This window comes from Medicago sativa, chromosome 7 (assembly GCF_051527215.1).
Source record: "Medicago sativa cultivar Bolivia chromosome 7, Bolivia_mono, whole genome shotgun sequence".
Taxonomy (NCBI): domain Eukaryota; kingdom Viridiplantae; phylum Streptophyta; class Magnoliopsida; order Fabales; family Fabaceae; genus Medicago; species Medicago sativa.
In genome coordinates, this window is record NC_140755.1 from 29,691,924 (window position 1) to 29,749,185 (window position 57,262).

Genomic DNA, 57,262 nt, shown 5'->3' on the forward strand with positions numbered 1-57,262 from the left:
GGGGGGTGGTGTAACTTCCTCACTTTGTGGTTTCTCACTTTCTTCTTCAGCCACCTCACCTTGCGGTTCTCTAGTCTTTTCCTCACTAGGTTTGACTCTTAAGGGGCCTTCTAATTGCTTACCACTCCTAAGTGTAACGGCGTTCATTCTAGGTTGGCAAAATTGAACAACTAGAGAGAGCTGAGCCTCTAAGACCTTATTGTGAGAGGAGATAGAGTCTACTTTTGATGTAAGTGAAACAAAAGAGTCATTCAAAAGTCTAGTTTGATTTGCAAGCTCCTTGAGCTGCTCGGATTGATTAAGAAGATAATTTTCCATTAAAAGTTCAAGATTAGACTTTTGAATAACCTCTTGGTTATTAGCATAGCTTGGTGGTGTTGTTCTTTGAACCAAGGGATTTTCATTAGGGCTTTGGTCAAGACTTATCCCTTGGTTGTTTTGAATAAAGTTTATTTGTTCAACACTACCTAGTTTGCATTCACTACATGTTTTACAAGGTGATGTAGGAGTAGTATCACTAACATTAAGTTTTTCAAATTTGTGGGTTAGTGCATCAATCCTAGAAGCAAGGTGGTCATAATTAGAGACTTCGTACATACCTGCCCTCTTTTTGGAGGGTGAAGACTTTGTAGTGATTTCTTTATCAGTCCATAGAAAGAGGTTTCGAGCCATGTCTTCAATCAACGCGTAGGCTGTTTCGAAATCTTTGTTCATCAGAGCACCGCCTGCAGCTGTATCAACAAAAATTTTAGTAGCATGAGATAAACCATTGTAAAAAGTGTGAATGATCAACCATTCCTCTAGTCCATGGAGGGGGCAAAGTTTAAGCATATCCTTAAAACGTCCCCATGAATCGTGAAGAGATTCCCCCTCTTTTTGAGTAAATTGAAAAAGCTTTGCCCTTAGTTGGCCAATTTTTGATGGGGGAAGGAAATGGATGAGGAATTCACGCTTCAATTGGTCCCATGAGGTGATGGAACCAACTCTTAGGGAATGGAACCAATTGAGAGCTTTATCTTTTAGAGAAAAAGGGAAGAGATGTAGTCTCAAGGTTTCTTGGTTTTTCTTATACGTTACGGTGAGCCGCCAAAAAGTTGAGATGTGGAGATTGGGATCCTCATCGGGGGATCCCGAAAAACAATTTTGCTGCACCATTTTAAGTTGGGCAGGCTTAATTTCAAAATCTTCATCTTCAACCGTTGGATACACAATAATAGCATATGGCTCTCCCATTGAAGGGGTCACGTATTCTTTAAGAGCACGTCTTTCAGCCATGTTTGGTATTATTTTTATGTTTTCCAAGAAGTTAATGATGAAGGAAAAGAAAAAGTTAAAAATAAAAAGAAAAGAGAAAGAAGAAGAGAGAATTCTAATCACTAAGAAAAAGCTAATCAAATTAGTTAACTCCCCGGCAGCGGCGCCAAAAACTTGATAGGGCCAAACCGCAAGTGCACGGCCTATCGAAGTAATAGTAGTAAGTAAGAGTATCGTTCCGCTAGGGAGTTGGTCAATCTAATTAGCCTTTAGATATTGATTAGAGGAGAAAGAATTAAGAAGTTGGAGAGTGCAGTTTTTGAAAGTAAATAACAATGATGTTAAAAAGCCTCGGGATCATTGGTTCATCATAATAACGAATCTTTTCACAAGCAAGCCTTAAACTTATAATTAAACGTTAATCCTAATTACTAAGGACAAGTTTCTCTTTAGCATATCACAGCTCCTCTCGAAGTCAGTGAGTGTATCCCTCCAACAACCACACCTATTCTCATGGGTGATTGCCTTTGGGACCCTTGAAGATCGAAACTTTATGCGTCCCAAGGTTTGCTAGACTATTCTCATGTTTCGCAAACCTTGTCTAAATTCACTTGTTCGGATATCAAAGCTCCGCGTTCGCTTTATGAATTGATATCTGTGATGATGAATTAACCATTATCAAACCCTCCGCGTTCGCTTCCACAGTTTGATAATAATTAATTCATGTTTAAAACGGTGAATTTAGATTAGGAATTAGGGTAACAATTAATTAAGGTTTAAGACTTGGCTTGATCCGGATTACGTCATTAGACTTATCCAATGATCCCAAGACAAAGAAGTCTACTCACTTATGTTCATCGTAGACATGGGGGAAGAAGAGAGAATGCGATAAAAGTAAATTGCAAGGAAGAAAGTAAAACGAAATAAAGACTTTATTAAAATAGTACTGAAAATAAACAAAGTAAAGGATGATTGTTTATGGTGGAGAGCTACTCTATTTATAGCTTTACAATCGACTTAGAAACTAAGCAACTAAAAGGGTAAAACAGTAAAGCTGCAACAGGGTAACTTGGGCCCGAAGAAAAAGCAGCAAAAGAGGCTCTGGGGACGGGCACGGCCGTGCCACATGTTGGCACGGGCCGTGCCAAGCTTCTGGTAAGGGGAGATCATATTTTTGCCCCGTATCTTCGTATTCTTGCGCTGTATTTTGCTCCAGTCCTCTTTCTTTTGCTCCAAGGCACCTTCCACCATATATTCATTCCTAAAATAAAATAAAAGACAATTTGAAGTAAAATATTCTAAACTAAAATAAAATGCAATAAAATAAAATCAAATCTAAAATAAAACTAAACTAAATAAGGCAATAAATAAACTAATCTATGACTCATCACTAGGTCAGTATTGGACCGAACTGGGTAAACAAATTTAGTGTGTTCTCTCTCTTTCTCTCATTGTTTTCTCCTTTTGCTTGTGTTTATAATTGTCATCTATTTATTTTGGTTGCTTGATTATTTTGCTCCACACATCAAGTATTGGTCTGCTTTTCAACGAATTTACAACATTTGGCACCCACCTTGGGGCAAGGATCAAACGCTAATCAAGTACCATGGGTTATGGAAGGTAAAGATGGAAGCGGTGTTATGGAAGGTAAAGATGGAAGCGGTGTTAATATAACAAGAGTCTGTGAAAGATTTCAAGGGTGAAGGTGTATTATCGGTGACCATGTCACAAGCGGAGAAGACCGAGACCGTGTCTCGGGGATAAAGTTTTGAGAGAGGTAGAGAAGGAACCAAACGTGGAATCGATGTGGTCAAAGTTAGAATCTTTGTATATGACGAAGTCTTTGGCTCATCGACAGTTCCTAAAGAAACAACTCTACTCATTCAAGATGGTGGTGTCAAAGACCATCCTGAAGCAACTTACGGAGTTCAACAAAATCTTTGACGACTTGGAGAACATTGAGGTGCATCTTGAGGATGAAGATAAATCTATACTCTTGTTGTGTGCTCTACCGAGATCTTTTAAATCTTTCATGAAAAATATTTAACTACTTTTAGAAAATGCCACAAAATGAAAAATGTTTCAGAAAATCTTATTAGAAAAAAAAATTCCTATGCATCATTTTGTTAAATTTAAGGACTTTTGAATACTTAAAGACATTAAAGAAAAAATATTTTCTTTAAACAAACTATTTTAAGAAAAATGATATTTTCGTCAACCTCATTAAAGTTGTCTGAAAATCTTTCAACTTGTTATGTTTTACAGTATTTTGAGAAGTCTTCAAACATAAAATGTTATGAAAAATATTTCATTAAACTTGCTTTTTTAGGAATTACTTTTTTGTCAATTTATTAATATTTTTAAGGCCAAATATCACGTTTGGTCCTTTTAGTTTGACAGAATTCTCAAGTTAGTCCTTTAAGTTTCGAAAGTTTCAATTAGATCCTTTTAGTTTGGCAGAATTTCCAAGTTAGTCCTTTAAGTTTCAAAAGTTTCAAATATGTCCTTTTAGTTAATAAATTATTTCACTATTACCCTTGTTGGCAGTTAATAATTAACTGATGCTGATGTAGCTGTTAAATTGTTGACTTGGATCAAAACGTTGCCTTTTAAAAGCTTCAGGGTGTCAAAACGTTATGTTTGATCGTCACAAATGATCATCTTAGCACTATAAATGTCGTTTAATAGTGCTAGAAAGACATTTGTTATTGTAAATAGTTATCTTTCTAGCACTATAAATGATCATTTGTGACCAATAAACATAGCATTTTGACATCCTCGAGCTTTTAAAAGGCTGCATTTTGATCCAAGTCAACTACTTAACGGCTATATCAACATCAGTTAAACGGAGACTGACAGTAGGGGTAATGGTCAAATAGTTTATCAACTGTAATGGTTAAATAGTGTATCAACTAAAATGACATATTTACAACTTTTGAAATTAAAGGACTAACTTGGGAATTCTGTCAAACTAAAAGGACCTAATTGAATCTTTCGAAACATAAAGGACTAAATTGGGAATTTTGTCAAACTAAAAGGACCAAAAGTGGTATTTAGCCTATTTTTAAAATAAAATTCACACTAAACGAATTAATTAAATATATGTTTTTGGTCACTAAAAAAAATAATATTTTTACCCTAAATTTATATAAAACAAAATCTTACCCTAAATTTAACCTATCCTTATGTTAGCCCCTTATAAAAGCGATTGCTATCACCATTTTGATCAAAGTGGAGTGGAAGATCGCCGCTGAAGGATTGGACAATTTTGCTTCAAGACGGAAATTTACATAGAGTTGTAAAAGAGGTATTTCTCTATCAACCCATTCATCACTAATTCATAATAAAGTTTTTTCAACATATATTCCTTTATTATTGAATTGATTGTTATGATGTGCAATTTAGGTTACGACGATTCTGCACAACTTCAATAAACTAAAATCAACATAATATATGCGACTAATTTTAAGTGGTTCATGTTTTTATGTCGATGATTTCATCTAATTTTTATTGGATTATTTTCACCTATATTTAATCTCGTGTTGTATTTTCCCCAGTAGATCTATGAGCGTCAAAACAAAAATTTATTCATGGACTATCATTAGAGGCATAATTGAAAGGAAGTCGTCAATGTTATCTTATATTTCTACTCATTCTAGGATGGGCTTAGATCTATTGTTCTTTTGGACAAGCTCCAATGTAATCTTCAACGAGTGTGATTTCTTTGATTAAATATGGGTAGATCTGTAGCATCAAAGGTGACTAATCGTTTTAAAAGGTAATAAATACATAAATAATATATATTAACCCTAGTATATTCTACTACATTAAATTTGAATTGATAGCTTTTATTCTGGTATATGAATACTATGCAATTTTTATTTGAATCTGTATGTTATTCCATCCTCTCGTCCGGCCAATGATTGGTAATGGTTTATACCATTCTTAGATACCCGGTGTGTATATTGTATTAAACTTAATCTAAATTTATAATTATGACATTGAGAAAAAATTATAAGAATATTTAGTTCCCAGTGGTATATTGCATATAGAAGGATTTAACATTGAGAAAACAAATAATCATTTGCATGGTATGCTATATTGTTATCATATATTCTCATTTTACTTTGTATAATGTGGAGTGCATGTTTGGATGGAGGTGAATTTAGTGAAACCAATGTAGCACTTTGATTTTGTTAACGTTCCAAAATGTAACTTTTACTAAGATCATAATGTCATTCCTTGATTCTGCCAGTTAAACTCAGGGTCAATCCAAACATGCAGAGAATAAATTGGCATAAGTGTTCTTTGTTCTGTTAGATCTTCCTCCTGGGAAAAAACCACTAGATTGGAATACAAGACTGAGAATAGCTGCTGGTGTAGCTAAAGGTTTGGAGTATTTTCATGATAAAATGAAGCCTCCTGTCATATATTGTGACTTCAAATGCTCCAACATTTTGTTAGGCTACAATTATCATCCCAAGTTATCTGATTTTGGCTTGGCAAAAGTAGGTCCGATCGGTGATAAGACTCATGTTTCAACAAGAGTTATGGGAACATATGGCTACTGTGCTCCAAAGTACGGAATGACAGGTCAATTAACATTCAAGTCTGACATTTATAGCTTTGGAGTTGCTCTTTTAGAACTCATCACAGGCAGAAAGGCCTTCGACGATAGTAAACCTTTAACAGGTTAGTTGCCAGTAGCACTCAATTGTTGATGAAATTCTGGATTATGTTGCTTGCCATGAAATTGAGCTTGAATGAAAAGTTGTAGCCTATAGGTGTATTGAATTGACGCGGATGACCACCATGATTGACCATTTGACCTGAAATCTAATTTGTATGAAAATTTGCAGGAGGCTAAAATTAAGAAAAGGTTGTATCTATAGTTGAACTGTGTAAACAATGGCTCGTAGAAAGAAGACAGTATGTCTCATTTGCAAACAAAGGAAATCATTTTAGACAGATGAAGAACAATGGTGTATCTCTCATGCCTGTAATTTCTTTGATTAAATATAGATAAATATGTGCATAAAAGATTACAAGATTTTGTATTACTTTTAAAAGAAGGTAACAATTAGGAAATGGATTGATGTATTCATTCTCGTTCATATGTACTACCATAGCTGGGTTTGAATTGATTGATTTTATTTAGATAAGTTCTATGTAATTTAATTTTAATTTGCAAGCTACTCTTGATGCCCTCTTGTTTACCAATTGGCATGTTTCTGTGTTTTTTCTACTAACTAATTTATGTAAATTTTAATTTTTGTTTTTAAGATTTTACATTTGAAAGAAATTAATAAGTATACATAGTTCATGTTGGCATCCCACTCATGCTATTTTTCAACTGATCATTCCTACTTTGGCTTGGTGCTCGCTGGTTATAAAAGGACTGGAAGTCATTTTCATACTTTTATGCATAATCATGTGAAAAGAGTTGCTAAAATTTCTCAAATCTTACAAACGGAAAAATAATTGTCCGAGCTTCGAGTTTCTCCTTGATGAAATGTCTATCAATTTCAACATGTTTTGCCTGATCATGTTGGGCAAGATTATGAGCAATCTCTATGGCAGATGTATTATCACAATACAAACTCATAGCTTCTTTTGACTCAAAGCCCAAGTCTGATAATACACTTTTTACCCATAACAATTCACACATTCCAAGAGCCATATGTAACGGTCCGTTTTTAGCTAGAATTATTTTAATTAATAATATGTGTTTATATGTGCTTATGTGTGATTATTTGTCTTTGTGTGTATTTGATTTTGAAATTAGTGGATTTTTAGCCTAAAAGGGTATTTTAGTCATTTTTAGACTAAGGGGTATATTGGTTATTTGGCGAGTAAAAGTAAATTAGTCATTTTATTAAGAATGTTATTTTTGACATTTTAGTGAGAATAGTTATTTATTTTTACCAAGTTAGAGGTAACTAGCGGTAATTATTTAAGATGGTAATTAGACGTTTTACCAAGTTAAATGAGTAGAAACATTTCTAATTAGATGATGAGTGTTTTAGTCCCAATATGAGGGGATTTAACCTAGCCTAATTAAGATGTGACCATGTAAGCTTAACATGAGTATAAAGTAGGTTAAACTATTCACTATTTTATTTCATAAACTTAGGGAGGTAGAGAGAGAGAGAGAGAGAGAGAGAGAGAGAGAGAGAGAGAGAGAGAGAGAGAGAGAGAGAGAGAGAGAGAGAGAGAGAGAGAGAGAGAGAGAGAGAGAGAGAGAGAGAAGAGAATAATATAGAAAGAAGAGGAAAGAGCTTGAAGAAGGGGAAATAATTGTGATTCTTGGTAGCTGAATAACATCCAAATATGAACAAAAGACTTTATTTTCCATTTCCAATAGCTACCAAGCTTTGTTTGCTTGCTCAAAAGGATAGCTAAGTTAAGAAATTCAGACACTGTATATTGTCTAGTTTTCTTATTTCTCAGTTGTTACAATACTGTTTCTTTACAAAAACTGAAAGTTGTTCATATAGTTCTTCACATAATCCCAAAAGCATGCATTATTTTAGGGAAAATAGGAAACAACAAAGCATGTCAAAAACTCAACATTTACCAAACATGGGTGTTCATGGTTGCTACATCACTAAGAAAAGATGGATATTATCCTGTAATTAATGTGCTATTAACATAAAACTTTCTCAAGGAAACCAAAAGCATTTTTGTGTAACTTGCTTGCCATCGTCATTCAAGCATCTTTAGCCATATAAAGAGGAGACTCAGTTTGTGAGTATAAGAAAAACATGATGACATAAACAATGCGTGAACCAAACCAGAGATCAATCCAAAAGTGACGCAGAAATTCTACCGACTTCACCGCTGATTTAAACATGCATAGTGTCTACGGTCTTTAACATGTTTACTATTTATGCCTAAAAACGAACATGCAGCTACAACATTAATCAATAAATTTCTCCACAACGACAAGTCATGCAATTACTGCATTTTGTGGAGCAACATATTTTTGGCAGCTTATCTGTATATGCCTACTACACTACCCTTTTAAAATTAACTGATTCTACATTCCTTGTGCAGCAAAAATCCTCTTACGATGCGATTAGTAGTGCGGAACAAACAGACAAGTATACTGCAAGCTTGGTGAATATTAAAAGCCAAAGGTCCAAAACACAAACTAACAAATAGGTATAATATAAAGTGCAAGAAATAAGTTTATACTTAAAAAAAAAAAAGTTGAAAAAAAAAGAGAGACAAGTTAGCACTCAACACAATTATAGCACACACTACATGATTTTGCAGATTCCATGAAAAGATTCAACTTCCTTTGAATTTCTTGGTATGATGCTCACTTCTTGGTTTTCTTCATCGCTCTATATAAAAGAGATTAAGTTAGACGGCAACACCAGTAACATGGAAATTCTACCGAAAACCGCTGATCTAAACATGCACTTAGCGTCTACCTTCTTCAACATGTTTTCTATTTATCTCTTAATTAATAATAATAATTTAAGGGTCCTTCACTGACATTGCAAAAGTGACCAAGAAACCAAAATCTTATCTTCTTATGCCTGCAACACTATCCTTTTAAAATAAATTGAAAGTTGACATGTTGCAGAAGCTCTCGAACATGAGGTCAGTCTCTTAATTAATCGTCTTTCTATTTTAGACCGTTTCCTGGAGCACCAGATTGTCATAGTATCTAAAACCGGTGAATTCTTCAGAATAAATTCTGCTAACATAATGTGATAGCTCTGTAGGCCTCCAAATGCAAAGTCACGCATAGTACAAGTTCTAAGGTTTGATGAAAGGCAGCCTGGAACAAATTTTGGATGGGCCCAGGTTTCAAACTCATATCGTCCAAAGTAGTCATGCCCAAGAATCTTGTCTGGTATTATCTGCAAATAGCAGAGAACAAATAAAAAACATGTATGATAAGAAAAGAAAAATCAAATATAATTGTTAAATTTATGAAACAAACCTGATAAAGGTCAAGATTTTGAAGCTTAGGACAATGGAGCAGCATTTTTAGAACTGTATCCCAATCATAGTTCAGCACCAAATGAGTTAAATTATGGAACGTAGGAAAGTGACAATCTTGACAAGCCTGCATTATTTAAAAACAGAGGATTTAAAAAAAAAACAATAGAAATGATGAATGACATTATTCATTTTAAATGGCATCCATACCCTGGATAGTCTTATGCGTAGAAACTCGACATTTGAAATTGCTTGCATTGAAATATAACATTTTGTAACATCTGCTCTGTTCAACATTGTTAAGGTTTTCCAGTTCCAGCCTGCATAAGTGCCTTTGAATACTTCAAATAGGTGAAGATCTTCAAGAATTGGACATCCTTCTATAAGATTCATGAGATCATCATCTTGTTCAAACGTAATGTTTGTCAAATGTAGGGTTTTGAGTGAGGGTAATGTTACGTGAAAAGGAGAAAAGTTGTCACCCATATCAATGGAATTGAGCTTAAGAACAACAAGTGTTGTACAGGTAAGGATAGAATAAGGCAATTCAGGGGATTTACCAACAACGAGATCATAAAGTCGAGATGAACCATGTTTAACTTTCAGAATAAAACTGCGGATGGAATGATTACCTGCGGTTTCTCGCGAGCGCAATATGTAGTAAACGAATTCGTCGAAGCTGTCTTTGGATCCAGAGTCTTTGGCTTCGAGGAATTCAACATCTGGAACGTAACACCATAGATTCTTCCATCTCTTTGAAAGAATTGAAGTGAGAAAGGCTTGTTTGGTGAGAAGAGAAGAGAGAATATGAATTAGGATATCATCCGGTAAATTGCTGATCCTATCTACGGCCACCGCCGTTGAAGTTTCCGGCAAAGACATTCTGTTACGGCGGCTATCTGTTGTTTTTTCTTTTTCTTTTGATCAGAAACCAACAAGGAAAGGTTTAGTGTGCTGCCGCTAGATATTATGGGGGTGAGAAATTATTGTATTAGGGTTAGCTCTTTATATAGGTTTGTTCTTGTTACTTGCTCCTAAAGTTTTGCTACTTAGGTCTCGTCTTTTGTTATTGGAGAATACTTAGCCTCCAAGTCTGTGCTTCAGTAAATGATGCAGGAGGGTTTCTTAGTAATTTAGTAGTATTTATTATTTAGCCAAATCTTAGTAATTTTCTAGAACTTTCTATTATTATTACGTTTTATTTTATGTTGGCCCACGGGTTTGTTATTTCTTTCACTATATAAGCAGAACTTATGTAGCCTAAGAGGCACACTTTTGATTCAATAAAATTATTCGAGATTTTCTCTCAATTCTGGTGGATTCCGGAAACCCTATTTTCACAAGTTTGTCGCTTGCGAACTTGTTATTTCCTATCTAGGTTTAGCGATTGCTAACCCTTGCTTCCATACTGCGTCAGTAAAAAACTTTGAATGTAAGAAAAACACAAGAAGGGTTGCCTTTTTCTGAAAATCGTTTTCTAAGAGTTTAAACAAACCAGAGCTAGTAAGATAATAAAAAAGAGACAACAGGAGGTTATCCTGTTTTACCTTAAGATCCGAGGTTAGTCCAGTCCCCTTCCATTTTCAATGGATTTTTCACTAGACAAGCAAGTCTAACATTTCCCTGTCTAACACAAGATGACTTCTACAGTTGGAGTTTACAAATAAAGTTTGATTATTTACACTTTGTATTCAGAGAGTGGTAAACTAACAATAAACTTAATTGACTTATGATACTTCAAAAATTCTAAGATATGAAGTTTGTAAGAATTTTTCAAAGTGTTTGTGCGCTAATAGTTTGACAGAGTTTTAACACTTATAAAATTATGTGAAATATATTGTGTTCTTTATACTACAAGTCCTTAAATAGGAGAGGATAAGAGAACCTTTGTTTGAAGAATGTCAGCGCATAAAAACCGTCCTTGAGAAGTTTTGATCAGGTTCGAAATAGTTTGTCTCTAATGGATAATTATGTTGAATAGCACTGGAGGGACCTTTTGCTTCAATAGGAATGATATGATGCATTCTCTTTGCCTTTGAAATTCTTTGTTTTTTTCTGCACGGGGTCAGAAGAAGACAAACAATATGATCATAACTTGAAAGCGATGTTCCTTCAAATGAAGACAAAACTGGCCATAGTCTCCCAAACTATTGATGTGTCCATCAGAACTTGCTTTCATCAGAATCTGGTTCCACCATAACTTGTTTTCTTTAGAGCTCAAGACTTGATGCAACTTTTGATTAGAGCTTTGACTTTTTTAACCTTACTTTAGTTCATCTTCTATGTCTTCAAAGCTTCTCTTGAGTACCAAGATGCTTTCCTTTGCGTTCAGGGCTTAATGTTTTAGAACCAATAACTTGACTTTGGAGTCAAAATTTAATTATATGGTCATGCATATTTAAACACACCTTAGTGTACCCAATTGTTCTTGCATACCTTGTTAGTTGTTACCATAAAAACCATAGTGTCTGTTTGTTCACACGTTGAAGTGAACGCAGACGTGCGTTTCAATGAAGCTAGGATATAAAACTTCTTAAAATTGCATCAAAATTGACATTGGGACGCGATATTAGCAATTAAAACGTATAACCAAACAAGTTAATAGACAATGTTCTAAAACCCACTTTGGTTCAATCATCTCTCCGATTTTTATGATGACAAACTTATGTATTTTCAAGAACAATTGTCTAATCTAATTACCGTAACTCATCAGAAGGTGAAGAAGTTTGTAAGCTCCCCTGAGTCTAAACTAGGTTAATTAAGACAATAATAATCATTTACATCAAAGCATAAACAATCAGAAGTAATAAATTTAAAATTTTGCAGAATATACAATTATTCGCGGATAAATTAAATTATACTCTACTCATCATTTTGTCGTCAACAAAAAGAATAACTTGCATATATAAGATAGATAAAAATGTCAAAATACAAGTTTATCATGTTGAAAATTATTACAGAACTTGTGCAATAAAAAACAAAAAAACTAAGGGTTTACTAGAGGTCTTGGATGTTCTTTGAAGCCAGGTTAACAAGATCCAGTTTCCATCCATTTCAGCTAGCTTCTCATATTGAACATGAATCTGAGCCCTTAATTTAACAATACATGATTCAACAACAGTATGAATTTTTTTCACGTTTTATTTATTTAATCCATCAAACTAAAAACATGACCCAACTATGCAAAAGATTGTTTCGTATATCATTTAATCCTTGTTGGATATACTATTGAGAAAATTATAATAGCCAATTGTTAGTTAACTATGACAACTAACCATTAATTAGTTTGGTATATTAACCGTGACTGCTTCTTCGGAATGTTATGGTGATGTTGTTGCTTTCCTTGGAGACTTTCAACTTTGATATCTTGCTCTTGTTCTTGCTAGTCGTGATGCAGTGGTGGTTGTGTTGTTGGTGATGCAGTGGTGGGGGTGTTGCGCGGTGGTGATGCAAGGGTGGTGGAGGTGTTTCAGTTGGTGGTGGGGGTGATGTGTGGTGGTGGTGGTGGTGGTGGAGTTGATGTGTGGCTGGGGTGTTGCTTCTTGGGGTTGTTGTGGATGATTTCTTTTCACGGCAGCCACTGTTATTCTGGTCCATTTTTGTAGCCGCTAGCTCTTGTTTGAGTTTTGGTTGTTAAGGTGTTAATAGTGTTTTGAAGGTGAGGGTCCTTCGAGCTGAGCAACTTTTCCTTTTTGATTGATGTTTGCACCACTGCAAATCCTGTTGTTTGTCTTACTTTTTGTGTGCTGGATGCTGGTGGGCCGGTTACTTTTGCTTCGAGATCGGGAGTTGGCGTCTAGCTGCAATCTTGTCTGGCTGGCTACGGTGTTTTCTCTCGTGGACCAAGGGTTGGGGGTGCCCTTCTAATTTGGTCTTGTAGTCTGGTGGGCCGATCACTTTTAATTCGAGATCGGGAGTCAGTTCTTTGGGTCAAGTTCTGGTTTTGGGCTTTTTAGGTGTTTCTTTCGGCGGTCCGGAGATTGAGAGGTGGTGGAAACTGATTGATCTTTAGAATAGGGGCTCAGTTTTGCTGATGAGGACATGGTGTTTTATTTAAAGGAGTGTTATTTTGGGATGAGCAGTGGCGATGTTGATGTTGGTTTTGGATTTCGTTTTTCGGTGGTTGTTACGTAAAGAAGTCTGTGTTAGGTGGTGATGTTTATTTTGGTGGGTGTTGTCCTCTTGGGTGTTTTATGGTGTTTGGTGTTTATTTTCGGGTGTTCCGTCTATATACGGCGCCTTTTGTTTGTATTTCTGAATCGTCTCTGTTCGTCTTGAGCAGGGATCTGATTTTAAATAAAATTTGCTGTACAAAAAAAAAAAAACAATTAATTAGTAATGTGCTAAAAATTAACCGACTGATGGACCTTACTCAATACATCAAATTCATGCAAGTCTTCCATATATAGCACACCAACTAATTCCATACAATATTTTTTTTTTTTTTAAAGATGAAGTTATCCCCTGATAACGAAACAAAATCTCATTGCTTATTGACATAACATCCCTTCTTTCAAGTTCATATAGCTATTTAGCTCTTTACAAGAACATGATAAAGATTTACATTATCATATTCAATTAATTGAAAGCTTTATCTTCCAACATGTTTTACAAATACACAGATAGATTGCACTACAAGTCAAACTTTTCCATTTGCTGTGATAGCAAGACTAGCTTTCCTCCTTCTTTCACTGAAGCTACGACATGAAGCCAAGCTTGGAAGGCAACACTGGATAGGTTTAACGGAATCGTTTTCATCATTCATGGTTCTTTCAATACTGCTACATGTAGAGTTACCACCTGAGATATAAGGAGTACTTTGTGCAGATTTAGTATGAACATCATGTATAACAATTGGTTTAACTTCTTTCTCTTCATTGTTGGAATTATTTCCAAATTCACCATTTTGGTTTTCTCTAACACTTTCTTTAAAAAGTTCCAACAAATTCTTCTTCTTTGGAGATGGTTCAGGAGCTACATGATGAGAAAGGTTTTTGTTGATGGCAGGAGTCCCAAAAGAGGGGTGCACTGGAGTGGTTCCACGAGATGGGGTGAAATCTGGATCGAAATAGAGAGATTTTATTTGTTGATTAGAGGGAGAAGAGTTGTGAAAAACATTGAACAAGAGAAATTACAGCACAGGGACAGAAATATCTACAGGTTCTAACTAGAAAAAATGATAGTTAAACTATAATATGCCCATATGAAGCACTGATATGTGAACACCGGACACGACACCAACACAAACACAAGCACAAACACCGGACACGACACATAAAAGTAATTGAATGTAATTACATATGCCACCCTGACACGACACACAGTGTCTGCCTGACATGTGTCAGACACATCAGCCCCTCTATCGGCACATCTCCTCAAATCTCAACCATTGGATTAATAAAATAGCAGATCTATGACATTAATCCAATAATTAAGATTTGGATTGAGCAGCAGGGAGCCTCCATTCCCTCCATCTAAATCTCAGTTGTTGGGTTAACCTAGTCGTTGGACTAATCTAATAGTTGAGATCTCTCAGCCATTAAATTAATACAATGACTGAGGTTTGGTTGGAGCAGCAAGAGAGGCTACAAAGGATCAATCTCTCTCTGTACAATTATGAACTATGCAAAGTTTCACTTCCTATTCTCCGTTGAGAGCATGACGAAGGAAACAGATTCAGATACGCTAGTTGAAAACTACAAAAAGAAGAAAGTACTGGAAGGCATCCTTACCGCCGTTGACACTATAGAAATCATCTTCACAGTCTGAGTCTAACCAGCCCTTGGAGTCAAAAAATGCTTCCTCTTTGCTACCTGTATCATAAAAGTCAAAAGATTGTGTATGAAACACTGAAAAGATATGAATATTACCAAATATTGAACATTTGAAGGAGTAGCTTGGAAAAAAAAAAATCAATTAACTCAAAGTTAAATAATTAGTTGAATTCTACATCGTGGAACATTACAAGGAGAGATGCACAAACCTCTTTTTAGTGATCATATTATCTATTGACAAGTAATTCATATGAACAATCACCTCTATAAAATAATGACACTGACATGGATATCGTACACGACGATGTTCCTAGCACCAGACATGTCTTCAATCTAAAGTGTCAGTGCTACATAACCTCAGTCTTTTACAAGAATATTCGACAACTTCTCTTCAACAATCCCCTCTATTCCTTTTCTTATTGATATTTAAAATAGAGGCACACAGATTACAATATCATTAATTGATATATATTTAAATCAAAATAGCCTTATTTCATTCTCATGTACTCCCTCCGTTTCACAATACTTGTCCATTTTGAAGAAATTACACATACCAAGGAATCAAATAAATGTTGTCATTTTTGATGAAATTCTTTGTGTTTTTTCTATAATACCCTTACTCATTTATTATTTCATTCTATTATTTCTCTCTCTACAATAAATAAGTAAGGGTATTATTGATAAACCAATAATTAATGTTGCATTGAAACTTGAAAGGGACAAGTAAAATGAAACAAAATAATTCTCCAAAATGGACAAGTATTGTGAAACGGAGGGAGTACAATGCATTATGTGCTGATAGTCATTAATTCTCTTTATGTTTAAACCAATAAGGTTATAACTAAATAAGTAATTAACCTGGTCTTGAATTTCTAAAACATCAATAATTTCAAACAAAATCAAACTGCAAAAAATATCAATAGATTAGGAATGCAAGGAGTATTATTATAAAGGTAACTCTAACAAGTTGCAGTCAATAAAAACTTCAATGTGACTTTATTTCTATCATAACACAAAGACTTTGTGCCAACTAACAGTTAAACCAATTTGAAGCTACAGTTGGTAATAATTTATTGCAGAAACAACAGAGGAGTCTATTTTCTGTTATAGTGTGGCAGGATGCCTCAACAGGAAAAAAAAAAAAAAATCCTTTGTTAATTAAGGACCAATTACAGTTAGCTTAGGGAAGAAAAGACTTATAGAAACTGAGCAGTGAGCGGTTCGGCTCAAGTAGTTAATGAGCTTCAATTAAGGCCAAATCCATTGGCAGCAGCACCACCCAAGTTCAATCCCTAGCTGGAACAATCCGTGGCCAGAGGCCGAGATAAAGATCACTATGACCTCTTTCACATAAGAACCAGTAGGATAAGACAAAAATACACATTAAACATTTAGACATTTTGCTATAGGAAACCATAAAAGGAGTTACTAATACCAAGTACCAACAGAAATTTATCTAAATTTATGTTGTACATTAAATAGCAAAGTTTGTTTCACCTAATTTCTAGATATTGAAAGCTATACAACTATTCCTTAGTAATTACTCTCACGTGACAATCCTGTTGTGGTCCATAGATTGAAGTAGTCTACAAATATGAATAGTTCTAGGTGAGAAACGAGAGTTTTCATTCAAAGCTAGAGATAGAGCCTCAGAGTGGTGCTAAACTACTGGTCCCAAAGCTAACATAGTAAAAGCTCTAATAGAGGAGGGACCATGTTCACAAAAGCCTTCAACATATGAAACTCAAAATAACAGTAGCAATCACAGATATCATGAAATATAGCCATTACATGTCACCTATGAAGCATGGACACTTCTCGGATTTGGCGTGTCTCGATGTCCGACACGTGTCGTGTCCGACACCGACACGACACTGACACTTGTAATTGCACTGAATTATGTAATTTTCTCAAATTACTAGTGGTGTCGGCGTGTTAGTGTTGTGTCGTGTTCGGTGTCCTTATCCATGCTTCATAGCAAGTCACAGAAAAATGACCATGGTGCATGATCTTCTACTATTTAGTCCTAAACAGAGTTCCGGTCTACTTATATTGTTTGTTTTTGTTAAACTCAACATTACACAACCAGCACAAATACAAAGTGCTCAAATTGAAAAACAAAAATCTTGGACACGAGGTTTTATTTTGCCATATTTTTAAACCAACCATTTTTATAATGAATAGCTTAAAAGTTACTCTAACAGAAAAACTAATATAGATAAAATTACCAACATGCCACTTAAGAAGAAAAGATATAGAAGTGGTAGATACAAAGTCCTTTTAATTATTTGGTCAAAAGTTTGATCCCTCTGTAAATCAAAACATAGTATATTGAGAGAGATAACTCCTTGAATAAATTTCAGTTACCTCAAGAGTTGATTATTAAAGGTTAAATGTTCTTTTTCCCCATGCCATTTGAGTGAATTCTGGCATACCCTCTTGTAATTTCTTTTTGGGATTTCAACCTTGTAATTGAAAGATTCTTTACTTTTAGACGTTCGAGCAATCTGACTATACAAAACAAATGATGTGGCCGCGGTAAACCAGAATCCATCCAAATGGCAAAGGACATAAGTATCTTTAATCTCGTAATTTGATGTTTAGAAGGACTAAAAACAAAGAGTATTTAAACTACAAAGTTGGAATCCCAAAAAATTACTTTACAAAAGTAAACCGAATATCGCTCAAATGACACGGATAAGAGTACAGTTAACCCCAATTATTAGTAGTACCATGCCAAGAATAACTTGGTTCAAAAATAAAATTTTAAGAAACAACTAGACAACAAAGTCTTGCCCCTCACTAAAGGTCGTCAAATTTGATCCATAATTGAACAAACTAACGAACAATAAGTCTTAATATCTACCCTAATAAATTGCTAGAGTCCATAATGTCCCTTTAATTTCTACCAACAACAGCCACATATATCAACCCTTTTTTCATGAAGTAGGGTCAGCTATACTGTATTATGAATCAAGTTCAAGGGTAGGCCAACAACTACATGATCTGTCTATTCAACCTATAAGGAATTGTATTCTCTATAGCCATCTCATCTCACCCAGTAACAGATTTTGTCCTTTGCATAAAAATGAAAGACACATATTCTGAGTTGTACTTATAACACTTTTTGTCATCTTTCTACCTTCTAATCCTTTCAATTCAACTTTTACCACCTAAACTATATATTACACAAATCAGTTTTATCCTTGGAAAAAAATATTCTACCACCACATAAGACCAAATAAAGATAACAAATATTCCATAATAGTAAAATTCATTTTTGGCTTCATATTCACAATCACATAAAATGAAAAAGCATCAAGTAACTGAAGAAACAACCACCAACCACAGCATATATTTGCAAAAAGGTTGATGCTTTTGAAAGCAGTGGAAATGAACTGTGTTATCAAAAAACCAAATACTTTTTCTACCAACAATTAGTTATAGCAATAATATTAATATTAATATTAATAAAATAATATCATATGCTTTTATCAACAAAATAAGATCATATCATATGCTTGTACAACAAAAATTGAAAATAAACATAGATCATATTAGGTAAATCTAACAAGTAATTAACAAAGATTAAGATAACCAATATAAGCAAGCTAATTAAAAACATCAAAAAGAACAACATATAAAAATAAATAAAAAATCTGAAAGACTAATAAAAATATAAACAAATCATGAGACCCCACAAAATATAAGATCACTGTCAATTGAAAACCCCCAGAAACATTCATAAAAGTGCTAAGACTCAGTTTTCAAGAAAAATATTTTAATAAAAATATTAACTTTAGATGATGATGATGATGCATGAGAATCAAAAGGACCCTATACCATTGAAGGTGTTGGATGATGGAGAAGGTGACAACTGAGTCTTAACAGCAACATGATCATGGATGATAAAGTTATCATTTTTGGGTTTATCTTTGATAGGTGATGGAAGAATTACAAGCTTATCAACAGTTTTAGAACAAACAGAGTCTCTATGAACAGAAGAACAAGAACCCATTTTACAAAATCACTTTTTTTTCTTCTTTCTTAATCACTATAATTCAGCATATAAAAGGTGTTCATTGCAGAGAAAAGGGTGAGTGGAGTGAAAGTGAAAGAGAAAGAGAGGTGAAGAATGAGCAAAAGGGTGGGTTTGTGAGTGAGGAGAAGATGATGTTTTTGGCGTTATTACAAAGTTGTGGCAAAAGAAAAGAAATGCGTTTGTTGGAAAGTAAAGTTAAACGCCCAATGGGAGTGGGAAGAATACAGGCGTTTGGACTTCGAAGTAAAGCCAAATGGATATATTCCAAATAAAATAAGGGTTTTCCTCACCAATGCCCTCGTAACAATGGTTAAGTAACAATGATTAAGGAATCTACAAATAGAAATTTTGTTTTAGAAATACTCCCTCCAGTCACATTTATAAGCAAAAAAACATTTTTTAGGTTCATTGAATACATAATGTATTTGGTCTATATATTAACCAAATACGTTAAGTATTGAATGAATCTAAAAATGTTTTTTTGCTTATAAATGTGACCGGAGGGAGTATAAAATATTACTTTCGATAAAGTAAATGATTACACAACATTTTCATAAAAACTTAGCTTTTGGATGGGTGCATTTAGAATACACAAGTGACTCTTTTTGTGTACTATACCCAAAAGTAATGCTAGCCATTGATCTATAATTTAGAATTTCAATGACAGTGATTCTATAAAGATAACATGTTATAAGAAGTATGGAATCTTTTGTTCGGTTAAAAAAGTACAGGGGTATCTTTTATTATTGATTTACCAGAGGAAGTGGAATTCTTTTTTTCATGATAAATAAACTGCACGGGTCTTAAAATTTTTTATGGATAGCAGTTTTTATTCAGCTAAATTATTAATTCTTTTTTAGGGAATTTATTAAATCTTATGAATGGAAACAATATTTTATTTTCATATAAAAACGATATTTTAGAAGAAGAAACAATTTTTTTTTGCTCAAAAAAAAGATTAAATATTCGACACAATTTTTTCAAATTTATAATGTGTGAGTTCCCGCGACTAGACTAATGATTGTCTCTTACCTACACACTTAATTGTAGGTAAGAGAAAAAAATGTTATTTAGTCTACTATTAATGATATTTTTTTTAGAGATATTAAAGATGAATAATATTAACAACATTTTCTTTTGAACACTCTCTCTAATACCTACTTTCTTATTGATTTAAATCGTTGTGGGTCTACACTTTGAAAATTGAACTCACACAAAGTGGTGGGACATGCATTGATTTCATTCAATAAAAGAGTGATTGCTAGAGAGTATATTTTTTTTGGTTAATAAAGTAAACGATCCTTGTAAATATTCAAAATTTTGTTTTTAGTTTGTGTAGAAGAAAATCACTGTTTTTAGTTCTTATAAAATTTTCTCTCAACATCTTTTGTTTCTGTAAAATTTCTCATCATCATGTTTAGTACTTCCGTCAGCAGTTTTGGTTCCTAAAATGCTAAAAGAAAATATTACAGTGATTAAAAAATAAATATGATTTTTATTTATAGGAACTAAAAATTTCTAAATATTTATATATACCATTTGTTTAATTAATTCTATTTTTTAAAGAAAAAATTCCTTTTTTTTTCTCACCAGCAAAACTATCAGTGTTTTGTTTAAAAAAGAAGTTATTTTGTTGACGGCACCATTTTTTAGTAATTACTCCCTCCGTTTCTTTTTAATTGTCACTTTTGCTAAATTCTTTTGTTTCTAATTAACTGTCACTTTCAAAATTCAATATAACATTAAATGTTGTCTTGCCTTTATTACCCTTGTTTATTTATTGCAGAGAGAAAGATATAAAAAGAAATATTAAAAGTTGAAGGTTATTATAGGAAAAAGATAAATTGTTGTATCAAAAGTAGTAAAATGTAATTGTTTTCTTGGTTTGTGTAAAAACCCAAAAGTGACAATTAAAAAGGAGCGGAGGGAGTAAGTTATAACATTACTTTTTTTTTTAAAGGAATTATAACATTACTTGTTATTCATAAAAATTAGTTGGCTTAGTGATGATTATAAATACACCCTCCAGTCACTAATATAAGTAAAAATTCTTTTTTTAGATACATTCAATTAATGATGTATGTGACATATAATAAAGACCACATATATCATTAATTAAATGTATCTAAAAAGTGGATTTTTGCTTATAGTGATTGGAGGGTGTATATGTTACTAAGACCATTTACAATGGTCACCAACATTAAACACCCTTCAACACCCACTTTTTCAATTCCCAACACTCCACATCATCTTCTCTCTCTTAATTCAACACTCATTCAACTTTAACCTCTCCAATGGTTTTTTTTCATTCAACACTCTACCCCACCACCTTTTATTTCTTATTCTTATTTAATTTTATATTTTTGTTTTTATAATTACATAAAATTACAATTATCGATTATAATTAAATTAAAATAAAGAAACACTTAACATTTTTTTTTTGTAAAAACAAAATTTATTTAAATAATTTATTTTTATTTTCTTAACTTAAAATGCAATACAACAAACTAAGCACGCAACACACAAATAACTTAAAATGCAAGAAAAAAAAAACACAACACACAAGCAATTTATTTAGTACGATACAAATCATCTTCAATCACGAAACGGGGGTGTTTGAGATGGATATCTCATCATCGATCCATAATATCCATGAAAGTTTGGAACAGAGGATGACTGGTTGAAATTTGGTGTAAAACCAAAATTAGGTACGTTTTGAGGTATGTTTTGAGGTATGTTTTGAGGACGTTGGTTGAAAAATAGATTTGGATTTGGATGATTGTTGGGATTTTCGTAGTTAAATGGGAAATTAGAATAATTTTGGCTGTTGAAAGGGTTATTATTGGGATCCATTTCACAAAAAAGAAGATTAAAACTTCACTTAGTTGGCTAATAGAAAGATAATAATGAGATGAAGATAGTGAAAAACTTGGTTTTTTTTTCTGTGTCCAAATCAAATGAACCAAGTCTCTATTTATAGAGGAAAAAAAATCATGAATTTTGGTATTTTTTTTTTTTTTAATAATTATTTTTCACCGAAATAATTGATTTAAAAAATTAAAATCATAAAATCTGCGTGACCAATCAGAACGTGACACGTGTGCAGGCTTATCCAAAAAGCAATCCATCCCTCTGCTGGTCTGCAGCTCACACGCTGCTGTCTGCGCGTGTGCTGCACGCGCCTGTGCGGTCCAATTGCACGCCGCCACGTGGCATTCTGTGGCAGATTAATTGGTGTTGAATCCGTTAATCCTCTCTCTCATCCAGCAGTTCATTCAACAGAGGTTCAACATGCCATTGCACTGGTTTTCCTTGTTGACTGTCAGTTTAAACACTCCCATTGCACATAGTCTAATAGTACAGCTCACTTCCGTATACTGTGAGTTTGTGTCAGACAAGAAAAAGCAATCACATGCTTCCTACAACATAGTACCCATGTAGAATGGTCATCGTTGATTTTTTAAATTATAAATCAAAGGCTAGCGTTGCTTTTGGGTATGGTACACAAAAAGATTCACTTGTGTATTCTAAATGCCACCGTTTTGGATGCTTAACCATTGTCCTTGAGCCATTGGTTAGCATTCTCCATAAAATAAAGTTTTTCTATCATAGTGCAAATAATAAGTTTGTTTTTAAATTTGTCGATTTTACATTCAATATATAATATTTTAATAATTGATCGTTGTTTTTCAATAAAAAAATATATATTACACATGTTAAACAAACTCATAAAATAAAGCAAAATGTTAACATATGCTCCACGATTAGAGTATTTGTTTAAGAGGAATTTTGATCTTTAAAATGATGCATTCAATATATTGAAAATTTAAAATGTTACTACTTTTTATCCAAAAAAACTTTGGGTTTGCTAACCAGTGGTGCATGTGGGGTATTGGTTAAGGAATTCATAAATAAATTTTTTGTCTTAGAAATACAAGATATTATCTTTGATCAAATAATGAATTGGACCGTCATCATATTCCTAAAAGCGTAAAGCCCTCCAAAGAAGGCTCTGAGCCCTCCAGAAGGGCCTGGGCGCCCTCCGGAAAGGCCTGGGCGCCCTCCAGAAGGATTCCTGAGTCCTGGCGCGCCCCCTAAAGGGCGCCGCCTCATTAAACTTCTAGAAGTCTCTAGAGGACGCCTAAAAAGCTCAAAATACACAAATACCCCTGTTCTCCATCCTCAGCTACCAGGACATGACCAAAAAACTCACACAACAGTTCTCCGCCAGCCGACATCGCAAGGTCCCAGCGACTAGCCTTTTCAATGTACGACAAGGGCATAATGAATCCCTCAGAGACTACCTGGCCAGGTTCAATGATACAACCATCAAGGTAATCAACCCCAACCAGGAAGTGTTCGTAGGAGCTTTCCAAAACGGACTAAGGGCATGGCAGTTCAACGAGTCTCTAGCCCAGAAACCTGCGGATTCCATGGAAGAGGTCATAGCCAGGGCAGAATGCTACATCAAGGGCGAGGAGAGCAACGCAGAAAAGAAGGCCAGAGACGCCAAGGAGCGCGCAAACAATCCAGAACGGCGACCTTATCAACCAGCAGCTGGCAGAGATCGCGCCCCCTACAGAAGGCCGGAGAGGCGACCGTTTAATCCGTATTCCCAAAGGGACTTCACGCCCTTGAATACTAGACCAGAGCGCATCATGAAGGAGGTCTTGGAAGCAAGACTGATCCCAGAGCCCTTGCCAGCCCGAAGCCCCGTCATGGGAAGGGATGAAGACAAATGGTACAAATATCATAAGGTACGAGGACACGACACAGACTCATGCATTCATCTTCGCCAAGAAATCGAACGACTAATACAAAGTGGGAAGCTCAGAGGGTATGTCAGGGACAGAAGGGGCGAGAATAAACAAAAAACGGATCATAAAAAGGAGGAAGTGAATGACGAAAAAAGACACGCCATAAACACTATCTCTGGTGGCTTCGCCGGAGGGGGGGAGTCAAGTTCGTCGCGAAAGAAATATGTGAGACAGGTAATGCTATGCCAGGAATATGAAGAATCGGATCAGAAGCACGAACCAGAGGTATCATTCGCGCCCAAAGATTTTCGAGACGTGGTACCCCACGACGACGACCCCATGGTCGTCACTTTACAAATCTTCAAGTGGGATGTAAAGCGGGTGTTGATAGACCCAGGAAGCTCTGCGGATATTCTTTACTATGACACATTTAATCGAATGGGGCTAGACCCGGAGCAGCTGCAACCTTTCAGGGGAACTCTGGCGGGCTTCACGGGCGAGCAGGTTCATGTGAGAGGATACATCACCCTAAAGACAACTTTCGGAAGCGGATCTCACGCCAAAACCATTCGAGTCAGGTACCTCGTCGTGAACTCGCCTAGCTCTTACAACATCATCATTGGTCGCCCTGCCTTCAACATGTTGGGCGGATTCTTATCCACAAAGTATCTAGTAATGAAGTACCCTCTTGACTCTGGAAAAATTGGAACCATTCGAGGCGATCAAAAACTCGCCAGGGAGTGCTATCATAACAGTTTGCGTTTGCAAAAGACCAGAAAGAAGTCAAGTAACGAAGTAATGCACGAAGTCAACATGATCGATCTAGACCCCAGAGAAGGCTTCCAGCAATAACGCCTAGAACCCACTGAAGAGTTAAAAGAAGTCTCCATCGGACCAGAAGCTCACCATACGACAAAGATTGGCACGTCACTACCCCCTGAAGAGGAGGTCGCCCTGGTCAAGCTACTAAAGAAGAATCTGGATCTCTTCGCCTGACATCCATCAGAAATGCAAGGGATGGACCCCGACATTGCTTGCCACCACCTATCTATCAAGGCTGGCGTGAAACCGGTAGTACAGCGGAAAAGGAAGATGGGCGAGGAAAGAAGAAAGGCAGTTGATGAGGAAGTGAAAAAGTTAGTTGAAGCCCACTTTATCAGCGAAATAAAGTATCCCACGTGATTAGCCAACACCGTACTTGTTAAGAAAGCAAATGTGAAGTGGCGAATGTGCGTGGACTACACTGATTTGAACATGGCGTGCCCCAAAGATCCTTATCCTCTCCCTAACATCGACCACCTGATCGACAACGCCTCAGGTTACAAAACTCTAAGCTTTATGGATGCCTATTCAGGTTACAATCAAATACGGATGGACCCTCTTGACGCTCCAAAAACGGCCTTTATGACCAGCACAAAGAATTATCACTATGAAGTCATGTCTTTTGGTCTAAAGAACGCAGGCGCCACCTTCCAGCGATCTATGGACACCGCGTTCTCCGCACAGATAGGACGGAATCTGGAGGTATATATTGACGACCTAGTCGCAAAGACGAAAGAGGGATACAGTCACTCTGAAGATCTGGAGGAGATATTGAGCCAGGTTCGAAGATATAGGATTCGTCTGAACCCATCAAAATGTTCTTTCGGGGTGCAGGCGGGAAAATTCTTAGGTTTCCTCTTAACAAGACGAGGCATCGAGGCAAACCCTGACAAATGCCAGGCGATCATCAACATGAGAAGCCCCACCAACATCAAGGAAGTGCAACAACTCATAGGCAGGCTCGCCGCTCTTTCTCGTTTCTTGTCCTGCGCCGGCGACAAAGCTTTCTCTTTCTTCGCCTCCATTAAGAAAAAGGAGAGATTCGAGTGGACTCCAGAATGTGAGGACGCTTTCCAGCAAATAAAGAAGTTCTTATCCAGTCCGCCCATCCTTCAGCGACCAACCCAGAACGCCATTCTTTTCCTGTACCTGGCGATATCTGACAACGCCATGAGCACGGTTTTGGTCGAAGATTCAGCAACAGGAGAGAAGCCAATTTATTTCGTCAGCAGGGTGTTCAGAGGAGCAGAGCTGCGATATCAGAAGATAGAACGTCTCGCCCTTGCTGTCGTCATAACGGCCAGGAAGCTTCGCCCCTACTTCCAAAGTCACAAAGTCGTCGTCAAATCAGATTACCCAATCAGGCAAGTGCTGGGAAAACCTGACTTGGCCGGAAGAATGGTGGCCTGGTCCATAGAGCTTTCAGAGTATGACGTCCAGTTCGTACCAAGAGGGAGTATTAAATCCCAAGTGTTGGCAGACTTTGTAGTAGAACTCGCCTCCCCAGTAGAGGAACAACCTCCTTTCGTATGGCTCTTATCTGTAGATGGTTCATCCAACCTAAAAGGCAGTGGCGCAGGTGTTATCTTGGAGGGTCCGGACGGCGTCCTCATCGAGCAATCCCTCAGATTCGAATTTAAGGCAAGCAACAATCAGGCCGAGTATGAAGCTTTAATAGCCGGCATGACCCTCGCCCTAGAAATGGGCGCCGAGAATTTAAGAGCCAAGAGTGACTCCCAACTCGTAACAAGCCAGATCACAGGCGAATACTAGACAAAGGACACACAGCTAGCCAAATACCTGACCAAGGTGCAGAGTCTCGCCAAGAAACTTCACTTCTTCGAAGCCGTTTATGTACCACGGGAGCAGAATTCCAGAGCAGATTTGTTGGCAAAACTCGCCAGCACCAAGCGACCAGGCAACAACAGGACAGTTATCCAGGAAGTAGTCGCAACACCTAGTACGAAGGTGGACGAAGTGCTTCAGGTCAACGAGAACACAGGAGGATGGATGGAGCCATTGCTTAGATATTTGACGGGGTCATTCACACCAACCGACGACGAGGAAGAACAGACAATCAGAAGACGAGCGTCCAAATTTACTTTGGTTTCTGGGAAACTCTACAAAAGAGGCCGCACGACTCCCTTGCTGCGATGCTTATGAGAAGGCGAGACGCACTTGGTCCTTTTGGAAGTACACGAGGGCGTTTGCGGCAGTCATATAGGCGGGCGGGCTCTAGCCGCCAAACTCCTCCGCGCCGGATACTATTGGCCCACCATGCTTCAGGATAGCTCGAATTTCGTAAAGAAATGTGATAAATGCCAAAGATTTTCTGACAGGAAGCATGTCCCAGCTCAGGAGTTGACCTCTGTATACTCACCATGGCCGTTTCACAAATGGGCGGTCGATATCGTTGGACCCTTTCCTCTCGCCCCAGGGCAGCTGAAATTTCTCATAGTCGGAGTGGATTACTTCACCAAATGGATCGAGGCAGAAGCAGTCGCTAAGATAACTGCGGAAAGAGTAAAGAAGTTCTACTGGAAGAAGATCATCTGTCGTTTCGGCCTACCTAAGTGCATAGTATCAGATAATGGAACTCAGTTCGCAAGCTCAACAGTGTTGGACTTCTGCAAGAACCTAGGGATACAGACAAAATTCGTCTCGGTAATTCATCCGCAAGCCAATGGACAAGCTGAATCGGCCAACAAAGTTATTCTTAGCGGGATCAAAAAGAAATTAGAGGCCGCCAAAGGTTTGTGGGCAGAACAACTCCATGAGGTACGAATAATTTTCAAAATCAATTTTCTCTCACCTCAACTTTCCAAAATTTTCAATCTCTTTCAAGCTACCACTATACTGTGTTTAAACAATGCATCGACCAAAATAAGTACAGGTACTATGGTCCTACCACACTACCCCTCATTCTACAACCAAGGAGACACCGTTCACTATGGTCTACGGCACCGACGCCATGATACCTGTCGAAATCGACACCCCCACATGGAGGCGAGATACGTTTTCAGAAGAAGGTATCTATCTTATTTCGCCAGGCGACTAACATTTTTTGGGTGCAGGGAAATATTGCTATTGTAAATTTACGCGTTATTTTCTTTAAAAAAGCTAATGAAGTAGGTATGGCGGTAAGCATGGACGTCATTGATGAGGTCAGGGAGCAAGCACACATCAGGGAATTCGCAGCCAAGCAGAGAGCAGCTAGACGATATAACTCCAGAGTGACGCCCAGGGAGATGAAAGAGGGCGACCTAGTCCTCAAGCAGGTCGTCGCCCCAACCAGAATAGGCAAACTATTTCCAAACTGGGAAGGACCTTACAGAATCAGGGAAAAGTACGCTCACGGGGCGTATAAGTTGGAAGAATTGAATGGAGACGCCGTACCTCGCACTTGGAATGTGGCCAATCTGCGTCACTATTATAGCTAGATTCCTTTTCTTTTGCATTTTAATTTTATTATGTATTAAATAAGGATGATGTAAAGATCACCACTGCAACTCTTACCTTTTGACTTTATCAATAATACAGGGTTAGGGTGGCACTCTTTTCCCCTGCAAGGGCAGGGGTTTTTAACGAGGCGCCCTTTCCTTTTTCATATCTATGATTCTATCCACATTTTTTCTATCATGCAAACAGAATTCGCACACTGAAAGTACAAAGATCCACAACGCCAACCACGATAAGGGCTCTGGCGGCGTCGACGCAATAACTCGCCTAACCTTCCATCAGAGTTGGAAGTGTAAAATACAAAGTCTTCCCCCAGAGCGGGAAGCCCAAAGTCCTCCTTCAGAGTAGGAGGCGCCTTCCATCAGAGTTGGAAGTGAAAAGTCTTCCCCCAGAGCGGGAAGCCCAAAGTCCTCCTTCAGAGTAGGAGGCGTCTTCCATCAGAGTTGGAAGTGAAAAGTCTTCCCCTAGAGCGGGAAGCCCAAAGTCCTCCTTCAGAGTAGGAGGCGCCTTCCATCAGAGTTGGAAGTGAAAAGTCTTCCCCCAGAGCGGGAAGCCCAAAGTCCTCCTTCAGAGTAGGAGGCGCCTTCCATCAGAGTTGGAAGAGAAAAGTCTTCCCCCAGAGCGGGAAGCCCAAAGTCCTCCTTCAGAGTAGGAGGCGCCTTCCATCAGAGTTGGAAGTGAAAAGTCTTCCCCCAGAGCGGGAAGCCCAAAGTCCTCCTTCAGAGTAGGAGGCGCCTTCCATCAGAGTTGGAAGTGAAAAGCCTTCCCCAAGAGCGGGAAGCCCAACGTCCTCCTTCAGAGTAGGAGGCGCCTTCCATCAGAGTTGGAAGCGTAAATATCTTCCCTCAGAGTGGGAAGCAAAACCTTCCTTCAGAATAAGAGACGAGCAAATAAACGCCAGGCATCTCGACGGGCCCGACGAAATGTTTATATCGACATTTTAGGGCGACAAAGTGCACCAGATGAATAATAGAGACTTAAATTTAGAAAGAGACGAAATCGCTGGAAACTCTCACTTTTGGAGAAAACAACTCATAAAAACGCATTCAACATATGGAATGAAACTAAAGCAACAAAGAAAAATCGCAAAAATATTTAAACATTTGCAGAACGTCAAGCCACAACAAGTAAGAGGTACCACATTTGATATAAGCATATGTAAGCATTCAAAGTCACAAATCGCCAAGCAGATAAAAGTGTTTAAAAGGGCGCTCTAAGAAGCCGCCAATATCAAGTTACAGACCAAGAAGCATAAATTAAAAACAAATAGAAAAGCACAAGACTATTCATCGTCCACCAACTCGCCGTTCGCAATAATCTTGAAAGGATCAAGCTCATCAACTTTGGCCTCTGGGTTAAACAAAAGCACCTGATCTTTAGCACGCATAAAGCCATCCTCAAAATATATCGCCAGAGCCCGCCGTCCTTCATCTACCGCCAACTCTGACTTTTCTAGCGCAGCTTTCGCCGCGTCCCTCTCTGTCTCCGCGGCCTCCTTAGCCTGCTTCATTTCTTCTAAGGCGGACTCGGCGGCTGCTTTGTCTTTCAACGCATCCCTGAGACGGCTTTCTAGTCCAGAAGACTTATGTTTCCATTTCTCCACATCTTCCGCAGCATCAGTGTGCTTCTTCTCCACCAGGTCATACTTGCTCTCCAGGAAATGGCTCAACAGCATAGTCCTCAAAGCTGCGGTATGGATATCCGCCACCAGGTCGCTGCACTTAGCTTTCAATCCAGCTTCCACGTCCACCTTAGTAAAAGGCACCTGTTCTTTCATATACCTGCAGGATCCTCAAACAATAAGGTCACTAGAGTTCAAAAACCTAACGGCCAAAAGGAATCAACGCCTAAGAAAACAAGAATAATATTATACCGGCGAATGTCGAATCCGGAATGCCAGAAGGAGTCCATCACGTCGTCATTCAAGGAAGTCCCTTCGATTTCTTTTCCCGAAGGCGGGCGACTGCTGCTCGGCTTAGATCCTCTTCCCGTCCTCGCCTTCTTAGATGAAGGAGAGGCCGCAGAAGTAGGAGCATTTCCTCCACCAACAACTTCTAAGTCGTCCACCTCAATCACACCAGAGTCGCCTTTGCCAGTTTCTTTCCTCTTCAACCTCCTCAAGGAAACGCCTGCTGGACTGCTGGACACATAGCCATCAGGGTTCTTACTCCTATCCAATTCGGCCAAGTACTTCTTCATCTCGGCACCAGTAAGGGGCAACATTTCGCCTGCACAAAGTAGAACAAACTCAGATGAATAAACCAAACAAAGTGACAAAACAGAACGAATGCAAAACTTTTAAAGGACACTCACGCAAATAAGCCGCCATGCGGACGACGTCGCCCTCCCTATTTAACAAGTCATGGATATTTGTCAAAGGAACCTTCTCCAGAAACTGAGTTAGCTCATATTCGTAGGGCGACATTGCATCCAAGTCATACCCTCTCACCGCCAGAGGGGCACTGGTCCATCGAAGAGGAAACTTTGGTTCGCCATTTACCAGAACTGAAGCCGTCGAACACCCAGGCGCCCCCTGCACTCTAACAAAAGTATCACGCCACTCCTTCTTAAAGTTACTAGCGTAACTAGGAAAGAGCCTCTTCCCAGAGTGAGCAGAGATAGCTATCCAGGTTCCTTTATTAACGTCTTTGGTGCCATAAAATTGGAAAAAGACGGCGACAGAAGGCTCAAGACCCAGCGACTTACATAGAATTTCGAAACCTCGAATGAACGCCCAGCTATTAGGACGAATCTGTGTGGGCGCCACATTCAGAAACTTTAATACGTCCATCTCAAAAGGCGTGAAAGGAATTTTCACGCCAAATTCCTCTAAAACGGCGGTATAAACAAAGTAGGATTCGTCCCCCTCACCCGCCATCTCCTGATCACACACGCGTTCATCGGGGTCACAAGACAACAACACTACATCCTCTTCCCGGCCAGTGGCAGAAATATCGAACTTACTTCGAAATAAATCCATAACAGACACATCAACGTAAAGGGAATCTTCTAACAACACTTCCTCCGCAAACAAAGACATCCCTATTAGCCTATAAGGTAACCTCTTTCCCTCCACGCGAGAAGTCCCCTGAAGTGGACGAATTTCCCAGCACTCGTCCTCCTTAGCTGCCCCTGAAGTGGCAGACAGAAACACACAATCACTATCACGACCTGAATTAGCACTTGACTCGCTCGAAAGGTCACTAAACAATTCTTCCCCGAATAACCCATCGTAATAAGCATCCCAATTGATAACCCCATCAGCATCAGTAGCGTGCCTCAGACACGCTTTCCTCAAATTCTCTTTTTCAATCGGATCACTGGGTTGGATCAGTTTCCCCTCACCGTCGCACTCTCTAATTAAAACCATATCCTATGCTAAACGTTTTCGCTCTAAACGTAAAAATACAGAAAAGGGAAAAATGAAGGGATAAGTAGTCAAAGTACCTGCGAGAGCTTGGAAGGCAGATCTTCGGATGCTATAAACCAACGAACAAAAAGAGAAGAGAACCGGAGGAGAAGGCAGCAAGAAGCGTCGGAAAAATGAAAAATGGAGAAATGAAAACCTAGAAAATTCGCTTTTAAAGAAAGCCAAAGGTCGCCTCGGGAAGCGTGTCAGGCACAGTTAAGATCAAGACACGTGGCGGTCATCGACGATTAATGGAATATCAAAGGTCCGTGAATACACCAAGAACGCCCTGGGAAACTCGCCACACAAGAGGGACATGCAAGATCGCCTAATGGCGACCCCCTTCGAACGAAACACACACAAAGCAAACCCGGTTCACGACATCATCACTTCGCCTTGTCCCAAGACTCGTGCTTGGGGGGCTGTGGACCGTCATCATATTCCTAGATGAATCAAATAATCCCAGAAAGACTCTTCGCACGACATCATCACTTCGCCTTGTCCCAAGACTCGTGCTTGGGGGGCTGTGGACCGTCATCATATTCCTAAAAGCGTAAAGCCCTCCAAAGAAGGCTCTGAGCCCTCCAGAAGGGCCTGGGCGCCCTCCGGAAAGGCCTGGGCGCCCTCCAGAAGGATTCCTGAGTCCTGGCGCGCCCCCTAAAGGGCGCCGCCTCATTAAACTTCTAGAAGTCTCTAGAGGACGCCTAAAAAGCTCAAAATACACAAATACCCCTGTTGCTTGGGGACCAAGCAACCGAAACCCAAGCCCATGGCAGGCTATAAATACTACTCTTGAGAGCATTCTCAAGGCATCTAATCATCAGTCCAAAACCCTAGTGTACGATTCTTAGCCCTAGAATCCTTACCGTACTTTTGCAAGTACATGAATACATCACTTTTTTAAAAAAAACTTACTTGTTTTGAATGTTGAATCAATGTCCTTGGGACACTCTTTAACATTCTTCTAAAATAAGATAGATTAAGTAACAATAATAAAACTTAACAATATGTGAAGGACATAATTTATTTTCCTTTAATATAATTTAATTTTTTTGACTAAATATAAAAAAATTTGAAGGAAAAAAATTATATTGAGTCAAAAAAATTAAATTATATTAAAGGAATATAAATAATTTAAAAGATAAAATCTGGAATATTATAAAATACTATGAACTATGAAAAATTGATATTAAATTTAAAATTATATACATTAATAATTAATGTTAAAAATATGTTTGGTTTTTTTATAAAGGTGGTTTTAATTTTTTTTAAGAAGCCAATCCAAACAATTAAAATATATTCAATTAGATATTTCAAAATAAAAATATTATTAAAATTTATAATATATGAATATTGAATAATTATATTCAATTTTTTTAAATAAGTTAAATATAATTAATTATCTTTAAAAGGATTGTTTTTCATTCACGCATTGTGTAGAAATAAATCCAAAATTTTATGTTAGTTATTTGTTCTAGAGTGAAGTTTATCATGATGAAAGAATAATGCGTGAATGGAATAATTGTTTGCATTATGGAGGGCAAGAAGTTATGTCAAAGATAGGACAATGCGTGTGAGGTGTCTCATGAGTCATGAACTCATGAATGCTGCCTGTGATGTGTATAGAATATAGTTTTGTTTTTGGATTGGATGTGTGTATAGAATATAGTTATAGTAGTTACAAAATGCTGTATTGTGTACTGTATGTATGCGTATACTTCGGTATTGGCCCCAAAGTGACATGAGAATAGATAGTTGGTTTCGATTAGGCATCTAGATTAAGGAGAGTTACATTAGCTACTATAGCTCTATTATAAAAAAAAAAAAATTAAGGGATTTATATTTTTATTTATATAAACCACAATACAAGTAATATCTGGGTTCTTTCAAAAAAAAAAAAAAAAAAGTAATATCTGGGCAGTGTGCTTCTGCACATGGTTATACATATTTTATTTATGTATCAAATTGTACACGAAGTTGTAATAAAACCGATTCCTAAGTAAGTGTTTGCAAACTAGGAAGATATTTGTGTATAAAATAACTGCTTATGTAAATAACTTAAGGGTCTTGTTAATTAGTTTCCACGGGACACTAGATAAAGAAATAAAAGAGGAAATATTTGCATTGAAAATATCATCTTTTACACTTTTAAACTTTAGCTACATAAGTTCCAAGATACTCATACTATATTTGATTTTCTTAACTAGTGTCTCTGGGGCACCGGTTAACATTATCAAATGAGAGTTATAATATTATGTAGTATCAAATGGTCGTCATATAGTTGTAATAGCACCTATTCCAAAATGAATCAACTTGTTGTTAAGAAAATTAATACAGAAATTATGAATTGGAAATTGATGAAAAGTGAAATGTTTAACTTTGTGAAAGTCAAAAAGTTGTTATTTTTAATGAAAATTTTCTATTTTTGACATCCTTAACCATTTTCCTTAGGACACCGAATATGCAAAACCCTATAAATAAAGGTTCAAGTATTGAATTAAAATTGGCTAATATGAATAGTGATATCTTTCCTGATCCTTCAAATACCAAATGAAAAATTGGAAGCAGTGCATATAGAAAACTTAAAAAACCAGTAACGTGTCTCTAAATATACAACAAATGTTATTACTACTAGTTGGATGATTCAATTCCAAAGATACTCCTACAAAATAAGAAAGTCAATAGAACATTCAAGCTGACATGAATATTTTCCATACACTTTCCTCATTCCCCAACTTTTCTGAAAAATGTTTTCTCATAGTAATAATAATAATTTTTTATGCCTATAAATACTACTTTTTGATCAATCATATTCACATTCTCGGTTCACTAACTAAAAACTCCAAAGAGAAAAATGATGAATTTTCATTTACTTCGTCCACCTTCTTCATCATCATTCACTTCTTAAAAAGATAAATAATCAAATTCATATTATTATCAAGTAGTCCCATGACAATTGCAAACTAGTGGAAAAAAACAGTAATATTTACATCCATAGTTTCTGCGACAAATTTTAAAACGAGAAATATGATTAACCATAACCAAACACAGTTCAAATCCACCAATGTAAAGTTCAGTTCTCCTTTCTAGAACCTTTTATGGGCTGTCTCCAGAACTCCAACAACAACGCGGCCGAACTCAAATCTCTCAAGTTAAATTGAGAAACTTTAGTTAAATATTCACTTGTGGACGACATGCTAGCTCTTACCTTAGGATGCATAGGTACAGATACAATACCGAGTAGCAAATTCAACGGTTTAAAGAAATTAAGGTAAGTCAACAAAAAACAAGATTCTTTCATAAAAAAGAAACTCAAATACGCAAATAATATTGCATTATTATATTAATATACGAGAAAGCCACAAAGTTTACTCACAACGGAATAAATAAAAATGGAGTATCAAACAAGTTTCACGCATATTGGTATCGGAGGCTCTTACATTTTTGTAGAAAAAAACATCACCTGTTTTTCATTTTCTTAAGAGCATTAATCAGGCATTAACTGTTTTTCATTATATTAGGAGCATTTGAATAAATTAGGCATCAATGTCATAAAAATAAGTTACTTGTTTTGATATATATTATACTACAGGGTATAATGATGCTTTATAAGAACCATCAGAGTAGTTTACACTTTTAAGTGTACATGAACATAGAGAAGACGTAACTGCTGCTTTTGGAATGCCAAAGGAATTATCACAAATTGATTTCAAAGCAACATTGAGGCCAATTGAGAGTGGTTGAGTCACAAAACTTGCCTCAAAGTTTCTTCTCCCTTGGGAACCCATCATTAATGCACATATACTGCAGATAATCCAAGGTGGAATAATTGCATCCATAATTTCAATGCTATAAAAAAGGTCATTTGATGATCCTTGTGCAATATCTTCAGCTCTTGTCATCTCCATGCATTTAATATCAGGAGAAGTCATAGCAGAATTTTGGAATGGAACAGGAGAACACAATACAGGTACATCCTCCACACCGGATAGCGAGGGTAATAGAATTTTGTAATTCAGTAATAGGTCGTATAAACCATGCACATTGCTGTTGCCACTAAAAACGAGCAAAGATTCCGGGCTATTATTAACATCAGAAGATCGCTGTCTCCGAGTCTCCCACAAGTTTTGCTTTTCTAACTCTGACAGCTCAACCAAATCCTCAGCAATAGTAACTTCTTGATCCACTTTTGAACGGCAAAGAGGCATAGAGAAACAAATATCGTGCTCTCTTATGAGTGATCTCAAACCTCTGGTTGACTGAGAAATATAAGCATTGCAGGAGCATTTGGATTTAGATATTCCGGAGCCATCACCACCGGTGAACATAACAACAAACTGCGAAGTGCAAACATAAAAAAGGCCACATACGTTGTTCCGAAGCATGTAAAATAGGTCCCGAAAGGATTCTTCCCAACCGACCTGTCGTTTCCTTAAGAACTCCAGTTCTTCTTCTGCAGTTGATGAGTTCAACACTGATATGATAGAAGATGGAATAACAGATTGGGGATACATCCATGAATGCAAATCTTTGAAACCCCTAATATTTTCATTCCAATTCGCAGAAGCGGAGGAGAATACTATTCGCATACTGGTTTTTAAAGTAAGATCCAAAGGAGCATTCTTACCAGGTATATTAATATGACATCCAGAGAAGGAATTTTCTCCTGCAATGGTAGGTGCTGCTGAATTAACAAGTGAGGCTAGTCCTTTCAATGCTTGTCCCATGTCAATACCTGCTGTTGCTGCCGCTCCGGAAGAAGATCTACCAACAATAGCTGATGATGAAAGCTCAGCAGCACTAAGGAACTTTTTATTCTTTAGATTACTACTAGTTTGCTCCTTAGATACAACTCTAAACATGGACTTTTTGGCAGAAAATACTTCACCAATTAGTTGTGTGTCTTTCACGGAACCAGCAGAGGGAGAAACCTCATCATCATCATCGTCAGTGAGGTCTTCAACACTTTCCCGCTTCAACTGCTCTCCCCTAAGTTCTGATGGTGTCTTTCTTTTAAACATGGAAGAAATTCCACGAGAACTTGGAGGTGCTGCTACTTTTTCCATGCAGAAAATTGGTCTCAAGAATAATCTTTGTAGAAGCGAGGGAAACAATTAAGCCAGTAGGTGGCGATGAGTAAAACCCTACCTCTTATTCTTAGACCAAAGAAGGTTACTTTGTACGAAAGAGTTAAGATTTAAAAACCGCTTAATGGAAATTCCTTGACCAAACCCTTGTTTATAGATATGTAACTTCAAATTGACTCAAAATTTGATGGATTGAAAAGATTGTTGAAAAAAATATAAAAGATATGTTTCAAATATATCTAGTGCTTCTAAAAGATTGTTGCTGAAAATAAATTTATGGATATGTACCGTGTGACGGAAGATTTGATTCAAATATATTTTTAAAGGGAATATTTTATATTTTGCATTGAAGGAGAAAAAAAAAAAAAGGTATCTTCAACGTGATATTTGTTCCAAATTTACGAATTATATTTCTCTATAAATGCAGATCTTGTATCAGATGAAAAATGAGAGTAGAAACACAGGGCTTAGAAGCCAACAACAAATTAGGGTTTGTAGAGTTTTCTCTTGTCAACATACACTAGGGTTGAGATTGAATCACAATTGATTCACCTTGGAGAATGATTATTAGGATTGAGTCTCGTGGTCATGGGAAGAGATTCGGGACTTTGAGTAGAATTAGGTTTAAAGACTTATTATTGTAACTCTTTGATACCTCTTTGTAAACAAATTCTCTTGTGTTTTTTTCTTCTTCTCTCTTGCCGTTTTAACTTTTGCTTACTTTTATAATTGTCACCCACATTGATATTGGTTGCTTGATTAATTTGCACCACACATCAGCGTGCCACACATCTCGTTGTTTTATGGTTTGGACGAAACGACAATCCCTGTGGATACGATACTCTACTTATATCACTTTATTACTTGGTAAACAATTTGGTACACTTGCCTAATCCGTACATCACTCATCTCACTCTAAACCCCACCGTGATGCATGATTAACATGATATTTTCTTCCATGCTAAGGATTTTGGCAACATTAGTCATAATCACAAACAAAACAACATCAAAATGCAAATCAGAATTCACTACCATAGGAAAGATACCCTTTTTAGAAACTGTTTTAATCAACCAGTAATTTTCTTCGTTATTAATCTCATAGTTTTAGTAACCAACCATAAAAACATCAAATTTTTAAGTCTTAACTTGAAAACCGTAAAATGAATAATCTAAAAAGTGGTCTCAAAAACACAACACTCATAAACAAACAACAAAGCAAGCATCAAATGAAGTTTAAAGTTGAGAACGAATGGATAAAAAATAAAAAATAAAATAAAAAAAGGGGTGACAAAAATGGGAGAAAACGAACAGAGATAAAAAGAAAAAGAGAGGAACATCGTTACGTTAACAAAAGACGAAATCTTCCTTCAAAACACAATCTTTTCAAATGTTGATCGATGAAGATGATTTTGAAGAGATGAAGATGGCGAAGGTTTTAGCGGGAAGGAGAAAAGTCTGAGACTTGTTTGATGTGTCTGAGTGAAATGTGATGATGGAAGGAATGGGTAAAAGAGGGATAAAATTGGAAAAACACAAAAAATTGAAAGTGAAAAGTTAAAATTGAAATTTGTTGCATTTCCATCAAAATGTCCTTGAATACGTGGCTGACTCGATGACACTTGTACAATACAACTATGACTACACCTTAACATCACTAACATAAAGATTGGATGGAGAGATGAATATGATTGAAGTTTGTTAAATTAATGGACTAATTTGATATTTCTAAAAATTGGAGGACAAATTTTATTGGTCATTGTAAATTTAAGGATGAATTTGAGGATTCACTTAGCATAAGACATTGCATATATATTCCATTTTGGAAGAAGGTGGAGCATTATTAGTCCAACACACGCACGCAGCCACGACCAAAAGCAGCTACAACCTTGAAAAGCAACGACCAAAGCAAACATACCTACAAAACCGATCAATACCGAAACGTGAATACCTTCTTTGCTTTGTGTTGTGTGTTTTGCTGTCTCACCTCAACAACCACAACTCACCAAAAGAAGAAAAAATGGGAGTGACACCGAAAATAGCTCCTTCGATGCTATCATCAGATTTTGCTAATTTGGCTTCTGAAGCTCATCGTATGATCAATTCCGGCGCTGATTGGCTTCACATGGATATCATGGTACTTACTCCTTTCTCTTCTCGAATTCAATTTATTTCAATTATATGAAGCACCCACTTTAATTGAGATTACTGGTATCTACTATTTGAAACAAAAATGTCTGCAAAAGAAAATTAATTCAATCAAATAGAAAATTGAAAAGACTTGAAACTGGGAACAAAAATGTCTGCAGAAGTAGGGACAAATTAGCCCCTCTGTTATATTGAATCACGGTTTGCCTGATAACATGATTACACGCAGTCTGTCACTATTTGTTTTTGTTTAACGACGAAGCAAGGACACTGACATGTAGACACCGATAATAATTAAAGAAAATTGAAGTGATTAAATGTAACTACATGCATCGGTATCGAAAACTAGACACGCCTTCAATTTCGAGTGTTGGCGGTACATAGGTTATTAGTCCTTATTAAATTAATCGCTGTCCTCTAAATTCTGTTTATTTATTGAGAGGTTATTTGTTGCTACTTACTGTTATGTATTAAGAATTTCTATAGTTGAAAATGTTTTGTTTCATTAGGAAGATGGTTACTGATGTTTCTCGTTTTGCTTCATTTGCAGGATGGGTAAGGTGTCAATGTCTTGGTTTTCTTATGCTATTATCTTTGTTTTGAATTCTCGGATTGCCACCCAAATTGACTTGGTTTTAAGCTTCAATCGCTGTTTTTCCCTTTCAGCGTTACTTGATTTCTGTTTTTAGCTTTTACTTGACATTGTTGATTTGGGATCTTGCAATGATAGTTATTTTATCTGCCTAGATAAATCCATATATAGCTTTTACATTGTCGTACCGTTCTGATGGGAGAGGGAAGATAAATGTTTACTATCTACTAAATTGTGATTTGAACTTTGAGTCGTTTAAGTGGAGAAAAATCACTTGTCTCTTTACCTGGAGAAAAATATTTCGGGGAAGTTGCATACACACCATTGTGTCAATGTATTTCTATATTTTTACAGCAAGTTTTAGAAAGCCATAATTAGTTCTTTTGCAACTTTTAGATGGCTTGTAAAGTTGTTTAGTAAAACTATAATGTCTAAAAGTATATTGGATGAGTGATGGAGAAGTACTTTAATCTCGATCTGTAGCAACGGTTGCTGTTTTGAACACTTGGCTCAGTTTGATAGATTTCTTGGAGGGGGAAGAGTGGCTAGTGACAAACTTAAAACCGTGTGGTTCGCTTGCATTTGGATGATTTGAAAAGCAAGGAATGGACATGTGTTAAAAAAAATGTGTTGGTGTGGAATATATGGTTGGTGAGATTAAGTTGCTGTCATGGAAATGGCTTAAAAGCAATGTTGGTTAATAGTGCACTGTCATACTAAATCATATACTTATAAACCATCATAGGAAATTTTGTGATTTTATCTTTCAATAGAGCGCATTTGCACTCTTCAGGTCACGACTGAAGGTTTTCCCCTTATCCTTTTTTAAAACTTTTGAATAGTATTTCCATTTACCTAGTTTAGTATTTTGATCGATGCCACATTCATTCCTCTGTTATATACATTCTAGTAACTTAGTAATTGTTTTTAGCATTAAGCGTGTGGTAGAGGCCTAGTAACTCTATATCCTCAATCTCTAGGTTATTTTGTTTGTTTTGAAACAGATAATTGTCTAGCACTGTATTGAAACTAGGCAAAATTTATTAACATCTAAGTGGCGTGAAATAAGAATGAAATTCGGGTATTTAACTAATCACATATCATGTTATATGATCTTCTAATTGATAGAAATTAAGGCAAACTCCAGCGGCAGTATTTACCTTTCAAGCTTCTGTTTGCGAAGTTATGATGAATACCAAAGGTTTTAGCCTTTGTTTCAGTGCTAGTTATGCTCAGATGTGAAGGAAAATTTGTTCATGAACATGAGTTGGTTGCTAGGGATAATCTGGAGCCACCTTGCGGCGCTAAATTTGTTTATTATTAACTTCACTCTCTGCTTGAATGCTTGTGGTGCCCATTAAATTGTTGAAAATGTTTATTTTCCATCCTCTTTTTTCTTCTATTTTTTGCAGGCATTTTGTCCCTAATTTAACTATGGGCGCTCCAATCATTGAAAGTTTGAGAAAGCACACAGAGTAATAGTCTTCCTTCTTCACTGATTAAAATGCTTTTGTGCATAATTTTTTCCTCGCTGTTGGGATGATATACGGTGAATTTGAGTTAATAGTGATTAACCATTACAGGGCATATCTGGACTGTCACCTGATGGTTACAAATCCTCTTGATTATGTTGAACCTTTGGGAAAAGCTGGTGCTTCTGGTTTTACATTTCATATAGAGACATCAAAAGGTTGGTCTTGACACTTTTCCTTCATGTTGTCCGTTTTCTCGTATTTTTTTTTCGTTCTTCTTCTCTTTCTTCTGCCCACTTTTTATAGTCCTTTCTTTTCTGCTTTCTTGAAAGTAATTTTTGTTGGCAGACAACTGGAAAGAACTTATCCAAAATATTAAGTCACACGGCATGAGGCCTGGTGTATCGATAAAGCCTGGAACATCCGTCGAAGAGGTTTATCCCCTGGTATGCATTTTTCCCGCTCTTGTTCTCATCTGGTCATATCTGCATAGCTGCATTTTGTTATCATCATTTATCTCCTGTGACCGAGTATCTTGAGTCTTTTGTGCATAAACTTGCAAACAGATACATATTTGACTCAGTGATCTTAGTCTTAAGATTCTCCCTCTCTCCCATTCCCTCTGTGTGTGTGGTTGTAATCTAAGTGTTTTTCACAGGTTGAAGCTGAAAATCCTGTGGAAATGGTTCTTGTCATGACTGTAGAGCCGGGATTTGGAGGACAAAAATTTATGCCAGAGATGATGGACAAGGTATTATTACTGTTTCTTAACTTTTATGTCTTTTGGCTGACATTTGACAACTCTTCTTGTTTATGACACATCTTTACTTATATTGTGAATACTTTTTCGCCCTTTTCAAACCAGGTCCGGATACTAAGGAAGAAGTACCCATCACTTGACATAGAGGTATCTCTCCCCATTGTCTTGGTTGTATCTTTCCTGTCAAAATAAATGCATATTTCATAGATTTTTCCATAGTCTCATAATTCTCTTAACATGATGTGAACTGTGAATTGGTACTTGTGTACCGGTTCGTGGTACTTGTGCGAATTGGTTCGCACAAATTCCCTTTTTTTCTTTTTGGTAAAATTAGGCAAAAAGTAAAAGAAAAAACACAAGAAAAACAAGATAAGACTCATAAAAGCCTTGTAAGCTGTATCCGTAGTTGACGAGGCTCGACGAAGGACGAGATCATAAGTTTGGAAACTTAATTAATAGGTATTTAATATAAAATTAATTCCAAAACTTAAAATAAAAACTCGTATATTCATATTCTGTATCACCCAAACCAAAAAAAAAAAAAAAAACTACAGCCATTAACAAAGCAACCACTGCTACGTACAACCATTACCCATCCATTTTTCAATATTGCATAGCATGACCATCACATCTCATCTATTGTTTTCAATGTTTAAGAACATCGTCGTACCCATGATAGCAGTGCTACTGGTTACACTGGCTGTTGGCGCCTTTTTTGTAGTAACTTATTCCAGATTTATCACTCACATCCTTATACCTGCCATCCGCCGTTGGTTCCAACGCCGGAGATTTATCCCTTCCAACAATGATGTGGAGTCCGAATCAACAGTAGTGGTGGGGGGCTCACATGCACATACCACGGGCTTAGAAAAGTCCGTTATAAACACCATTCCCATGTTCATCTACGCAAAGTCTAAACAAGTGGAAAATTGTGCCCTTTGTTTGGATATTTGAAGACAATGATCGCATTCGCACCCTGCCTCTTTGATCCCACACTTTCCATCTTGTTTGCTGTGCTTAGTTTGATCAATCCCCTTTAAAACCTATCATGGCTAACAGAATCCGCCCCTCCTTCCATCATGACCATATGCCTTACCAAAACGATGATGAGAATCGTGTTAACGGATATCACTTCCCACGCTCTTATTCATTTCGGTCTGAGTCAAGTTCGTCGTTGGAGAGACCTCCCACACCATATACCCATTGTGATCTTAGAGGCGGGACTTCGGTTTCTGGATCAAGAACGTTGGTTCCCTAGAGAAGTCAAGGATGAATGTTTCCTTATTTTCAGCTGATGTGATTCTGGAGCAGGAACATGATAGGATGAGAAAAGGGTTTATGAATTGAATTATGTCAGTACAAAACACGGGTTTAGGGTTTAGTTGAGTTATCAGTTAGTAATATATTTAGGTAGAAAAGTAGTTTAGTTTCTTTCCTGACGATTTATTAGTTTATGTTTCTTTGTTTTTCAACTTTATTGTTCAATTTAATGTTTAAATCAAATCGGAGTTTCCAATTTATGTAGACAGTTTTTGGTGTTTGATTTAAACATTAAATTGAACATAAAGTTGAAAAACAAAGAAACAAATTGAACTAATAAATCATCAAAAAAGAAACTAAACTACTTTTCTACCTAAATATAATACTAACTGATAACTCAAGTAAACCCTAAACCCGTGTATTTTACTGACATAATTCAATTCATAAACCCTTTTCTCATCCTATCATGTTCCTGATCCAGAATCACATCGGCCGAAAATAAGGAGACCTTCATCCTTGGCTTCTTTAGGGAACCAACGTTCCTAATCCAGAAACCAATGTCCCGCATCTAAGACCACAATGGGGATATGGTGCGGGAGGTCTCTCCAACGACGAACTTGACTCGTACCGAAATGAATAAGAGCGTGGGAAGTGATATCCGTTAACACGATTCTCATCATCGTTTTTGATGCAGGAGGGTTTTATTAGTAATTTTATAGTATTTTATTTGAGTCAAATCTTAGTAATTCTCTAGAACTTTCTATTATTATTACTTTTATTTTATTTTGGCCCACGTGTTTGTTATTTCTTTCACTATATAAGCAGAACTTATGTAGCCTAAGAGGGACACTTTTTCATTCATTAATAATATTCGAGATTTTCTCTCAATTTCTGGTGGATTCCGGAACCCTTATTTTGATAGGTTTGTCGCTTGCAACCCTATTTTCACAAGTTTGTCGCTTGCAAACTTGTTCTTTTCTATCTAGGTTTAGCGCTTGCTAACCCTACGCTTCCGTACTGCGTCAGTTGGCATCAGAGCAGGTTTCTCCTGTTCTTTTTCTAACGTGATCAACCATGGGAGATCAACCGGTAACGAGGGCAGAATTTGAATGTTTACATACGGCCGCCAAAGCTCTGTTAAATCAGATGGTGGCATTAACAGCTAAGATCGGTAACATCAACAACAACAACCGCAACTACAACGACAAAAACAATCAGAACAGGAGATGTGGACCAATTAGGGTTCGTGGTAGAAACAATCAAATTATTGAGGATTCGAATTTTTCAAAGGTGGAGAAAACTAATTTCGAAGAGATAATGTCGAATCACTGGAAGAAGCTGCAGATTTTACGGGAACATGCCAATTCAGTTAAATCTATTGAAAAGAATCAGAAAGCATTAAAGGCTATACTTGACGAGGATGAAGTCAAACCAGAAGGTGAAAATCTCCGGCAACACGGAGGTCTTTCAGCAAACATTGAAGCACCACAAGTTGAAAAACACAAAGAAGTTCAAGGAATTCCGGGAGAGTCAAGTCAATCTCCCATTTGTAAATCACTGATCGTAATTTCAACATCCATAATCACAAACCAGGAGAACCCCAAAGAACTAATTTCATCGCTTTATCCTTTGAATCCACGTTCTAAATCACCTTCCCTCACAAATTCATCTTCTTTTTCCTTCAATCCTTTGATGTTTTGTGACGACAAAACAGAAAAATCACAAAGTGCAGACACCATCGATGCAGATTCAATTTCAGAAATCAACATGGAGATAGTGAAACCCACACTGTTGGATAAACAAATTCCAACTAAAGCATTCTCGTCATACAATCTGCAACGCTTTGGTGAGGTAAAGTTCCAATCCCTCTCACATAACACAATCGGCGGAACCGCGCAATCAGTGCTTTTAAGCTTCGACAGTCTCCGATGTTATGATCCCGGTGGGTTTCTAGTTGCGTTGAGCTCATGTTTTCAAAATCAGACCTCTCCCTCCAATCTGCAATGCTTAAGTGAGGTAAAATTTAAACCATTCTCATCTAATCACCTGATTGCACTGCTACCGAAACCACCTGATAGAAGTGTTGCTGCTGCAAATTCGGAAGTCAATTTCAATTCCGCCGTGGAAGCTGATTCGAATTTCATTGTTCTGCTGAAGCTTGTATGCTCTGAGGTTCCCTCCGACAGCACTTCCAACCATTATTCATGTCTCTTACAAGCACCACCACCAACTTCCGTTCAATCCTACGGATCAGATTTCTTTGGATGTCAAAGTGAAGATAACTCGCCGCCGCTCGCACCACCATGGCTGCAACACTCGGTTTACCCCAGGCAACTCAACTCACCAACACTCACCATTGAAAGAAACACTTGTGACTCTTTCCAGCTTGATCAAGAGCATGAAGTGGATGTTAATGCAATGGATAGGACTCTGCTTCAATCTTCAAAGTCATTTCTCCACGCTAATGTTCATTGCAATGCATTATTTGCTGCTGTGGTCAGCAGGCAGACAGATGTAGTTAGACTACAGTTGCAGGGTGGTGTAAGACTAGATATCAAGGTCAAATTAGGAGCTTGGTCTTGGGAAACAGATACAGGAGAAGAATTTCGTGTAGGTGTTGGACTAGCTGAGCCTTATCCAATCACATGGTGTGCTATGAAGTATTTTGAATCCACTGGCACTATACTCAATATGCTTCTCTATCATATCTCACCTAATAGTTTCCACATTGAAAGAACTCTCTTGCACCACACCATCATGTGTAACAATGTAATAGCATTGAATATACTTTTAAATAATGGTGTGGATACAGAACTAGTAGTGCAAACTACTGAAGAAACCAATTTACTGGCTGCTCGACTTGGATCATGCAACATTCTTCGGTGTTTGGTTAATGGAGCTGAATATGAAAATGCAGAAGTGCAGGATGAATTTTATGATGCTATTGCTGCTGACTCATCGACATCAGATGACGAAATTGATGAGGACGAGGGACTCGAGCATATGGATCAAAAGGTCAAACTAAAGAATATTTCATGGGTTATGACAGCCTTACCTTTGAAGCGAACAGCAGCTCCAAATCTATGCAAAGAATTAGGTCCTCATGTAAGTCCTATAGAAATTGATGCAAGTGACTTTAATGGCTCTCTACGCAACGGAAAGGATGACCTCACAGACTGTTGGACGTCTCCTAGTGGTGAACGATTTAAGATTAGAGGAAAAAACTATCTAAAAGATAATTCTAAGGTAGTTGGAGGAGATCCTCTTCTCAAGCTCGTAGCAATTGATTGGTTAAAAGTTGATAAACTTGTAGATAAAGTTGCGCTACACAGTAGAAGCATGATTCAGAGTGAAGTTTGTAAAAGGCTGCCATTTATCCTTGTATTAAATCTACAGGTTCCAGCTAAACCAAACTACAGTTTGGTTCTATATTATGCATCTGAAAGACCTAAAAATAAAGATTTTCTATTGGCTAAGTTTTTGGATGGAGATGACATGTTTCGAGACTCAAGATTTAAACTAATTCCAAGTATAGTTGAGGGATATTGGATGGTCAAAAGAGCTGTTGGATTAACTCAAGTTGCTATTATCTCAAGATGTTCAGCTGGTGGATTAACTTCAATACTGCACTGTGATCGCTTCGGAGCTCTTTTACCTCGAGGAGCTAAAGTGAAATGCCTCTCAAATGCTAGTTACTTTATCAACACAAGGGATATATCTGAAACACATCACGTTGAACAGCTCTTCACTCAGGTTGTTACAACACATGGCTCTGCAAAGAATTTGCCTAGATTATGCACTTCAAGACTCAGTCCAAGGCCGTGCTTTTTCCTTCAATATGTTGTATCACAAATTGCTACGCCAATCATCTTTTCAATTAACAAAAGCACTCAATTGAAAAGGCGCATGAATGCTTATTGTAATCATCACTCAGTGGTTTCCAATTCAATTGGTTTTATGTTTAATGAGCATCACGTACAGGCAGAACAGACTCCAAATGAGATGCAAACGATGGATCTAAAAATTAATCAGCAAGCTACTACATTTTTTCAATGGGATCCAGGAGGATGGTCTCTTGTTTATTAGAGGAGTCAACATGCATGAGAATTTCTTTATCAGAATGAGAACTCGGGGTCGAGTTCTTCAGAGGTGGAGGAGACTGGTGCAGGAGGGTTTTATTAGTAATTTTATAGTATTTTATTTGAGTCAAATCTTAGTAATTCTCTAGAACTTTCTATTATTATTACGTTTTATTTTATTTTGGCCCACGTGTTTGTTATTTCTTTCACTATATAAGCAGAACTTATGTAGCCTAAGAGGGACACTTTTTCATTCATTAATAATATTCGAGATTTTCTCTCAATTTCTGGTGGATTCCGGAACCCTTATTTTGATAGGTTTGTCGCTTGCAACCCTATTTTCACAAGTTTGTCGCTTGCAAACTTGTTCTTTTCTATCTAGGTTTAGCGCTTGCTAACCCTACGCTTCCGTACTGCGTCAGTTTTGGTAAGGCATATGGTCGTGATGGAAGGAGGGGCGGATTCTATTAGCCGTAATAGGTTTTAAAGGGGATTGATCAAACTGAGCACAACAAAGACATGAGCGACAATTAGGTTGTTTACGAAGCCATGCGTCAATGCAAACGAGATGGAAAGTGTGGGAACAAAGAGGTAGTGTGCGAATGCGATCATTGTCTTCAAATTCATCTAAACAAAGGGCACAATTTTCCTTTTGTTTAGACTTTGCGTAAATGAACATGGGAATGGTGTTTATAACGGACTTTTCTAAGCCCGTGGTATGTGCATGTGAGTCCGCCCACCACTATTGTTGATTGGGACTCCACATCATTGGTGGAAGTGAGAAATCTCCAGCATTGGAACCGATGGCAGGTATATGGATGTGAGTGATAAATCTGGAATAAGTTACTACAAAAAAGGCGCCAACAACTAGTGTAACCAGCAGCACTGCCATCATCGTTACAACGATGTTCTTAAACATTGAAAACAATAGATGAGATGTGATGGTCGTGCTATGCAATATTGAAAAATGGATGGGTAATGGTTGTACGTAGCAGTGGTTGCTTTGTTAATGGCTGTAGTTTTTTTTTTTTGGTTTGGGTGATACAAAATATGAATGTACGGGTTTCTATTTTAAGTTTTGGAATTAATTTTATATTAAATACCTATTAATTAAGTTTCCAAACTTATGATCTCGTCAGCTATGGATGCAGCTTACAAGGCTCTTACGAGTCTTAACTTGTTTTTCTTTTATTTACTTCTTGTTGCTTCTAGATTTTTAACTTCTTTTTTATATAGGAACTTGACCAAGACTTACCTTTCTATGGGACCAATTATTGTATTCATGGAGATTATATATGAACTGCTTGTGTCAGGCTGTCAGCATGGTCATGTGCACCACTATTGATAATAACATTTGCAGTGACCAAAACATGCCCAATTTTGATTGCAGGTTGATGGGGGTTTAGGGCCTTCAACCATAGATGTGGCTGCATCAGCGGGAGCGAATTGCATTGTTGCTGGAAGTTCAGTGTTTGGAGCCCCTGAGCCAGCTCATGTTATATCCTTACTGAGGAGTTCTGTTGAGAAATCACTGTAAACATAGTAAAGATCCATTATTTATGTTGTTGTACACGTTGCAACTCGAAATTTCATGTAATCAATATGGTTGATGTGGTAACATTTTCAAGACAAATAAGAGAGAGATCAAATGATTTAATAATGCCACTTTACTTGTCTTTGTATTTGTTGTGCAATTAACAGAAACTGTAAAGAGGCATAAAAGGGATGACACATTCAGCTGTCACCTAAATCCTTTGTTGAATATTGAAGTTTAAATTTTAATTTTGATCTACTATTAGTACTGTTACCTTATTTGTAGACCAGACAGTGTAACCCATATTGTAATACTCGAGATTTTAGATGCATCCTGTAGTTACTAACCAGGTCCGACACAGTTCGCCTCTGTAGCATGTTGGTGTCCGATACCAATACATGCATTCAATTATAATTTTCATTTAAATGATTATTGATGTTGACGTGTTGGTGTTGTGTCAGGTGTCCATCTCGATGTTTCATAGAGTTGACAGATAGCTAGATCTTTTATGTTTTACTTTGTTTCAAGTGGAGTTTAATCACTTCGGTGATCTCTAATCATGGAAAGGATTAGTCTTTGAATGTGAGGAGGTTGTTACTTTTTAGATCATTTATCATTCAACTAAAAAGAACTTCCCAAAGTTGCTTATACAGCTGTGTGCAATTCATATTATCAAAATTATGTCAATGATACCGTTAAGTGCCATGGGAAAGCCTAGTGTGTCAATTCTACGTTGGAAGGTTGTTTACAGACAATGATTAGACACTTTTTGCTTATTTTATTTTCACGATTCAAGTTCATATGTTAGAGCCTTTCAAAAAACTAAAAATAAAGTTCATATATTATAGAGAAATGATATTTTGACAACCATTATTTGACAACTTTTGGACAACTTTCTCTCTCATACTCACATGATGTTGTTATCCTCTCTCTTCCTTTTTCTCTCTCCATTGTTTTTGACCAATAAGAAGTGAGAAAAACAAGGTTGTCAACAAAGTTGTCATTAAATGGATGTCAAAATATCATTACTCTATATTATATCAGTGTTTTTTGGGGGTAAATACATCGGAAAAGTTTTGACAATGTGTTATGGAGATTAATACTAATGTTTGTAATTAGAAAAGTTCTTGGATTGTGTAGGTTCATCGTATCTGGAAATTGTTCTTGACTCTGGTCTAAATTGTTTTTAGTTTTGGTTTTAATCTCTTATTATAAAAACTTGTTAGATTAAGGTATCTTTAATCTAACCTTAAGCCTAATTTTTTCCGCGCTCTTATTTGCTCCTTAAATGCCAAGTCTTTCCTCCTAGCTTTTGAATTTCGGATTTGATGCTTATTAAATGTTATAATTAGAAGCTGACTTGACAATATTAAATGGGTAAAGATCCATTTATAAAAATAAATGAAAGATGAAATTTGAAAAGAGATATACACAAATAATAGGTGGTGAGTTCAGTCACTAAGTGGGTCCCACCATCATATCTTTTTAAATAAAACAAATGGAAAAAGTTATAAATGGATAGGATTCTAACCCATATTAACAAGTCCTAATAAGTTGTGCACTGTTCAAGAAGATTTGATATTCAAATTCAAAATTCCTCCCAAAATGTCATTAGTTCCATTAACATCCATGAATTTGTCTATATAAATGGCATGTCGATTCACCATAACTTTTTGTTCACCTCCTATCTTACCAATTCAAAACTCGACTTTTTGTATCTCCATTTATGTCATTACTAATCATAATACAGAGACATTGTTTTCGTATCATTGTTTGATCGATATGCGCCTGTTCATATTTAAATTGGTTCTAATGTTGCTAACATACAACCTCATTTGTTTTTATGAATTGCCTAGTATCTTTGGATCCACATCTTGTAACCGATTTGCACAAGGTTGTAAACAAACTAAGGATAAAATATAGGACATTCTACGTGGAGTTTGATGTGGATTATCTGAGATTATATGCTTTGTATTTTTAATTATTCGTCCAAAATGTTATTCCTATTGTTATACTGGATTCAAATAACTTGTTACCATAAATTTGTTTATTTTCAGGATGCTGTAATTTTACAAAATATGTTTGCTTCAGATTTTGGAGATCAAATTAATCATAATGCAACATTGATCGATCCAATAACAATGAAATTTCAAGTTTTAGTTGAGAGCTTCAATGGTAGTTTTTTTAAAAAAAGGATGACAAATTCGGCTTCAATGGTGCTTGAGTCAGGATGATTTATGTTGGTCTGGGTCAATTTGGAATTAATCTTCAGATAAAGGTTGTCGAACGATTGATGACTTTGAATGGTTTTGAAAGTGTACTATGAGCAATATTAACATAGTCAATCATCCGATTATGAGCAATTATAATGAATGACATATGGTAGGAATTTATCATAACTAAGAATTTATCATATGATTAATGTGCATCTATGTTTATCATATGATTTATTTGAAAACAACATTTTATTATGGATTTCAATTTTGGTGGTTGTTATAGTCGGTATGACCTATGCATCGCACAAGTCGAATATATACAGTAGAAACTCTATAAATTAATAATGTTAGGACCGGAGAAATTTATTAATATAAAGAGTTATTAATTTATCGATAAATTAATAGTTATTAATTTAAAGAGTTTTTAAGTAATTATACTGTACATACCAAACAAAAAGGCAAATTAGTCTATGCCTCTTAGAATTACGTTGCAGCGAACCTTGAGACTCAACGTAAATTAGTAACTACTGTGTTCATATACATTGGAAATCAATAATGACTTTTGAAGTACAGTAAATGTAAACAAGAGGAACAAATGTGTTCAATAGAGTGTAATATTTTTTTTCAGTTTCTATGAATTATTAATTTATGATTTTCTTAGGACCAAAAATTATAAAAGGATCTCCCGAAAAATTATTATCTTATTATTTTATCGAGTTTTTCAATTTTTTACATTGGCCCAAGTCAGGACCGGACAAATTTATTATTTTAGAGAGTTTATTAATTTACCGAATATTAATTTAAAGGGTTTCTACTGTAGTTTTATTACACTCATTTTCTTTTGTAATTACTCTAGTGATTTTATTCCCTTTTTTCCATATGATTATTGTTTTAAGGGTCTTGTTAACCAGTGCCTCCGAGGCACTGGTTAAGAAATCCAAAAGTAGAAAAATTGTTTCGAAAATATAAACTGTTACTTTTGACTAACTAATTATTACACCACTTTTTAATAAAATATTACATTTTTTAACTGCTTAACCAATGCCCTGGGGGCACTGGTTTACATTCTCCTTGTTTTAAAGACCTTTCAGTTTGTTCAAAAGTTCATTGTGTTTATCTGATCGTAACTCTTAATAGCATAAAATTTATAAAGTGTTACGACCCGATCAACGTTTTTAGATCAAATTATTCTTTTTGATAAGAGGCCGAGCAATCCACGTGACACATAGAGCAATTCTCGTTTTTTTATAGAAGTGCATTTTTTCGAGATTTGTTGTACGACTTACATTTGTTTTCTCAATATATTGGGCACATGTACTTTAGCATATGTGCATATCTTGTCTTGATTAAATGGATGGAGGTCACAATATCTTTTGCTTCCACATTCCCACCTTTGACGCATTCGAACCCTTAGGATGGGTGGAAGTTAAAACAAATCTACATCTCCTGATTTGTTTCTTTTCATGTGATTAATGACGAATCTTGATCGTTCCAAGTACATTTTATGTTCCCAATTTTATGCTCTTCTAAATTATTTTCTTTGTTGGAAATATATTCTTAGACACTGTAAATTAGGACTATCTTTTAGAGTCAAACCTGTTAAGTAACGTCTTGAATTTAAGTTTTGCAGATAAAAAAATGTGATTAAGATGAGTGACCTCATAAAGGTAGTTATTTAGATTCTTCGATCGAAAATAGTTCACATCAATAACATAGTTACAAAAAAAAATCTTCAAATGTAAAAAAAAAAAAAACCTTCAAGAGGGGTTTTTGTCTCCTACTGCTCCCAAAATAAACTTAAATTTATGTCTAAAAAATATAGCGGCAATTGTTAACAATAAAAGGTTTCAGAGAGAAAAATAAATGTGATAGCTTGAGTTTCATATGATTGTAAAATGACATAACATGATCAAAGTTACGAGCAAATATATAGTAAATCATAATGGACTAGACTAATAACTTCGAAATTTAAGAATTTGTTTGGATTGAGGGTTTAAGAAAGGAAGAGAGGGGCTGACATTCTTTTCTTTTTTTAGCTTATGGGTAGTATACAATATTTTATCAAGATAAATTAATTGTGATTGAAGTATTATATATATGATCATTTATCATGTTATTTAAATTTTTGTGACAACATTTTATAGTGTCTGTAATTTAAAAAATAAAAGTAAGCCGCCTACTCTCTCCCCTCTTAAATCTTCAATCCAAACACACCCTAAAGAACCCAATATCATAGCTCAATAACTTACTATCTAACAAACAAAATATGTTCTCATGTTCAATCCAAATACACCGAGTTGAGGTCATTTTGTATTTGACACAAAAAACTCAATTTTGCGTGTCATATGAGGAAAAAGTATATTTGGTTGCAATTTTGAACTCTTTATTAGTGTTAATTTGTGAAATTTTAAATTATCAATTAAATATCATATCATATAATATTTTTTTTAAAATGATCAATTTTGTACTCCCTCCATTTCAAAATGAGTGTCGTTTTAGGTGGTTACACACATATTAAGAAATGCAATGATTAAAAGAAAGAGAATGGTTATTTTACCAAATTATCCTTATTAACTATTGGTTAGTTTTAAAAGTAATACTTTGGAAGTACTGTGCAAAATATTAATTGGAGGGTACAATTGAAAAGAAAAAGTTATTATTGCATTGGAAACTGAAAGTGACATTCATTTTGAAACAAATTTTTTTGGCTAAAGCGACACTCATTTTGAAACGGAGGGAGTAGTTACTTATTAGAGGGAAGAGGTGATCAATATACTAATTTCTTAATATTTTGGATATAAATGTGACGTCTATTTCTTTGTTGTCTTGAGTCATCGTCTCGTTGTTGCTCTCTCAAAGGTTCCCCTGACTCCTAATATCAAAGCCTTGTTTTGGAGGAGCGGGAGTTGATTCTGGGTTCACTCTTTGTATCAAAAGTCTTTCAAGTTGTGTAGTTAGGAGGTGTATTATGTTTGACTTATGACTTTGGTTTCAAGTTTGAGTGGTTTAGTTCCACTTCTACCGAATGAGCTAGATGATTGAAATATAAGAGAGGTGCCACATATATCTACTCCCTCCGGTCAATATTATAAGCAAAATTTGACTTTTTAGATACATTGAATAATTAATGTATCTAAAAAGTCAAATTTTGCTTATAATAGTGACTCCCCAACATACAAAATGGTACGTAAATTTCATGGGCTATGGTTGCAAAAAGCCTTGCACTCAACTTCTAAGGATGATCGGGACAAATTACTTTGCTTCTTCTCGCATTAATATTAATTATGGTGCGCTTCAAAAATATTAATTATGATTTTTTTTTTTTTTTTTGAGCAGATTAATTATGATTTTAAATTGTGGTCTATAATCATAATTACGATACAAAACCACAATATCGACTGCATTATTTTGTTGTAATATAAAGGTTCACAATATAACTACAATTGCTACGGCGATGGCAAATACAGCTTAATTACGACATTAAGGAGGTTTTAACCAACATGCAATATAGTAGTTGATATAATTTTCTGATTTCTGACCATGTGGCCAAATTACAGTCACTGCTAGTTTAAGCTACATAGAAGAATGAAACGAGGAAAAGATATAGAGTAATGATATTTTGACATCCCTTTGATGACAACTTTGTTGACAACCTTGTTTTTCTCATTTCTTATTGGTCAAAAACAATGGAGAGAGAAACAACATCATGTGAATATGAGAGAGAAAGTTGTCCAAAAGTTATCAAAAAGTGGTTGTCAAAATATGATTTCTCAAAGATATATTGGTTAAGATCAGTATGATAATTCCAAGATTAAGAAGATTTTAAAAGAGCTCGACAGTAAGATTTTATGATCAGAAGATCCCTAGACAAAAAAGTAAAAAGCAGAATTATGCAAAAAAGAATCCAAATTCTTATCTCGAACACTCATGCTACTTTTGTCTACACTAAATCCAAGTTAGCTAAAAGTTGATACAGAAAACAATGGTTCTCAGAATCTGAGCCAAGCCATCCACCAGATCGTTGCAGATAAAGTACCAATAACAGCTATTTTTCTGTTTCACCACCCCTTTATATATCTATTGGTTCTAATTATTCTTTCACATGTTCAATTCCACATTTCTATATTTATGTGTCCATATATAGTCAGCAGCTGCCATATATTGGAAAAAATAACATAATTATAAATTGGATATTCATTCCCACATGAGTTTGATTTGTAAAATACTCCCTCCGGTCTCAAATATAAGAAAATATTCCTTTTTTAGATTCATTGAGTAGTTAATGTATGTGGTCTACATTGTAAAGCAGATACATTAATTATTCAATGAACCTAAAAAAGGAATCTTTTCTTATATTTAAGACCGAAGGGAGTAGTAAGAACTAAACAAAATAGTTTAACCAGACAAAACAATAAATAACAAGATATAATTGTATTAGAGAGAGATAATATACTTTATGTGAGAAAATAAAAAGAAAATTTTAATATTTTTTTTACAATATGTACTCTGAAAAAAAAGTTGTCCCATTGTTTAGTGAACAATAATAATTTCTGTTTTTATTCAATCTCTTACTACCTACTTTGTCTAGTCTAATGACCAGTTTCCGAATAAAACATGGTAAAAAAATAAATAAAAAATTATCCTGTCAAATCTCCTATTTTTTAGCAAATTGAACACACCCATAAAGTATAACTCGTTTATCCCATGTTTAAATGATTATGTTGTTTCAAAGTTTAGGATTGAAACAAAATATAATAATTTATTTTTGTTTCAAATGCTTAGGGTTGAGCTTCACTATTTGAAGTTATCATTATTTTTTCTCTTTTCAAAATCATTAGAGATTATTTTATTCTATAATCAAGGTTCTTAAAATAATTATTTTCAATTGAAATCAAAATTGGTTAAAAAGAAACATATTTGAATATTAATAGTATAAAGTTTTCATTCAAAAATATATACTACTAACTACTAAATAAAGGAAATAATAATTTTAATGTCCCTAAGACTTTGTTTGCGAGTTGGGTTTTGGAGGGGAGGGGAGGGAAAGGGAATGCTTATGGAGAGGTAAACCCTTGTTTGAGAGTTTTAAAAAAACAAGGGAAAGGTTTTGGGGGGTTTTTGAAGGGCTTCATTTGTCCAATTTTAAAGTTCCCCCAAATTGGGGGGTTTTGGGGGTTAAACATACAAATTGACAATTTTTTCCTCATAATAATTCAAAATTCCAATTATAATTTACAAGATCAATTACAAAATATAACATAATGTATTGATTTTAAGAGAAAAAAATGGTAAAATAGTAAAATTATCACATAAGCCCTCCAACTCCTTTCCTTGTTGGTTTCTTTAACTCCCAAACAAGGGGAAGGTTTTCCCTCCTTTCTCCCTTCCCTTCCTTTCCTTTCATTCCCCTCAAAATTCGCAAACAAAGCCTAAAGAATAGGACCATGGCCGCTTGTCCACGCTCACGACCACCAGTGTCAACACCGTGTATTTTGAAATTAAATCAAATTCTAACTAATTTCGGGCTGGATAAATTATATTAGGGGTAAGATTTTCAGGGTCCATTTTTTCTTCATCAAGCTTGAATCAAAGATATTGCTCACCACTAGGATGAAGTCATGAAGAGACGCTAGTAAATAACATTATGAATAGCAATTAAAAATGATTAGATCTTCTATGTGACAGTTAAATCTCTCGGATTTAGCAGAAAAAGCCAAACTCTCACAACGTTGATAAACTAAGATTCAAATTCGAATACGAATATCTCCGATATGATAAACCGAAGTAATTACAATTCATTGGTGGTTTAACAATTTTGACGTACAATAACAACATATACCTAAAAAAAAACGATCTCTTAATATTGGGTTGGGATAAGTCTATCTTAAACAATATGCAATGTGAAATTCTTAATAGAAGTAGGTCAACAAGCTACATTTATTTAGTTATAAAGATAAGGTATATATGTTGGGTGCAATATGGCTTGGCATGAGTGGTGTGGTGAGTAATCTTTTTCCATGCTAATGGTGTTGGTCAACTTAGGGCATCAAGGGTCTCAGTAGTAGCCTCTATTTCGTGCTTTAACTTTACCATGCATAAGACTTAATATTCTTTTGTCTCCTTTCCATTATAATCCTATATACTTTCCATTACTTGCATCATTTCTATCCACGTACTCCTAAATTCATCGAGTACATATATATTCTTTCTAATCTATTTGCTGAAATTTCAACTTAATTATATCCTTTAGAAAGTTTAGAGAGGTCTTTTCTTTAATTCATTGAGTACATATATATTCTTTCTAATCTATTTGCTGAAATTTCAACTTAATTATATCCTTTAGAAAGTTTAGAGAGGTCTTTTCTTTTATATGTCAAAAAGTTGCATGTGTACTTTGAATGCAGAGTGCTATCCATGTATTATGTAAATGATTCTTTTGCATTCATGAATGGGAGACAGTCCTTGTTGAAATTGATGTATTCACTGTTTTTGTTCACAATTTCATTGATCGATCGGAAACGTAACTTTGTGTTTTGTCATGATGAAGTCTTGGATGGTCACAACTATTTAGATATTTGGACACGCTCACATATTTAAAAAAAGTAGAAAGAAAAAAGTAATTAAACAAATTGTATTTTTAAAAT

The 57,262-nt window shown here is 36.0% G+C and overlaps 5 protein-coding genes, 2 long non-coding RNA genes and 1 other non-coding gene across 9 annotated transcripts; 5 read left to right on the forward strand and 3 right to left on the reverse strand.

Moving 5' to 3' along the window:
- The first annotated feature begins 802 nt into the window (after positions 1 to 802).
- On the forward strand, positions 803 to 909 carry LOC146905473 (small nucleolar RNA R71). The gene has a single exon (XR_015020962.1). It is a non-coding gene; the product is annotated as a small nucleolar RNA R71 (small nucleolar RNA).
- Positions 910 to 4,280: 3,371 nt separating this feature from the next.
- Positions 4,281 to 5,770, forward strand: LOC146905474 (uncharacterized). Of its 2 annotated transcripts, XR_015018550.1 has the most exons (3): positions 4,281 to 4,561; positions 4,815 to 5,032; positions 5,510 to 5,770. It is a non-coding gene; the product is annotated as an uncharacterized LOC146905474 (long non-coding RNA). The 2 variants fall into 2 exon arrangements; XR_015018549.1 differs by lacking the exon at positions 4,815 to 5,032.
- LOC146905475 (uncharacterized) lies at positions 5,771 to 6,487 on the forward strand. Its single transcript, XR_015018548.1, has 2 exons — positions 5,771 to 5,946; positions 6,114 to 6,487. It is a non-coding gene; the product is annotated as an uncharacterized LOC146905475 (long non-coding RNA).
- Positions 6,488 to 7,934: 1,447 nt separating this feature from the next.
- Positions 7,935 to 10,200, reverse strand: LOC146905476 (F-box/LRR-repeat protein At3g26922-like). The gene is made up of 3 exons (XM_085727023.1): positions 9,421 to 10,200; positions 9,212 to 9,337; positions 7,935 to 9,128 (listed from the first exon to the last, which is right to left on the reverse strand). Exons 1-3 carry the CDS (start codon positions 10,090 to 10,092, stop codon positions 8,796 to 8,798), a joined length of 1,131 nt encoding a protein of 376 aa, XP_085583149.1. The 5' UTR covers positions 10,093 to 10,200; the 3' UTR covers positions 7,935 to 8,795.
- A 3,386-nt stretch (positions 10,201 to 13,586) lies between these two features.
- Positions 13,587 to 19,259, reverse strand: LOC146905477 (uncharacterized protein At3g27210-like). Its single transcript, XM_085724195.1, has 3 exons — positions 18,828 to 19,259; positions 14,943 to 15,023; positions 13,587 to 14,268 (listed from the first exon to the last, which is right to left on the reverse strand). Exons 1-3 carry the CDS (start codon positions 19,000 to 19,002, stop codon positions 13,850 to 13,852), a joined length of 675 nt encoding a protein of 224 aa, XP_085580321.1. The 5' UTR covers positions 19,003 to 19,259; the 3' UTR covers positions 13,587 to 13,849.
- Positions 19,260 to 23,222: 3,963 nt separating this feature from the next.
- LOC146905478 (uncharacterized) lies at positions 23,223 to 24,635 on the forward strand. The gene has a single exon (XM_085728544.1). The coding sequence runs from the start codon at positions 23,223 to 23,225 to the stop codon at positions 24,633 to 24,635; it is 1,413 nt and encodes a 470-aa protein (XP_085584670.1).
- A 9,905-nt stretch (positions 24,636 to 34,540) lies between these two features.
- LOC146905479 (uncharacterized) lies at positions 34,541 to 36,833 on the reverse strand. The gene has a single exon (XM_085724508.1). It carries the CDS (start codon positions 36,537 to 36,539, stop codon positions 35,055 to 35,057), a length of 1,485 nt encoding a protein of 494 aa, XP_085580634.1. The 5' UTR covers positions 36,540 to 36,833; the 3' UTR covers positions 34,541 to 35,054.
- Positions 36,834 to 38,418: 1,585 nt separating this feature from the next.
- LOC146905480 (Aldolase-type TIM barrel family protein) lies at positions 38,419 to 48,675 on the forward strand. Its single transcript, XM_085727025.1, has 8 exons — positions 38,419 to 38,694; positions 39,256 to 39,260; positions 40,710 to 40,772; positions 40,881 to 40,987; positions 41,118 to 41,215; positions 41,428 to 41,520; positions 41,635 to 41,676; positions 48,259 to 48,675. The coding sequence occupies exons 1-8, from the start codon at positions 38,578 to 38,580 to the stop codon at positions 48,403 to 48,405; spliced, it is 672 nt and encodes a 223-aa protein (XP_085583151.1). The 5' UTR covers positions 38,419 to 38,577; the 3' UTR covers positions 48,406 to 48,675.
- Positions 48,676 to 57,262: the final 8,587 nt, after the last annotated feature.

What these genes read in the sequence shown, in the direction of transcription:
- LOC146905478 (XM_085728544.1), top strand. Translation starts at nt 23,223, where the DNA reads ATGACCAAAAAACTCACACAACAGTTCTCCGCCAGCCGACATCGCAAG.
- LOC146905477 (XM_085724195.1), bottom strand. Translation starts at nt 19,002, where the DNA reads ATGGGTTCTTGTTCTTCTGTTCATAGAGACTCTGTTTGTTCTAAAACT. An exon ending in ATCATCCAACACCTTCAATG is followed by an intron (nt 15,024 to 18,827) that starts GTATAGGGTCCT and finishes TTTATGATACAG; the next exon opens with GTAGCAAAGAGGAAGCATTT. An exon ending in TTTCTATAGTGTCAACGGCG is followed by an intron (nt 14,269 to 14,942) that starts GTAAGGATGCCT and finishes ATTTCGATCCAG; the next exon opens with ATTTCACCCCATCTCGTGGA.
- LOC146905476 (XM_085727023.1), bottom strand. Translation starts at nt 10,092, where the DNA reads ATGTCTTTGCCGGAAACTTCAACGGCGGTGGCCGTAGATAGGATCAGC. An exon ending in TACGCATAAGACTATCCAGG is followed by an intron (nt 9,338 to 9,420) that starts GTATGGATGCCA and finishes TAAATAATGCAG; the next exon opens with GCTTGTCAAGATTGTCACTT. An exon ending in AAAATCTTGACCTTTATCAG is followed by an intron (nt 9,129 to 9,211) that starts GTTTGTTTCATA and finishes TGCTATTTGCAG; the next exon opens with ATAATACCAGACAAGATTCT.
- LOC146905479 (XM_085724508.1), bottom strand. Translation starts at nt 36,539, where the DNA reads ATGGAAAAAGTAGCAGCACCTCCAAGTTCTCGTGGAATTTCTTCCATG.
- LOC146905480 (XM_085727025.1), top strand. Translation starts at nt 38,578, where the DNA reads ATGGGAGTGACACCGAAAATAGCTCCTTCGATGCTATCATCAGATTTT. An exon ending in TCGAAGAGGTTTATCCCCTG is followed by an intron (nt 41,216 to 41,427) that starts GTATGCATTTTT and finishes TGTTTTTCACAG; the next exon opens with GTTGAAGCTGAAAATCCTGT. An exon ending in ACCCATCACTTGACATAGAG is followed by an intron (nt 41,677 to 48,258) that starts GTATCTCTCCCC and finishes TTTTGATTGCAG; the next exon opens with GTTGATGGGGGTTTAGGGCC.